Consider the following 71,527-nt stretch of genomic DNA (forward strand, 5'->3'; position numbering starts at 1 on the left):
ATCTGTTTTCTGCATTATTCATTCGCTTATTACCCACCAGTCTAGCGTTGTTTACAGCGCTTTTTCTTTTTTCACTTAAATGACCTCGGACAAGAAAGCCTAATTTCTGCTGTTCAATACTGAAGAAATTTAAATTTCTTAAAATTATGCAAAATTGCAGAATATTTTTAAGGTTATCTGCTATAAAAAGCCAGACCAGGAAAATCTCCTTCATGTTTTCCTGTGTTTTATTCTCAGTTACTTTCACACAAAGGCATCTGCTGTGATTTTCACAATTCTGATGAAGTCTCATGTGTATCAGTACTGATAAATGATCAGAATTATAATATTTCTGACTGTCTGAGGCTAAATTGAATCAAATCAGGACTTTGAGAACCGGAATTGAATGGATTATAGAAATCAGTGATGATACTCAGCCCTAGTGAGCAGCCTAGGCCTGAGAGAAGTGGATGTACTGTAGCTGTGGGTAATAAGAAAAGATGAAAAGAACTATTGATAACTTTTTTGTTAAGTTAAGGCCTGATCTGTCTGAAATTCATAGCCAGTGCTCTGACACGGTGCCATCAATATTTGAATGCTGAAAAAGCACAGTGTATCCAGAAAACACATTATATGCTGCAGTAAATGCACTGCCCAAGTGTCCCCTCTCCCCACGGCCTTTCAGCAGCAGACAGCAGCAAACAGGTCGTCAGAGGAGGCCAAGATGATGATTAAGTTTTTAACATTTTCTACAATATTGACAAAGCACTTTAAGCACAAGTTTGTTAGTTAATAATTTAGAAATTAATATTGTCTGTATGGACTTCCCCCCCCAAAGAAAGTGCACATGTAAAACTGCGGTGTTAAGCGATGCGGTTGAAAAATTTGAGTGCGCCTAACTTTTGTGCCGGTACGCCTAAATTTTTAAAGTTAGGCGTACCGGTGCGCCCATGTCAAAAAGTTAGTCTAGAGCCCTGCTTTATTAAAAAAACCTGACCTTGACCCTTTAGTTTGCTCAAATTTTAGACCCATTTCAAAACTTCCATTCCTCTCAAAGTTATTGGAAAAAATAGTTTTTACGCAACTGAATACGTTTTTAGATATTAATGGTATCATGGAAGTTTTTCAGTCTGGTTTTAAACATCTACACTCCTCTGAAACAGCACTTTTATGTGTTTTTAATGATATCTTTTTAGCTAGTGATTGTGGAAGTCTTGTGATCCTTGTGCTTTTAGATCTTACTGCAGCATTTGATACTGTTGACCACAATATTCTTACCTCTTCTTTGGAACACCTAGTTGGCATCAAAGGTGCAGCACTGGATTGGCTTCATTCATATTTGAGTGGCAGAATGTTTAGTGTTAAAGTTGAAAATTTTGCTCAATCCTTGGCCCTTTTCTTTTTTCATTATACCTGCTCCCTTTGAGGTCTATTTTTAGAAAACACAAAATATCCTTTCACTGCTACGCAGACGACTGACAACTTTATTTGCCTTTAGAACCAAATTGCCCAGGCTCCATCCAAATCCTTTTGAACTACCTTGAAGATGTCAAAGCTGAGATAGCTCTGAACTTTTTGAGTTTCAATGAGAGTAAAATGAAGGTGTTTGTATTTAGACCTAATAATATTTCATGCAACCCGCTTGGGAATTGTGGATGGCTAGGGTCTTATATCAAACAGCATGTGACAAATTTGGAAGTCATTATGGACACAGATTTTAAATTGGACAAACATATTAGTTCTGTGTGGCAAAAAAGTTTTTCTCAGTTGAGGCAAAGAGCAAAGCTGAAGCCAGTTTCGTCAAGACATGACATGGAGAAGGTAATACATGGCTTGACTACTGTAATGCACTTTATGTTGGAGTCAGCCAATGGTCTCTTGCACATCTTCAGCTCATTCAAAATGCTGCTGGCCGCCTCGTAAAAGTCTCGAGACCAGTCTTGGTCTCGAGACTTTTACGTGGTCTTGGTCTTGTCTTGGTCTCGACGGACCTTGGCCTTGGTCTTGTCTTGGTCTCGGATCCCTCGGTCTTGTCTTGGTCTCGCTGTCGTGGTCTTGCTGTCTCAGATCGACATAGTGGTCGGGAGATTTGGAGTCAACAGTATCCGTGACACACAACGTAACGTTCGATAATGTGTCATGCGCAAAAGCATCAGCTCTAAGAGCCGTGCTTAGAGAGTGTTTGTAGTGAATCAGAAGAGTCGACTCCCATTGAGCGAGAGCTGGCTCCTCACTTAATTTCCTTTCGCTGCTCAGCTCTCACACAGTGACTCAGCTATGCCATCGCAAAAGCACATAAATATGCCTGACACCTGTAAACGAAGCAGCATCTGGCTGCAGTTTAAAGACTTTTTTGTCTCTATCTTGGTCTCGTCTCGACTATTTCTTAGTCTTGACTTGGTCTGTCTTGGTCTTGTCTTGGTCTCAATACCCTCTTGTCTTGGTATTGTCTTGGTCTTGGTTTAAGCAGTCTTGACTACAAGTCTAGCATGAACATGTAACACCTGTCCTGTCCTTTCTTCATCGGCTTCCTGTTCATGACAGAATTAATTTCAAAGTCCTAACGCTGGTTTATAAATGCCTTAATGGTTTTGCTCCCCCATACCTTTCCGAGCTACTTCAGACTTATATTCCTTCGCATACCCTTAGATCAGCTGACCAGTTGCTGTTGGTTGTCCCAAAATCTGGGCTAAAACGTAGAGGAGAACGAGCCTTTTCAATTATGGCCCCCAAACTTTGGAATACGCTGCCTTTAAATATTAGACAGGCATCTTTGTTCCATTTTTAAGTCACTTTTGAAAACACACCTTTTTTCGATAGCGTTCAGACTGGTGTGAGTTGATATGTTTATTATGTGTATTATTATGTTTTTATGTGAGTGTCAGTGGTTTTATCTTGTGTTTTACTCCTTTGTTTCTGTACAGTACTGGGCAAACTTTCTGTTTTTAAATGTGCTATATAAATAAATTGGATTTGGATTTGGATTTTGGCATCAACCTTCCACTCAACATCCAGCTTCTCCAAATTCCAGGCTATCAGCATCTACTTACAGCTGCTAACAGAGTCAATATTGTCAGGGGATCTCTGAAAATATACTGTAACAATACCAAGTCTCCCTGTCTGTCTATCTGTACGTGTGTGTGTGCATGTGTCTATATGTGTGTGCATGCCTGTATGTGTTTCTGTGGCCCCAAAACAGTGATTGATCATTAATATTTTATTTTTCTGCCTTGGTGGAGTCTCTCATGAGAAAAACACATTATTATTCACAGACATTCACCCGTCTCACATATGCATCCACACACACAAGCAGATGAACACATGTGGCCTAAACCACACTAAACCACATGGAAACATAGACTATAAATAGAGCACAAACACACACACAGTCCAATTTGCCTCCGCAATGGTTGAGTTGTTTTGGACATGCGGTCTCAAGGGAACTACTATGTCCACACTGTGTCTGTGTGTGTGTCTACGTGTGTATATGATGGCCACAACCACACAAGTATAAAGTCAGTAAACCCACATACATGGTACACACTCACCCTGTAGTGAATGCACAAGGAGCAACTTGGGGTTGCATTTTGCCCAAGGCTTCTGCAACATACAGAATTGAAGAACTGGGGATCAAGTTATCAACCTTCTTATTAGCAGGCAACACGCTCTACCCCCTGAGTTACAGCCAATAGAAGTAACTTTGTAAAGTAGCCATTACAGATAACTTTCAACCATTAATGACACTTTCAGTACAGCAAATAAATATGTACCATGTTCACTCAATCGTGGTATTGAGTAGCGATCTGCTCTTCCATGGTTCCAACAGAAATCTTCTCCCTCTTTTCTGTATAACTCTCAGATTTGTTTACCCGTCTTTGTTAATCGCCTGTGAATACAACTAAAATCTTCAGAATTGTGGGGAAAATTGAAATATACCCTCGACATAATAAGTGAAAGCCCACCTTAGGGGGGTCACATTTCGCTGCAGGGCAACTTGCATGTGACAAATAAAGGCTTTCTTGACTTGACTTGACTTGACTTGACTTGGCTTCCTGCTTCTTGCCTTTTACTTGCAGCAGCAGTCTGGGTGGGTCCTCAGAAGTGGCAGTACTTGAGAAGTGGGAGTGGCTAAAGGCACAAAGATTCCTCCTTCAGTCTCTTTCAGTGGGCAGCTTTCATTTCCTCAGAATCACTTGTTAGGTTAGATTCTTAGATTATTTTTTTCTTGCATCCTTCCCTTTCTTACAATAGTGATTATCAATCCCCTACACATCCATAATCCCTTAGTGTTCAATAAACCAATTGGAACATTGAACTCTGTGTGGAATCTCATTTGTTGTTAGCCTGAGTTGTTAACTAATTGGGGATGATCCCGGATTTAAATTGGTGCATTATTTGCTTTCAATAGGTGTTCATTGTTGCTCTGTGTAATTTTTCTTTATTTTGTGGAGTCAGATATTTGTGTGCTTATGTTACTGTGTAGCACTTGTTAGCATAACCACAAAGGATTGTTGTACATTTAAAGAGCTGTATCGTTTTCACCTTAAGCGAAATTTATGGTCCCACAAATGTGTTTGCATGCACATTATTGGTCAGACAATGACCAGAAACCCATTGCAGACGTGCTCTGGTTCAGTCTTCCAGAGTCCTAATTGCATGTCACAGGAAGTGGATGATATATGCATCTGACAAATGCTAACTGGTTGACAAGTGGTAGATAAATTTGCATCCTTCAGATTGTCCACAAGGGTTTGGGACCTAGTAGCTTTTAGTTCTTGCTGTTTTGTTCAATTAAAAATGCTTTTAGTATTTTTGCTTGCAACAATTTTTGTTTTATGTAGTCATGCTAAGTAGAGTGAAATAACTCTTTTGGATATGTTCTTTATCTTAAAAATCTAGCCTAAGTTGTCTAAAAAGGATCCAGGCACTTTTTTTTCTGTTTCTTGAAAGGTTAACTAAGAGGGAGACAAAAACCAGACAGACCTTGCTCCTTATCGCGAGCCGTGGGTTTTTTTTTCTTTCTCTCACCCTCTCTCTCGCACTTTTTTTCCGCTTCACTCCGCATGCGAGCCTTGTGTTTTGCGCTGGGAAGAGGGCGGTAGTTACACTCGCAGTAGCACAGGAACAGAGGGAGAGAGAGAGAAAGAGAGCCAGGGACAACAACGTCATATTAGAAAGGTATAGTAATCATCCACAACTATTTTCAGTTGCAGATGATAAAGGATTCAGAAAGTTTATTCATGCAGGTCCATATGACAGAGAATGCTCATCTTCTTTTTGTTTTCATTTTTTAATTTATATTTAATTGTGTTGTGGTTTGCAGTGTTTTGTGTTGTTTCACTTTAAATTTGTTTAAAAGGAAAAAGCTGAAAATTTAATTAGTTAAAAGTTGAACTGTGAATAGTTGGTTTTTGTATTATATGATGTATTTATTTTTATGTGGAGTGAAGGAATAAAAGTATATTTATGGCGGCCCCTACAGACAAAGCATGTACAAACTTCAAAACACATATGAACTCTGAAGCACGTACAAACCCTGAAGCACGTGAAAACTCCAAAACACGTAAAAACTCCAAAGCATGTACAAAACACAACAGAAGTGCTCCAGGATGCTAGGGGGCAGTGTTGAGCTTTTGTTACCCAGTGGCTACACAAGCCAGCAAGAACCAACGACCAGATTTGGTGTGTGGTAGTAACAGGTAAATGAACATTTTTTTAAAATTATTTGAATATATATGAGTGCTTGTGTATAAATACACAAACCATACACATATGCTTTCAATTGTGTAATTTAAGTGATCTAGGTAGCTCTGTTTTGGAAGTTCAATTAACGCTAGAAATGTGTTTTGGAGTTTGTACGTGCTTTGTCTCTAGGGGCCACCATAAATATTTACATATAAACATATATAAATAAAACCACTTTTTTTTACATTACTAATTCCTTTTGTGCATAATTTTATATTGCTGTTAATAATAAATTAATTAAAGCAACAAAAAAACCTGAAGAGCCGGTTCGGAGCCGAAAGAGCCGGCTCTTTTTAGTGAGCCAAGCCGAGAGAGCCGGTTCTCTAAAAAGAGCTGGAAATCCCATCACTATGTGGTTGTGAATTCAGCAGATGTCAGCATGCTTTTATTACAATATGCTGACATCAGCCTGCTTGTATAACAACACACTGATCTCTGATTTTTAACCTACGACCTTGAAGCATTGCATACTAAAATGGTCTATTTTATTATCTTTACCTATACGATTGGAGAAGAATTAGCTGAAATCTGAAAACTTGACATTTTATGATATATTTATGTAGTGTGATTTTACAAAACTTTATGGCATCATTATGAAGTTTTAGGCCATTGTATTGACAAAAACAAAAAGTGTGTTGTACAGCTGTCTCTTTGCCCTTTCATATGATAAAATATAATAGATGTGATTTCGTGAATTTTTTTTCAATGTCAACTCTGACCTTGGGAACTAACAATTAAGGTCAAGGTAAATGCTTAGCTAACCTATCTCTGTGCTCCCTTTTTTTTCTTTCTTTCCAAGGCCTGGTATGTTGTGAAGTCTGAGGACGATCCATGGGTAATATAAAGTCTTTACTGATTGTCCAATTTGATGTGACCTTTACCATGTGTGTTTATTCATATTTCTGATGCCTTCAGTGAAAATAAAAGAAGAACCGATAAATGAGGCGTGTCCAAACTTATGATGAAGTCATTGGAAAAATAACTGCCCTGTGTTAAAGTCTGTAGTAAAAAGAAAAAGTTAAACAGCAAAAACAGATTTCTCTGCTTGTCCAAATGCAAAAGCTAATGATGCAGGTGCAGTAAAATGTTAGTCTAATCCGTTCCTGCCCGTCATGAATCTCCAAAGCTTCTGATGGAGATGATCCAGGATACAGGCCACATAAAAGTAAAAATATCTAGGAATATGGGTCCTTTAGAATCATTCATCTTGGCATCTGTATTGCTATTTTCCACAAAGATACGGAGCACTGTGCTACAGTACAGGGAAGGAGTGTAAATATGTTGACCTTCCTCTTCATCATCAAATTCAGGGGTGTTGGAGCCCAGCTACCATAGAGCAACAGCCAAGGTACTCCAGGTCACCAGCCTGTCACAGGACTAACCCACATCGTCGTCACGGACGTTAGAATGATTGACTTTTTAATCATTCTAACGTCCCCCCAGTTTACTTTTAAAAACTACAAGCAGTCTGAGAGAAAAATGCTCTAATGATATAGTACTACGAGGTCTTAAAGATCAGATTGGACCTGATTTTTCAAGACCTTGTATGTGAGGAAAAATGTCTTTAAACTTGATTCTGGGGACTAGTCAAAAGAAGCTAATTCAGGAGAAATGTACTCTCTCTTTCTAGTCCCTGTCAGGACTCTTGCTGCAGAATTTTGGATTAACTGAAGGCTTTTCAGGGAGTTTTTTTCTATTGAGAAGTCTTATTGAATTCTTATTTATTTATTTAAAAACTACCAGTTTATTTAATGTTATTGTGTCTTATCATATCTTTTTATTCGCTATTATGGCACCTAGTGCAGACATGAGAGTCACTGTTAGGGGAATATCTGATCATTGGAGTTCTCTCTTTAATTTTACAGGATTCATAACTGACACAATATAAATAAAATGAAAGTGAGATTAAATAAATAATATGTTTCTCAGCTGTGTTGATGGATTAAAATGATGAAAGCAGATACAGACTGTTACAAACTGCATTTTATTAATTTAAACATTTTCTGACTTTTTTTTACATAAATAAGAATAAGAAAGAAAGAAATTGCCAAAGATTTGTGGGGACACTGTGATGTTTGGGGGGGTTTCTCATTTTTTACCTTCTAATCAAAATCAAACCATTAAGCTAATGTGAGACCTAAAACCCTCCAAATGCTTCTATAAAGAAAGAAGCAGAAAGTTTTAGCTTGTACACAGTGTGACTGTAAGATTTATTTACTTTGGAAATAAAGCTTTATATTCTTTCTGCTATAAAGTGAGTAATTTAAGTGTTATACAAGCAATTTTAATTACATTGGCATTTATTAACAAGTTAAAAACATACACATTAAAAAACCAGAATGCAGGTGTGTTCAGCCTCTTAGAGCATGACAGGAAGGGCTCCAACTTTCTCCCTACAACACTGAAGTGGATAAGCAAAGATGAGTGGATGGATGCAGGGGTTAAAAAACAAACAACAGTCTGGACTGTATCAGTTTTGAAAAACAAGCTACTGTGGCGATGTCCTTTCTAGACCTTGAGGTTCCCGTTAGATAACACACCACTACATTCACTGACACTTAGAATCTCACCTCCTCTACTCACTGAATACTGAACAGCCAGTATTGAGTCTATCCAGCCATTTCATTTATACAAATGTTTTTAGCCTTCTGATTTTTTTTGTCAGCTTTTTCATTTTTATCATGTAAATTTTTTATGAAAGGAAAAAATATAACTGCCATCTGTTTAACCATGCAAAACCTCCTCTAGCTCGCATTCTCATTGTCAAAACATCTGGGTTTTAATTGATTCCTGTTTTGTGGTATTCACAGTTACTCAGCTTCCTACTTAGACCACATGCATATATACTCAAAGGTGAAGTCATACTAATGTGTGCGAGCGCAGCACTGTCACACTAATTGCTGGGCTCATATACGTGATAGGGTTACAAGCAGCGTGGAGCCAATTTTTTTTCCTCAGTTAAATAAAAGCTGCAGCCTATCTGCGTCCTTCCTCTGAGGGGCGCTGCTTATTGTTTAAACATCTGTCTTCCTATTGCCCCCGAGTATTCAGCAATTTGGCAGCAAGGCTGTGTGTGAGTATGCATGTGTATACAGGCAAACTAGACGTGTGTAAATGTGGTTTGAGCAACTAAGTTTCTGAGGAAAAGAGGTTCTTGATATAACTGTTTCAAAAAGTGAAATATAGTTGCGCCTGTGCATGTGCACGAGTTGCCAAACATACATTATGCAATATGAAAGAGAAGAATTTAAGTATATCTATAAAGTGAGCTATTGGTTTTCCATCTTAATCGGAAATTTAATGACTTGACCCTTTTCTAAAAGAAAAAAACTACTTCCACATGTACACACGATTACAGTAAGCTTGCATACAACCAGTAAGTAGATGCACAATGTACGTGCTCACTCATGTTTCCTTTTTGCCTTTGTTTAAAATGCTAAAACACATCCTGGGTAGAAGCATGCTCTCCTCTGCAAAGGCTAATCATTCACAAGCCTAATTTTGCCTGATCAGTGAAGCAAAAAGGAACCCATCACTATTTTCTCCAGTAGTACCTTCTTGACAAGACATACTGCCACATGTAGGATCATAGAGATATGATGCGCTGTTTTCCCATTGTCTACTCGGTAGAAATGAAGACTTTTAAAAATAATAATAATAATAACTGCTTTAATTTGTTTGGTTTACAAAGCTAAGAAATCTCAGTTTGTAACAGAGTTCCTCAAACTTTTCCAGAAATAGTGACCTCTAAGAACAAAAAAGTTTCTGGCTTTGGAAGTAAACAGTGACAATTATTTTCCTGTAATGCTTTGCTTAACATAGTTACAACAGCACTGGCAATCCATGGTTTTCACATGAACTCAAAGCTACTGAACATGCCTACCTATTGATGAACAACATATACATAAATGTTTGGTGGTCAGATTCTGATGGCTCATCCCAGCTGTGAAGGGGATTAGAGCAGGACCCCCGGAGCCTAGACACTGGTGGTGGAGATGAAGCTCACTTGAATAGAGCTTGAGTGATGAGAGGTGTAGATGGGGAGGAAGTGGGTCGCACAAAGGCGTCTGCGAAGGAGAAAGACAGATGTGCAGTGAGATTTAAAGTAATGCTGATTGGCCTGGAGAAGGCCGGAAGCAGGTGATTGGACTAGACCAGTAATGACACAAACAGTTTGACAGCGTGGGAAAGTGGACGTGAAAGCTTTGATTCAGCCGACAGCATCTGGGAGCAGACAGATGTTACGCCATAGATCTTCCTTATTGAACCCATTAGATCAATTTTGTTGTTTTTCACCTCACTATTTTCCCCGTCATTCTGTCCTGTCTCTCTCCATCCTCACTAGAATTGTATTCTCTGGAAAATAACAAAAATATAATCTTATGATAATTATTATAAGAGCAGATCGGGGGATCCACAATTGATATCAGTACAGCACACTGGTTAGTTATGTGAAATTTGGACTACATCTCCACTCTTATTGTTTTGGGGTTTTTTTTGCTCTCTCCCTCTCTGCTTTTGACTTGCTGTCACTTGGATCTTGAACAAGTACAAATAAGCAGAAACTTTATAAGTCACACCAATGTCTCTGCATTATCAGAACAGTTTGAACTTTTGCTATACTTCAGTTAAAGTGTGTTTTAAATCTGCATCATCATCGTTGTGTCATGAAATTACCTCTTTATCATGTTTCTGCTGCAGCCTTATTGAAATAAGCCACACTGTTGAAGCAGCAAGACCTCTGCTAGTATACTGTAACCTGTTTTCATTCTGTCCTGTACTGTTGGCATAGACAAGTTAGGAAAATACAACATTTGAATACGATAAGCAGAAAATAATAATAAAATGCGTTATTATTACTGCTATTAATATTGTTATTTTTAGGGGTGCTCTGATGAAATTTGCTTAAACACTACCAAAAAGGGTCCAAACTCACATATGGCGTAGATTATGAGACTTACATGTGAGCACACACCTGCTAATCCAGGCTATCTGTGGCAGTTCATTTAAACTGAAAGAATGATTTACTTGACACATATACTTGGTCAATTTTACTATGACACAACATTAATGTGACAAATTAATGCTGCCTGAACTTTTTTGGTCCTGCACTGTACAGTTTTTGTCCAATTCAACAAAACGTAAGATCATTTACTTTTATTTGAACTATGAACACCTCCCACACAGCAGCATCATTCACTCATTTCGATTGAAAATACATGTAGCTGTCCTCACTAGCTTTCAGGGATTTACATAAAGCTCTGGGGCAAAATATGGATCACAAGTCCCCAAAATGTGTCGTTTCTCTTCTATCTTTATTTTTCCAGCATGGATAGATGTCCAAGTAGTCTTTGCTCGAGACAGGTGAAAAAATGTATCCTGCGATACTACCGGCTGTCTGCTATTGGCCATCATGATGGATTAATGTTTTTCCCACTGGGATCATACAGTTCATTTCTTGCGTACATTTGTAGGGTTGTATACTGATGAAACTATTTGTCTCACACTGGTGCCACAGTTTCTGACATGGGGGCTGGCTGGAGGGAAATTAAGAAATTACGGTGGCTAAGCTGATACTTTAAGGAGGTGGTGCACTTGACTGACCTAATGATGTGCTGATTACTTGAGTCTGATAAATGAAAGGCCAAGGCAAACTTTCCTTTTTTTTTTAGCCAGTCTTATCTGGAAGCTTTTGCAATCACAACTGTGATCTGAATGTGATGTAGTGCACCACATTTGCTTTCCAAGATGAGCTTTATAAATTCTGTCCGTCCACACTTTAGAGGGTGGGGTAATTTTGGACGGATGTGTGTCTCTGTGCAGTTTCTGTCTGTGTGTTTTTCCTTTATAAATGAACTGAGTTAGCTGGAACTACACTTCTATTTGAAGCTGTGGTTTTTAATATATTTTTTCTCTTATGAACCACTTTTTGTTGAGTTGTTTTTTTCCTTATTGCATGTTATTTAATAATCTGTCGAAAAACTCAGGGGCCATGTGACTAAGTTATGCATGAATCTATTGCAGGAGTTGATTTGAGTGTCTAACGTGATTTCTAAAGATAGGTCAAACCACTACAAGGTGTTGTATGTCATTTGAGTGTGCTTTGTTACAGGCGCAGCAGTTAAAGACCCAGCATTTTTGTTTTTTTCATCCTCGACTTCCCCCCACCCCCATTCTTTTCGCTCTCTTTTTCTATTCCTCCACTTTCTTCTTCCATCCTTTGCCTTAACACCCTGTCCACTCCAGCGCAATATTCACACAGACAGTAATGTGAATAATAAAATAAAATAAATAAATAAAATAAAACCATTAACAAGACAAGCCTACAGAGAGTCTATGGTGATCCTCTTGGAAATCAAATATGTTTGGCACAACGAAGCATTCAGACCATTATTCTGCTTACTACAACTGCTGAACAGGGCCCTATTTCAGGAAGCCGGTTTAGTGCAAACTCTGAGTAAGTATACCCTGAGTTAACGAAAACTCTGGGTTTTCGGTTTCACAAAGCGAGTTTAGATTAATTCTGAGTGAGTTACTATGACGACACACTCCGTGAAGCTAACCTGCCCCCTAGCAGGTTTACTTCAACTAACCCTAACTTTCTCCGCCTCTTTGTCGGAAACCTGACTGTAGGAAGTGTCAGACATGGCGTGTCCCTTCCTTGAAGAGCCAGTAGATGTTGAAGCCCAAATTCTCCGCAGAGCTCTCCGCCGGGAGAGAGTGATTAGAGCGCATTTGGACATTTTATCATTTCCTGATGATTTCCTGTGTGAACGTTACCGTTTTTCAGCACAATCTACAATTTATTTGAATAACAGCCTCAGGCCTAATATTGCTCATGTGACACATCGTGGACATCCTCTCAGTTCTGTACATATTATTTGTATTGCACTTCGTTTTTTGCAAACGGGAGCTTTCTGTATAATATTGGTGACGCTGAGCACGTTTCCAAGGCTACCGTCTGTCGGGCAGTCAGGAATGTTACAGTTGCACTGAAACGTCTCCTGTACTCGTTTGTGGTGTTCCCCGGTCATAGACCCACAAGATTTATCAAAGAGGGATGCCACAAAATTGCAGGTAGCAGGATGAACAAAACTTAATTCATGATGTGGTGATACTTGAACTACTACTTAAATTTTACATTTATTTTCACGGTTCCCAGGCGTGATTGGCTGTATAGATGGCACTCACATTCCAATCATTGCTCCTTCAGTAAATGAAGGAGACTATGTGAACAGGAAGTCTTTCCACAGCATTAATGTGCAGGTACATAGTTCCCTGTAGCATGTCAAACTAACAAATTATTTCATTATAGTAATGGATGCTAATTTGTGTTCTCTGCACTGTGAAGATCATATGTGATGCTGCCAACATTATCACAAATGTGGAAGCCAACTGCTCAGCCTCTGTGAGTGGTGGTGGTGGACGACCTCCACTTGTTTTTCGGGCCTCCGCTTTTTTTTCTGTTGGCTATAACGGGTCACATTTGAGCATACAGAGTAAGCAAATATGTACTTGTAATGTGCTCAGATAATTTCAATAAGTGCTTACAGAGGGGAAATTAATGTAGCCTCTAACTGCAATTGATTTACATCGGACAAACAGACCAAGCACTATGGCTCATAATACAATTACACCTCACCTGTTTGGACTATATTTTTATATTTCATTTTTACTTGCTGCCAGGAACGTTTGGGGCCTGTTGGATTGCACCTGCGCTCACATCACATCACAAAATAAAATGTATGAAATAAAAAATAAAATAAAATATAATAAAATAACGTGTTAAATGGGTGGAAATCCCTAGATCAATGTTTAAATTAACACTCACGCATTGACTCTGTCGGCTATGTTTTGCCATGCATGCTCCCTTTCTTTTGCAGCTGAGGCTGTGTTACTTTTTTTCTGCAAAATTTGCATGTTATCGGCATATACTGCCATCAGAATTTTGGCCTCAAGCGCTGTAAAATACATTGACCGCGCCTTCTTTCCCTCCGTCTCCATGGTGACTCGCTTAATCTGTGCTCCACTAATCAGGGCTTTGTGTATCCTCGTGCGTGCGCTTAACTTGGGGTTAAAGCAACTCCGCGTTGATTGAACTAATTGTTATCAGCCTTTCTGAAACCGAATATTCCGAGTTGGACAGTTCGGGGTTACTCAACCCCGAGTATCGTTTTTCACTCTGAGTTTTCTAAACCGGCTTCCTGAAATAGGGCCCAGGACAGGTAAAAAAAAAAAGACAACAAAAACAAATAAAACTAAATAGAAACTCACAATGGATCACAAACAGCTGCATTTGTAAGAAAAAAAAACATAACCATACAACACCTGGAACACAAAAAAATAATGAAAAAGCATACACCAATCAACAATCTTGTGTTTTGTGCAAGTATGCGTGTGTATTTGTGTATGTGTCTGTGAAGCCCCAGATGCAGCGCCCGTGGCCAGATGGTGAGATCGCACGGTGGCAAAATCCAAGAACTGGGCGTCAGGTGCCCAAGAACTGCCCGGCATCCGGCAGAGAGGGTGAGAGCAGGCGCACTCGCAATTCAAAATATTTCTTTTCATCGTGCACTTTCACTTTATTTCTAAAGCACTGCATAACAGCTGGCCCAAGTACTGTACCAAAATAAAAAAATAAGAGAACAAAAGAATAAATCAGTACAAGTACATACAAAGGGTAATAAGTTAAACACATATGACAACTCACACTGGGTTAGCCAAGGAGAAAAGGTGTGTTTGTGAACTAGTTTTAAAAACAGCGAGGGATGGAGCCTGCCTGACCTCCAGAGGCAGCTTATTCCACATTTTGGGAGCCAAAGGTGAAAAGGCTCAGTCCCCTCGGGATTTATAACATGTCAAAAGCACCTGGTTAGCTGATGTAAGAGCATGTGACAGCATGTAAGGGTGATGCAGCAGCAGTTAATGTTTGGCAGTTACCTCAACAGAAAGAAGGACTTAACAACAGTATTGACATGTTGGTCAAGTTTTAGGCTGGGATCCATTTTCACACCTAAATTAGTAAAGCTAATGTTAGTCCCACACATCATTTGGGAGGGAAATAAGCAGATGGACACAGTCTCAGACCAATAGACCAATTGTTTGAATGGACTTCAGTATCAATGAAGGAAATCCTTCAGCGATGCAAGGTTTTGTTCCCAATCTGAAAAAAATTCCTACAATGAGGCTCCTGGGCTGCAGGCTGCTTAATCATGACACCACGACACGGCTGCACTGAGTTAAGTGATCTATAGCTACAGTAACGCCTGTTTCTTATTTTCTCCTTTCACTCTCATTTTCCACTAATCTAACATACTTCTATACATAGAACAACTAATGTTGTTTAACCCTTTAAGACCTACCATAGAACCAAGTCCGCCGGAGCTTATATTATATTTTTACATGGTGTGGTGTCATTTTTGGGGGCATTTCAAGTTGCTATACATCAATACAACAATTATAGCCCAGATTTTAATAATATGTATTCATTAAGTGCATAGTAATTACATAAATTGCAAAAAAGTGCAATAAACTACAAAAAAATTGAAAATCGTTTTTGCTTTTTTAACATATATTTCTAGTTAGAGAAATTTAAGAGGCTTATCCCTCAAAACTGTAAATACAAAAAAGTTGCACAAAATAGTTTCCTACCACAGGAAATTTATTTTGAGTGTCTTCATAGTTTTATTTTTGAAATACACCAATTTTTATATACTGCAGGAAAAACAAAAATAAATATTATACTGCAAATTTGCAAAAAAGCAGCATATGCATCAAAATAAACTATTTCCAGCAGTGCAATATGAGTCCTAAGCATCCCAGAAAAGACACAGCAAGTCTTAAAGTCAAAAATAACTTTTAAAAACACCAGTATAGGCCCTGAGGCCCTGATGGTAAAAAAAAACTACATTTCCGGGAAAATGACGTCACTTCAAATCAAATCAAATCAAATCACTTTTATTGTCACATCACATGTGCAGGCACACTGGCACAGCACATGCGAGTGAAATTCTTGTGTGCGAGCCCCACAAGCAACAGAGATGTGCAAACACAACAACACAAACGAGCAAAATACAAGAATGGCCAACCTGAAACTAATAAATATATGTACAATATATAATAGTGTATGCATTTCTGGATGTGTATACTAAATATTTTCCTACGTGTGTGTGTGTGTGTGTGTGTGTGTGTGTGTGTGTGTGTGTGTGTATACACATTTTTACAAATTAAATAGTAAAAAAAAAAATAATAATAATAATAATAATAATAATAATAATAATAATAAAATATATAAAATATACAGAGTTGAATATGTGCAAAACAAGTGGCATTTATATACAGTGTGGAGTGCATAATGTTGAAACTTCCAGTTTCGGGCAGGTAATGGCGGACATGCAAAAGTTCGCGCTGACGTCTATTCCAACGTAGGAAGTGTTATGAACAGCTGATCGGATCGGCAAAGCGTGTTTCTGGAATATTATGTTTTTGTTGCTGCAAGTGCTTTTTATGCAGTTTTTGCAAAGCTATATGTGGAAGGAAACTGTGACCTAAGACAAGCTGATGGCATAAGATGTAAGTACAATTCCTCCGGTTTCATATGCAAAAAAAATTATTGCGCTAGCTTACGTGGTTGCAGAGCTACCGGGATTTAAAAATAGTTACGCAAAACAGAGCGTGCCTGCTCCGACCGGCTCTAAAGGGTTAATCTGTTTTTTCCTGTTGATTTTAGGTCACTTCGAAATGGTTCTTGGTCACTGTCTTATTTCCCTTGTCACAATTCTGTTTACATTATACAGAATTGTACATTATACATTATATACCCGGTTACTGCGTTTACCAGATATCAACACGATTCCGATCCACTCCTCACGTGTTAACCTCATCGACATGTCAATGGCTGTGAACAAAGAGGAACTTGTAAATAACTCATGAAAGAATAAAGTTACGTTGAAACCAAGCACACCATTGTTTTTCTTGTGACATTACCAATAAGTTTGATGTGTCACATGGCCCTCTTCCTATTGAAAAAAACCAAAGTTGTATCCAAGATGGCCGACTTCTAAATGGCCACCATGGTCACCACCCATCTTGAGGAGTTTGCCCCCTCACATATACTAATGTGCCACAAACAGGACTTTAATATCACCAACCATTCCCATTTTATTACTGTGTATCCATATAAATGGCCCACCCTGTACATGCTTCCCTTAGGCAGTATCATACGATCCGGCCCCTAGACGGATCCTAGGCCCCTAGTGGACATGAGTGAAGCTCTCGCTCCCCCCCAAGACCCAAGCTGTGACAGGAAACAAATCAGTTCGTTACAATGTCATTTATTTACAATGTGATAAAAAAGGGAGTATCAACACTTCAGGGTGAACGAATCTACACACCCCTTACCAAAACAAAAGTCAAAAATAAAGACATAGTCTGACCTCCTTAACTTACTCAAAACAGGGGAAAATGGGTGATCAAAATAAACGGTAGCTCACCCCTACCCGCTCCACTTCCTCAACTGTCACAAAGTGACGGCAGCCAGTGGCTGTCACAGGCATACTGCTCGGACATGGGGAGAAACGCGAGAACCTCTCTCGCCACGGCACTCCAGCCTCCATTTAACAGGCAGGTCCTTCAGATGGAACCAGTCCCTCCGGAGCTGTGCACCAATCACAGTAGGGCCCCGGCACAGCTGTATTAACATAATTAGATGTGTTGATTGCACAAAACAAACACATACAATGCAGAGTCGTAACAGCATAGCATACATTTTCACTGCTATGCAGATGACACCCAACTCTATCTACCCATGAAGTCAGATAACACACACCAAGTTAAACTGCAGGAATGTCTTAAAGACTGTCACAGCTGGGGCAGCAGTCGTGTGGTGAAGTAAAGGAGGACCCAAGTTGCAGACAGTGGCGGTGATGCAAGTGAGTTTATTTACAGTAAACGACAAATAACAAAGGCGAGGGCAGAACTAAACAAACCTAAACTGGGGGAAACTAATAATAAACAAGATCCAAAACCATAACTCACAAAGTCACATACAGGGAAAAACATAAGGAGGTTACGCAGGGGATGAAGAGCTGGGAATGGAGAGCAGAATGTGGAGCAGAGAGACGCGGAGATGAGCAAATAACACAGATGAACCAACCATGAGCACAGGTAGACACGCACTATAAATACACACGGAAGGGAATAAGGAATTGCCCAAACAGGAGGGAGACACAGCTGATGCTAATTGACATCATGAGACACGAGCCTCAGACGTTCAAAGTAAAACAGGAAATTCACAAACTGTTCTACACACTAACTTAGGGACACGAACAGAGCACAGAAGGGAGAACACTAAAACACTAAACACAAGAACCAAACCCTAAGAACTAATACAAAATAAGAATTAACACAAAACACAAGGTGATACCAAAATGAAACACAAAACGCTGGGTCAAACGAACCAGGACCATGACAAAGACATAAGGACCTGGATGGCCTCTAACTTTCTGCTTCTTCATTCAGATCAAACTGAGGTTATTGTACTCTTAGAAAATCTTAGAAATATGGTATCTAACCAGATTCTTACTCTGGATGGCATTATCTTGGCCTCCAGTAACACTGTGAGGAACCTTGGAGTGATTTTTGAACAGGATATACTCAGTGCAGTGACCCACAAGCTAGGCAAGTGTCTCCAGCAGATCTGAGGAACAACATCCAATATCTCTGTCCAGAAGAGTCCAGTCCTGGGAACAACAAAGATACTGGGCAGGACCCATAAGCTCCCAGACCTCTGGTAGAGGATCCAAGCTTGAAGGATAGACCGGCCGCAGGGGCGAGAGGGGAATTTTATGCAGCTTTTTATTGTGGAAAAAAGTTATGAGAAATAACATTTCTGGTTGCACACTGGCACAAAGTTTTACTAATAGCTACACTGTACTTTCACATAATATCTGGACATTTACTTGCAGTATCTTCTTGTGACAATTTAAAAGGAGGTTTGTCCCCTTTGGAAAACCTGTATTAGAAGACGTAGATGGGGGAGTCGCGCTGGTGCGCTGGTGAAACTACGTCGGCGAGGAGTCCGCACGGCACTCCCCTCCATTCACCTCGCGAATCTCCGCTCTCTTCCAAATAAAGTTGACGAATTACTGCTCTTAAACCGGACTAACAAGGACTTTGCACGCTCTGCTGCCCTCTGCTTCACTGAAACTTGGCTCAGTGAGCGAGTCCCAGACGCTGTCTTAAATCTGCCGGGCTTCCAACTTCACCGTGCGGACCGCGAAACAGAGCTCTCAGGGAAAACAAAGGGTGGTGGAGTCTGCTTCTACATTAATGAAGGTTGGTGTACTGATGTCACAGTGTTACAGAAACACTGCAGCCCACACTCGGAAAGTTTTTTCATCAACTGTAAACGTTTTTATTCACCGCGGGAGTTTTCTTCCTTCATGCTAGTCGGAGTTTACATCCCTCCACAGGCCAACGCGAACAACGCACTGTGCGAGCTGGCTGACCAGATTACTACCCTGGAGAGGAAATTCCCGGATTCCTTTACAATTATTCTTGGGGATTTTAACAGAGCAAACCTAAACTACGAACTCCCTAGATACAGACAGCATATAGACTGCCCCACCAGGGACAACATCATACTGGATCACTGCTACACTCTAAAAGATGCCTATCACTCTGTGCCCCGGGCAGCTTTGGGACATTCTGATCACTGCATGGTCCATCTTATTCCAGTTTATAGGCAAAAACTCAAACGTGCCAAGCCTGTAGTCAAAACTGTGAAGAAGTGGACTAACGCAGCAAAGCAGGAACTGCAGGACTGTTTTGACTCCAATGATTGGACTGTTTTTTAAAGCTGCATCTGAGAACCTAGATGAGCTCACGGACACTGTGACATCATACATCAGTTTCTGTGAAGACGTGTGTGTGCCAACAAAGACCTTTTGCACATACAACAACAATAAACCATGGTTCACTCCTAAACTCCAACATCTTCGTAAGGCCAAGGAGGACGCCTACAGAAGTGGTGACAGGGCCCTGTACAAGCAAGCCAGGAACACACTGACCAAGGAGATCAAAGCAGCTAAAAGCATCTACTCCCAGAAGCTGGAAGAACGGCTCTCAGCCAACGACCCTGCGTCAATGTGGAGGGGCCTGCAGGAAATCACCAGCTACAGACGCCCCCCACCCACTATGGAAGCAAACAAAGACCTGGCCAACGAGTTAAACACATTCTATTGCAGGTTTGAGACGGACAGACTCCCACGCCACACCCTCCCCTCCCCAGGGACATTGCTTCAGACATTGACCCCCAACACAGCTTCCACCTCTCCTCCCTTCACCCTCCCCCTCCCCAATCCAGTCTCAACGACCACCCCCACCCTCCCCAATCCAGACCTAACGACCACCACCACCCTCCCCAATCAAGACTCAACGACCACCCCCACCCTCCCCAATCCAGACTCAACGACCACCACCACCCTCTCCAATCCAGACTCAACGACCTCCACCACACCTCTCACCCCCCTTTCCTCCTCCCTGAAACTCAAAATACACACTCAGGATGTGAGCCGACTATTCCAGAAACAGAAGCCCAGGAAAGCCCCCGGACCAGACGGCGTCTCACCCTCCTGCCTCAAAACCTGTGCTGAACAGCTGGCTCCCATCTTTACTCGCATCTTCAACAGATCCCTGGAGCTGTGTGAAGTTCCCTCCTGCTTCAAACGCTCCACCATCATCCCTGTTCCCAAGAAACCCACCATCACATGACTGAATGACTACAGACCTGTCGCCTTGACGTCTGTGGTCATGAAATCCTTCGAACGACTGGTGTTAACCCATCTGAAAGACATTACAGGCCACCAGCTGGACCCTCTGCAGTTTGCCTACCGGGCAAACAGGTCGGTGGATGATGCAGTGAACATGGGGCTGCATTACATCCTGCAACACCGGGAACTTATGCCAGGGTCCTGTTTGTGGACTTTAGTTCGGCTTTTAACACCATTGTGCCTGAACTTCTCTCCTCCAAACTCTCCCAGCTCAGCGTGTCACCAGCTACCTGTCAGTGGATCACCAGCTTCCTGACAGACAGAAAGCAACAAGTGAGGCTGGGGGAGATCACCTCTGAAACTCGGTCCCTCAGTATTGGTGCCCCTCAAGGATGTGTCCTCTCACCACTACTGTTCTCCCTCTACACTAACGACTGCACCTCCAAGAACTCGGCTGTCAAACTCCTAAAGTTTGCAGATGACACCACTGTCATTGGCCTTATTCAAGATCAGGGGTGTCACTAGGTTTTAAGGACAGGGGGGGCTTAGCCCCCAAGAGATGCACACGACATGAACGAACGTAGTGAATGAGCACAAAATTTCACAAACAGAAAACAAAGACTGAGAAATTGTTTTCCTACTTTTTTGGACAGATTAAACATCCTAGGCCACCAATAGATCTATTGTTTTATTTCAGTCTGCTTTATAATACAGTACAACAAAAAAACAGAGGAAATGTGTTTGCTGCATCAATAACAAGAAAAAAACTGAAAATAAAAAAGTACATTTTTCTGGCTGCAATCACCAGTTACTTGGTGGGTGGAAGCATCAAAGAATGACGTCTGTTTTTAAGAGTGGCAAATCGGTCAATCACTCTGTTGTGACTCAGATGCTGAAGCGTGTCTTTTTCAATAGACATGACTGCAAGACTGTGAAGTCTTTTCTGACCCATTGTTTGACGCAGCCAGGAGTGCAGCCGACGCAGTGCACTAAAGGACCGTTCGCACGAGCAGCTGCTGACAGGCACTGTTAGGGCAACTTGGATGGTTGCCTTCAGAGAGGGAAACATGTCTGAATCAAGGAGGTTGTACACAGACAACATATTTTTGGGTGGACATCCAGCCTCTGTTTTCCGGGTAAGAAAGTTTCTGGCCACCAGAACCTCCTCTTTTTTCAGGTCAAGTCTGTAGTGCTTTGCAAGTTCATTCAAGTGTGGTTCACTCAAGAAGTTCTCAGATTTAGGACTGCATGCCTGGACGCCTTTTAGCAGCCCTGCATCTACACTGCAAAATCTTTGATCAAGCTCGCCAACCATCCGATCCACACAAGGGAAAAGTAACTCTCTTTTCAATGTGTCTGAGTTGTTCAATTCAGTGCATGAACCCACAGTTGCCTCCAGGACAAAATCCTCCATTTTCCTCTGTTTGTGCCTTGTCTTGGCACCTGGTTCAGGGATACTGTGGGTGTTACACAGGGCCTTGGTTTTCTCATACAGCTCTGTAGCAAATGCATCTGAGTGTTTGCCCTTAAGTGTGTCACACACAGCTTGTTTGCAGATAAAAGCTTCTGCCAGGTCTAAAGTCTCTTTCTGCAGGAATTTGTGGAGTCCTTCGGTTACAGACAGAATCGACTGAAACATCAGTAGTGCATAGACTGCTGAGAACTTGTAGAGCTTTGCTCTGAGACCAACAGCTATGGGGGATCCAATTGCAGATAGGCACTCCAAAATGGCAGGCAATGTCTCAAGAACTACACTGATTGATCGCAACTGACATGCCCAGCGAGTGTTTGAAAGTTGCACAAGCTCAGTTTTTGTCAATCCAAGCTTTGCCTGAGTCTCCATGAACTTATGATGATTGACTAGGGAGGTGCTGAAGAAAGAATACACACACTCCAACAAGCTGAAAAGCTCCACAGCCTCTGGGACAGCCTTGCAAGTATTGCACAAAACCAGGTTGAGTTGATGAGCATAACAATGCACATAGATAGCCTCAGGATGGAGCCTTCTAAAATGTGCTTGTACACCTCCAGTGGAGCCACTCATAACGGCTGCACCATCATATGTTTGTGCTACACACTTAAGCTCTGCAAGACCATAGTTTTGGATCTGCTGCTGAATCTCATTTGCAATGGACTGGGCATCAAATGATTTTATCTCTGCAAGTGCAAGGAAACGCTCCTTCACTGCCCCCTCTGACACGTACCTGACACAAACAGCTAACTGCTCTGCCTTTTTATCCCTTGCCTCATCCACCATGATGGAATAGACTTTAGACTTTGTCATTTCAGATACAATGACACTAGTAACTTCCTGGGCACAACAGTCAATCATGTCATTCTGGGATGTTGGTGAGATATACTGTGCATTTGATGGGGGATTATGTTTTTGAAGAAAAGGATCAAACTCCTTCAAAAGCTCCATGCACGCAAGAAAATTCCCTCTGTTTGGGCTGTCTTCACCTTCATCATGACCACGAAAAGGGAGTCCCTGTCTCCCTAACATAGAGGTGACTGCAACAATTCGTCTGAGATACTCTCTTCTTTCGACTATCTCACTCACATTTGCAGTTGCTATCATCTGTGCAACGTTTCCCTGTTTGCTAGTTCCCTGGTAGCTTTTCCATGTAACAACACTGTCCTTATGTGTTTGTGCCATCTCATGCTTGCCAAAGATGACTAAAGCTTTCTTCCAGTTCTTGCAACCGTTACTGACCAAACTATCATGTTTGATGTTTTTGCCAAACACTCTACATGGGAAGCAGAAAGCTGCATTCTGGTTGACTGAATATTCTAACCAGTTGTGCTTTTCAAACCAGCTGTGGTTAAATGCTCGCTTCTGTGTACCAAAAGTATCAGCTGGATAGCTCTTCAGCTTCACCTGTCTGGGCCCTGTGTCTTTGTCACCTAAATCAAACCCTGTAGTAGAATGAGTTGCTGCAGCTGCTTCATCATTTTCCCTCTCTTGGCCTGTTTGCTCTCCTCTCTCTGTAATAACTTGATCTTCCTCTGCCTCTCGATCTATTTGCTGCAGCTCCTCTGTCTCTCCTTGCTCTCTCTGACTTGAACTTGCCTGTTGACCTTTTTCTCCCTCAGCCACTCCTTCTGCCTCACCCTTCAAGATACATTAAAACATACTGAATTGTAATGTAAATTGCTAATATCATGACTTCTGCTCCCGCTCCACAGTAATTTGTTGCTCCCAAATATTTTGAAGTTACAAACATTATATTTTGAGCACGCATGTGACTAAAATGGTTGCAATTTAAAGCCCTGAAAAATATTACTAAATTACTTGAATTGAAGTAATATTAAAATAGAACCCTCAAAAATATGTGAGTCAGGCTAATTTGACTTATATACATATCTCTCTCTTTGCTCTCTCCACTTTCTAACCTTGACTCTCCTAAATAAAAGCTCAAGTTAAACAGGTCTTATATGTTGTACCGTGACTGAAATGTTTCATATTTCATATCCATATTGAGTCCCATAAAATTCTAATCAGACTGTCTCCATCACAAATGACTCCATCCTTTGACTCACCTCTCCAGCAGACGTCTCTCCCCTCTGCCTCTCTGTGCTCCTCTGCCCTGACTCCTACAGGTTAATGGGGATGGAGTGATTATTATTATTTCCACTGATGATAACCATACCTGAATGAGCTCAGCTGGATTTTTCAGAGCTAAAACGAGTGACAGAAATTAACATTATGCTAACAATTTAACTTAGTGCGCTAGCCAGGTTTTTATTTACAAAATGGGGAGCACCTGGTTCATTATTTACATGGGACTCTCTGCTGTTAGCTGGAGCTAACTAATTGTTACTACCAGCCAGTGATGAAGACTTACTTTCTTGAAAAACTTGCGTATATCCATGATTTCTTGCCGTTTGCCACATGCACGCTAGTGTTTCTGCAGGTGTATACGAGCGGAGTGTAAAGTAGCAGTGAAAACGAGGACTGGATTTTCAGTCATGTGGATGTCCCCTGTGAACAACTGGAAGGGATTGGATAACGAAGCACTGACGCTACCTTAACAATGTAAAGCGAAAGGGACCAACCGAGTTATGATCATATTTGTGTGAATAGCGACAGGTTTATATTATTATTTCTTTAAACTCATATTCCTGCATCTTTATATTGAATTTGTCTGCAAGTTCTGTAAAAAAAAAATCGAATAAGTTAAAAAAAAAAAAAAAAAAAAAAAAAAACCCACCAAATTATTTAGGGGGGCTTAAGAATATTTTAGGGAGGCTTCAGCACCCCTAAAATAGGCCTAACGACGCCACTGTTCAAGATGGTGATGAGTCTACATACCGGCAGGAAGTTGAGCGGCTGGTACTCTGGTGCAGTCAGCACAATCTGGAGCTGAACACTCTTAAAACTGTAGAGATGACAGTGGACTTCAGGAGACATCCCTCAACTCTGCTCCCCCTCACCATATCAGACAGCCCTGTGTCAACTGTGAAGACCTTCAAGTTCCTGGGTACAACCATCTCCCAGGACCTGAAGTGGGAGACCAACATAAACGCCATCCTCAAAAAGACCCAGCAGAGGATGTACTTCCTGAGACAACTGGGGAAGTACAGTCTTCCACAGGAGCTGCTGATCCAGTTCTACACTGCGGTCATTGAGTCTGTCCTGTGCTCCTCCATCACAGTCTGGTATGGAGCAGCCACTAAACAGGACGCGCAGACTGCAGCGGACTGTACGGGCAGCAGAAAGGATCATCCCCCTGCCCTCCATCCAGGATCTGTACCTCTCAAGAACCAGGAAACGGGCAGGGAAAATCATCACAGACCCCTCACACCCTGGACACAGACTCTTTGGTCTGCTGCCCTCTGGCAGATGGTACAGAAGCCTGCAGACCAGGACCACCCGACACAGGAACAGTTTCTTTCCCCTCGCCATCTCCCTTCTTAACAGTTGACCTGTCACACTGCTCCCACTGCCAGACTGCAACTGCACCTTATGTACATTTTGTAGTATTCATTCCACCTCATTCATTTCTGTATTTTATGTATATAAGTTTAGATTCGTTATTTATAGTTGGTTTACACAGCTTTGTGTATGTATGTGTAATGTGTATATATAGACACGTGTGTGTGTGTGTGTGTGTGTGTGTGTGTGTGTGTGTGTGTGTGTGTGTGTGTGTGTGTGTGTGTGATTTACATTGCTGTGCTTGAGAGCCACCATCTACCGGAACCAAATTCCCTGTATGTGTCTGCACATATACTTGGCCAATAAACACGATTCTGATTCTGATTCTGATTCCAATCAGAACCACAGTGGAAATTGATAGCATATCGTGATTAAATACATAGTACTAATATCCTGTGAACAGTATGTCAGAGAATCTGAAAATGAAGTGCAATGGATAATAGCAAAAAGATAAAGATGCTGGGAAAGTGGATTAACTCAGTTTGTCCTTTTGAAGACAGCCTCTTGTTGAGCATTAAAGAAAAACCTTGGTTTGAGATCCTGAATGCTCTCATACATGCTGGGTCTCTGCATAGGAAACAACCGTGGTGTTATATTTTCATGTGACACTGTCAGCTGCCCAGATAAAAGACTAAACTTGTTAAGCGTTACTGTGGGGAATTTCACAAGTCTGATTGACTGTGTGTCACTGCAGAAAACTTAACATGAGCTTCAAATGACTGTCTGTTAACTGGCTTTCTGCTTCTAAACTGCTTTTTTTTTTTTTTTTTTTTTTACTCCTTTAAGATCTTATTAGACATCACATCAGAGACTCCAGACTTACTCAGCTGTGTCACTCCCACCAGGATAGCCACTTATCCTGTCAACCCCCCCTGCCCACTGGACATGGCAGGACCCTTATTAACAGGCAAAGCTCCAGTGGGTCATACCAAAACCCCCAAGGGGGGGTGGTGGTCATCAACACTGTGCTGCTGTGCTGGTGAGTGACAACTAAACGGCTTAAAATGTCACTTTGAATACAAAGCAGGCCACACACAAGGGCTCACATGTAGTGCACACACACACGCACACACACACACACACACACACACACACACACACACACACACACACAATTTGTTTTGTCTGTCTGCTGTGCGTGGTTCCTGCGGGGTGTGCACTTGTCTTTGTTCAGCCATGGAGTTCATTATTAAGTATGTAAGCAAACCACAAAGTCAATGTAAAACTAAACAGCTCCGATAAAAGTTTAAATCTCACACATAAGAAGCAGCATTTTGCTGTTTCCATTCACATGTTTTGGTTCCATGCGCTTGAGCTCTACTCACCGAACTCCATGAAGTGAGACTTCCTCTGCTGCACATTCTAAAAAGTATCCTTACTTCTCCTTGTGTTATGGCACGGTTAACCAAAAACTGGTCTTCGTTTGTTTAGTGAGTCTTTTTTTTTTTCCTTTTTATGCCTTTTTTTCTCCCAGTATGAGTTCAAAAAGAAAAAGGAATATGAATGTTCCTTTTATTAGACAAAGAAACTGGAATGACAAGCAGATTTGACTGCAGAAGGAGAGGTTGAGGAGAGTAATTCAGGGAGCAGGGACGATTGGTACAGGTTATATGCATTCACTTTTCTGCGTAGTAGCTCTGGATTTTGTATGTATAAGAACAATTTATCAACAACAACACCTCTCTCAGCATGTTTATATTGTTTTAATTTAAGTAATGCAAAATAAAGCAGAAAAATATTTATAAACATGAACATTTATTATCACAAGCAGGATGCTAAATGATGTAAAATGTATTGTAAACAAGTTGCTAAAGTAGAAAAATAAATGCTTCACGGGTATAATTACTTCAATTTAAAAAAGTTGTGTTTGTTAGGATGCCTGGGTCGTTGACCCAGGGTTTTGAGTTTATTGTATTATTTATCATTTCTATTCTTTGGTTTCTTCATTAGAGTTATGTCTTATGGTTTGTCTCTGTGTAATCCTTAGTTGCTGTCTCCCCTGTCTGCTATATCCCCGTGTCCAGTCAGTGTCTGTGTCTGCCCTGGTCCCACGTCTCTGTTCCCTCTGTTGCAGTGCGTGCATGTTAGTCTGTGTCTTTAGTTCAGTCTGTGTCATGTTTCCTGTTTTATTTTGAAGGTCCTTGTCTGATGTTAATGTATCTGGTTTCGCTTCCCCTTGCCTGATTTGCCCCAGCTGTGTTTCCCTCCTGTTACCCATTCCCTGATTGCTCCGTCTGTGCATTTAAGCCCTGTGTTTCTCTGTGTCCGTGTCGTGATCTACTGTTTATCTAGCTGTGTGTTCTGTCAGTCTTCCGGTGTAAGTTTGTTTTGATATATCCAATTATGTTACATTTGAGTTTAGCATTAAAGCTGTTTTGAGTTCAAGTTTTGCCTCCGAGTGTCTGCACCTTGGGTCCTATTCCTGCCTGCACACAGCCGTCCCATAACAGAAGATCGCGACCAGAACATGGACCCAGCAGACGTTGAACTGCACGAGCGCCGGCAGGTAGCTCTCTCCCAGCTAGAGGAGGAGCTCCGGTGGAGGCCATGGCTCACCCCCGACTATGGGCACATTTTTCATGGGACTCGTTTAGCTCTGGGGGGTCCCCGGAGATGCCATGCGGCTTCACCTGCTGCTTCGCCTGCACTTGTGCTACCTACACTACAAGTGGGAGGTCTTCGTTTAACTTCGGACACGCATTCCTTGCTGGAGCCACAGTGTTATGATGATTTCTGATATGAGGTTCAGTTCTACGGTGGTGATCGCAGGGTGTGCACAGGTCAAGTGCCATTATGACCCTCCAGAAAATAACGAGGACAGGGGATGATCGTTCAGCTCTTTAATGGCAGATTTAGCGTGGGTGTGGATATGTGTGTATGTGTGTGGTTCTACAAACAGAATGGAAAAACAGAACACAAATTACAATCAAATTATAGACAACAATAATCACCATATAACATATTACAGCCACATACTTGTCTTATAGGCCCTACTACTAAGCTGGCAAACTTTACTTATAGCCTGAACCATATTTGGCAACAAAGAAAATAAACATCTTTCCATCACTTAACTCTTGTGCCCCACTCACTTATGATGCCAACTAAAGAAGGCAAATACACATAACAAATCACCAACTCAAACCGAACTCAGTATGGCCTAGGTGAACTTAGCTTAGCTTAGCCCGCTTATCTTAGCGATAACTTAGCTTATAGAAAATGTACAAACAGAGGATGTCCAGAGCGATAAAACATACAGGCTATCCTTCTTACACAAGAAATATCCTGTAACTCACCAGTCTTATGGACGCACACTCTCATTGAACCCACATAAACTGCTCCCGAGCATAACTTGTGATTCACACTGCCTTCATGAACACCATTTTCCATCCCAGTCAAAATATTACTCACAAAACGCCCGCGCCCTCTAGTGGCGAGGCAGAAAACTGCATCACAGGCTTGCCTTCAGAACACACAGCATTGCTCCTCCTGGAGAAAGCGGCGCCGACGCCGCCGTCATATGGACAATTCTGAGCAACTTGTAGTGGTGAGTCGAAATGACAACATTTCCCACACTCCTGAGCCAATACACAGAAAGGTCTATAATCTCACCTCAGACACCTTCGGGATCTCTTTTCTCGATGATGATTTGGATTGGGAGGCCAGTTTTGGTTTAGCTCCTAACAAGCTAGGTAATGACAATATACATTCCTCTGAGATTTTTAGTCCTAATACTGTTCATCGTGGTGGAAATAAGCTAAAACCCACTTTTGCCAAGTCTGTTTTTTCTAAACCTGGCCATGTAAAGTCTGAGACTGTGAAAACTGTTAAATCAAAGACTGTTGAGACTGTTGAGACTGTTAAGACTGTTAGACGTGGTGGTGGTGGTAGGAAGCTAACAAACATTTTAGATGAGTCTGTGTTTGCTGAGCCTGCTCTTTCGCCCCGTTGTGTTCCTGCTCCCAGGGCAGCTCGGGCCCAGCATTACCATGCACCTGTTTCAGTGCTTCCGGTGAGGGAGGCTGAGGTCCAGCTCGTCCCTGCTCCGGTGTCCAGGCCGACTGAGGCTCTGCCTGTCGCTGCACCCGTACTAGCTCCTCGGGTGGGGACAGCAGCGGCCCAGCCGTTGACGGTGCCTTTCCCGGCTCCCAAGGTGAGGATGACCGGGAACCAGTTAGCTCCACCACCCATACCTGCACCTGTTTCTGACCTCGCTGGAGGCTCAGGTGAGCCCGTCCAGCAGTTTTCTTCAGGTTCTGGAGGCTCAGGGGAACTAGCTCAGCTTACTGCTAATCCACCACCTTACCCACCATTACTACCATCTTTACAACAGTCAATACATCTTAAACTTCTCTCCATAGCTCAGACTTTAGCTCACCTATCAGCTCAGTCACCTGCTCAGTTCTCACCTCAGTTGTTTACTCAGCCGCCTGTTCCGGCTGGGGGGTCCGAGGGGCCCGTCCAGCAACCTGCCTCCACTGGGGGGTCCGAGGGGCCCGTCCAGCAACCTGCGGCTCCCACGCCATCGCCGGCAGTGCCACCACCTGCGGCTCCCACGCCGTCGCCGGCAGCACCACCACCTGCGGCTCCCACACCGTCGCCGGCAGCACCACCACCCTCGTCTGGTCCAGCCTCCGAGTCTTTACCCTCGTCTGGTCCAGCCTCCGAGTCTTTACCCTCGTCTGGTCTAGCCTCCGAGTCTTTACCCTCGTATGGTCCAGCCTCCGAGTCTTCACCCTCGTCTGGTCCAGCCTCCGTGTCTTCAGCTTCGCCTGGTCCAGCTTCAGCCTCTGCGTCGCCTGGTCCAGTCTCCGTGTCTTCACCTTCAGCGTCGCCTGGTCCTGCCTCACTCCGTCTAGCTTCGTCTGCACCTGAGGTCTCCATGCCATCTCGTCCTGCCCGTTCTGTCCAGCCTGCTCGTCCTGTCCGGCCTGCTCATCCTGCACGTCCTGTCCAGCCACTTTCCAGGCCGATGACTGGACGTCATTGCCGTCATGGACGGCCCCCTGAACTACGTCGCCGCCGGTGCCTCCCGCCCGGCCGGCCTCCTGACCTGCTCCGTTGCCGCCGGTTGCTCCCGCCTGCCCGGCCCCCTGAACTGTTTTCTGGGCTCTTGGGCCATCAGCCTCCGGGCCGCCCCCCTGAACTGCCCGGGTTTGGACTATTGTGCCGTCAGCCTCCGGGCCGGCCCCCTGAACCTTGGGTGAACTGTTTTTCCTGGCCGCCTGCGCCTGTCGTGAGCCTGTTTTTGTTCTGTTGCTTTCCGGGCTCCAGTGTTTGCAACTTTTTTTTGTTTCTGGCTCCTTGTGTTTGGTTTGTTTTGGTTTCGGCACAGATGTTCCTGTACACTATGTCGGCCACTTGGTTATGGCGTTCCATGTATGCCTTGCCTGCTAGCATCTTGCACCCTGCTGTTATGTGCTGGATTGTCTCTGGGGCATCTTTACACAGCCTGCACCTGGGGTCTTGCCTGGTGTGATAGACCCCAGCCTCTATGGATCTTGTACTCAGAGCTTGTTCTTGTGCTGCCATGATTAGTGCCTCTGTGCTGTCTTTCAGTCCGGCTTTGTCCAGCCACTGGTAGGATTTCTGGATATCAGCCACCTCCGCTATCTGCTGGTGGTACACACCGCCTCCTAGGGTGGTGGAGAATGACCGAGCTAAGATCCTGTGAGACTTCCAGATACAGACGGACAAAATGGTGGTGGCTAACCAAGCAGATATAGTGGATAGATAGATAGATAGATAGATAGATAGATAGATAGATAGATAGATAGATAGATAGATAGATAGATAGATAGATAGATAGATAGACAAACTGAAGAAGACAGCCATAGTGATAGATGTAGCGGTTCCGAATGACGGTATATCATGAAGAAGGAACATGAGAAGCTCGAGAAATACCAAGGGCTCAGAGAAGAGCTTGAGAAGATGTGGAGGGTGAAGGTAACAGTGGTCCCAGTGGTAATAGGAGCATTCGGTGCGGTGACTCCCAAGCTAGTCCTAGAAACAGCTAAGATACTGCACAGGACCCTCAAGCTCGAGCTTGAAGGATTGACCACCAGCAGGGGAGAGCAGGGAATTTATAGACCTTGAATAAAATCACACATTTCAACAAAGCTTTAACAGAGGTATGCATTTTTAAGTAAATGATGAATTATTTTCATTACTATTTTTAAAAATCTTGGTTAATGGATGTTAAAACAGCTATGCATACACAAGGCTTTAAATAGCAGACCAAAAATAGTATTTACAAATTTAGCTCACAAGCCAAATCTCACTTTGTTAATCTTCTCTTGATGTATTGGATTGATGTATAAAAAAGGCCTATACCAACCATAGACTGTTTAATGACAAACATATATTAGCTAATACTTTATTGATGATAATAACAATAATGATAACAATATTCATAATAAAATCGGAAAGTAAGTTGACATTTACAATTTAAAAAGGTGAAGTGAAAAAAAACATTTATGATAACATCATACAGTGGGGCAAAAAAGTATTTAGTCAGCCACCGATTATGCAAGTTCCCCCACTTAAAATGATGACAGAGGTCAGTAATTTGCACCAGAGGTACACTTCAACTGTGAGAGACAGAATGTGAAAAAAAAATCCATGAATCCACATGGTAGGATTTGTAAAGAATTTATTCGTAAATCAGGGTGGAAAATAAGTATTTGGTTAATAACAAAAATACAACTCAATACTTATATAACAGAGGTCAAATGTTTACTATAGGTCTTTACCAGGTTTGCACACACAGTAGCTGGTATTTTGGCCCATTCCTCCATGCAGATCTTCTCGAGAGCAGTGATGTTTTGGGGCTGTCGCCGAGCAACACGGACTTTCAACTCCCGCCACAGATTTTCTATGGGGTTGAGGTCTGGAGACTGGCTAGGCCACTTCAGGGCTTTTAAATGCTTCTTACGGAGCCACTCCTTTGTTGCCCGGGCGGTGTGTTTTGGATCATTGTCATGTTGGAAGACCCAGCCTCGTTTCATCTTCAAAGTTCTCACTGATGGAAGGAGGTTTTGGCTCAAAATCTCACGATACATGGCCCCATTCATTCTGTCCTTAACACGGATCAGTCGTCCTGTCCCCTTGGCAGAAAAACAGCCCCATAGCATGATGTTTCCACCCCCATGCTTCACAGTAGGTATGGTGTTCTTGGGATGCAACTCAGTATTCTTCTTCCTCCAAACACCACGAGTTGAGTTTATACCAAAAAGTTCTACTTTGGTTTCATCTGACCACATGACATTCTCCCAATCCTCTGCTGTATCATCCATGTGCTCTCTGGCAAACTTCAGACGGGCCTGGACATGCACTGGCTTCAGCAGCGGAACACGTCTGGCACTGCGGGATTTGATTCCCTGCCGTTGTAGTGTGTTACTGATGGTGACCTTTGTTACTTTGGTCCCAGCTCTCTGCAGGTCATTCACCAGGCCCCCCCCGTGTGGTTCTGGGATCTTTGCTCACCGTTCTCATGATCATTTTGACCCCACGGGATGAGATCTTGTGTGGAGCCCCAGATCGAGCGAGATTATCAGTGGTCGTGTATGTCTTCCATTTTCTGATGATTGCTCCCACAGTTGATTTTTTCACACCAAGCTGCTTGCCTATTGTAGATTCACTCTTCCCAGTCTGGTGCAGGTCTACAATACTTTTCCTGGTGTCCTTCGAAAGCTCTTTGGTCTTGGCCATGGCGGAGTTTGGAGTCTGACTGTTTGAGGCTGTGGACAGGTGTCTTTTATACAGATGATGAGTTCAAACAGGTGCCATTCATACAGGTAATGAGTGGGGGACAGAAAAGCTTCTTAGAGAAGACGTTACAGGTCTGTGAGAGCCAGAGACTTTCCTTGTTTGAGGTGACCAAATACTTATTTTCCACCCTGATTTACGAATAAATTCTTTACAAATCCTACCATGTGAATTCATGGATTTTTTTTTCACATTCTGTCTCTCACAGTTGAAGTGTACCTCTGGTGCAAATTACTGACCTCTGTCATCATTTTAAGTGGGGGAACTTGCACAATCGGTGGCTGACTAAATACTTTTTTGCCCCACTGTATGACCCCCTATGAGCAAGCACTTTGGCGACAGTGGGAAGGAAAAACTCCCTTTTAACAGGAAGAAACCTCCGGCAGAACCAGGCTCAGGGAGGGGCGGCCATCTGCTGCGACTGGTTGGGGTGAGAGAAGGAAGAAGAAGTGAGTGAGAAAGGTGACTGAAGAAGAAATACTCAATCCATCATGGGAATCCCCCGGCAGCCTACATCTATTGCAGCATAACTAAGGGAGGATTCAGGGTCACCTGGTCCAGCCCTAACTATATGCTTTAGCAAAAAGGAAAGTTTTAAGCCTAATCTTAAAAGTAGAGATAGTGTCTGTCTCCTGAATCCAAACTGGAAGCTGGTTCCGCAGAAGGTTCTTTAAAAAAACATTTTAAAGAACCTTTTCTGAGTGGTTCTTTAAAGAACCATTTTAAATCTTTCAAAAGAAAATGTATCAGAAATTGAATTTGAGTAGGGTAAAATAAATACAAGCACAGCATAGACATATATTAATGGTTATTGCCATTTCGTAATATACCAAAAGACAAAAAGGCATTTTAACCCTCAGCACAAATCACTACTAATACATGTCACATATTAGTCATTTAAACAATAATAATTAAATATTTTTACTACACTATAAATAAATATATATATATAAATTCTATATCTATAGATAACACAACAATTAATATATGTATTGTTAATTAATAAAACATCAGAAAGTGATAAAAACACATTAGAAATATCAATAGCTTCATAACAGACCAATAAATCAACACATTTTCATCTGCAGAGGTTTGCATGTTCAGTAAAAATATTGAACTTCAGCCTTACATTATGTAAGATAAGTTTCATGTTGGACTCATGGTCCTTTGTTTGTCCAGTTTAGGACAATGTCTCTGACATATGTATCATATCAAATATATGTCATATCAAAACAACCCCACACCTGCCATTGTTTCAGTTTTTCACAGGTGTTTCCTGTCAGCTGGTCAACCTCACTCAGGTGGACATCCATATCAGCCAACCAAACGACAAGCTCCTCCATTTGTGCTTCAAACCCCTCCCACTCTGAGACAAGGAGCTGAGAGAGAGAAAAAAGAATCAATTATGAAGAAGAGAGAAAACTGAAACCCTCCTCACAGGGTCTGACTCGCATACCTGCAGTTGACCTGTGATGGACTCCGGTTTGGCGTTTACGTCATCCCAGCGGCGGTTGCACTCCCTCGCCAATGCCAGCAGCCGAGTCTGCAGGGTGCCCTGGAAGAGCCGAGTTAATGTTCGACTCCTCCTGGTCAGGCTCTCCAGCTGGTTGAGCCGAGGTCTCCCCTCTTGCCGCAACCTCTAAACACACAAACACAAATTGCATCTGAAGCAGGAGGTGCAGATTTTTTTTTGCTATTCTTTTCTAAATCCAAGCTTGATCATGAAAAAGAAAACTTTTTTTTGGCCAGCGGCCAACTGTTGTCTTGCAGAAAGTCAAATCAAATACATATGATACACCATCAATTCACAAGAACACATAAAGAAAGTTCCGTTTTTGCCTCATTTCAAGTGAATTCTGCATCAAAACAGGGTGACAGAATTAAAAAGAGTATTTGCAGGGGAGTCCTGTGACGTAGGCGGTCAAGATGGCAGCTTGAATGGGGAAGCTCCGTCGCAGCGGCAGCTAATTTGCATTGGACTTAGAGCATTACGCTACACAGCACTTACAAAATATAACCTCAGGACAGTGGGAAGCTTGAAGACTCTTTGTGAAAGCTCAGAAATGCCGAGTCACCAACAAAAACTTACGCTTCGACGGCAAGAAGGCGCTAGCAAGGAAACCTCGGTGAAAGCTAATGTGCACCCGCCCTCACCTCCAATGTCGGATACTATTCAGACTGCTACAACTGAACAAATGGCCAAAGACATTGCAAGTATTTACGTGCTACTTAAGGAAACCTCCGAGACACAAGAGAGCAAGCTGAACGCTATCCAAACTGCTACGAGGGCAGGGGAGGCTAAGCTAGCGGATATGGCTACTCGAATAAGCAACACTGAGTCTCGTTTAGATTTCCTTGAGGATGCTAGCAGAGCGCTAAAGGAAAATCCTCCTGCTACTAGTGACGAGGTGAACGCTCTACGACAGAAATTAGACGACATCGAAAACAGAGGACGGAGGAACAACCTGCGCTTCGCCGGCTTTCCAGAAGGCTGCGAGGGATCGGACGCTCTAGCATTCGTGCGCAACGCGATCCCACAACTCCTGAAGGTCGACTTCCCGGGCGGGCTGGAGATTGACCGCGCACACCGCAGCCTGGTGAGACGCAAACCTGACGGTCATCCCCCGAGGGTCATCATCGCCCGATTTCTGCGGTTCCAGGACAGGGAACAGATCATGGAAGCTGCGCGGAGGCTGGGACAGCTGAACTGGAACGGCCACCGCATTATGATCTTCCCTGACTACTCCAAACTTGTCACGGACAAACGAGCGGCATTTAATCCCTGTAACCGGCTGCTGCACGAAAGGAAGATAAAGTTCTCCCTACTGTTCCCAGCAGTGCTGGTGCTGAAAATGACGGAGGGCAGACGTGAGTTTACTGACCCCAAAAAAGCCCAGGACTACATTCTGTCTTTACCTTGAATTATTTACAGTCAGGGCTTGGATTTAAACACTACCCTTTTTTTTTTCTATTTCTTTTCGCCCTAGCGTTAATTAACACGCTATACACGCTATACTTTGCACCTCTTAACTGTTTAGTTTCAATATTATAGAGCTTCGCAGCTTTATTTGATTTATTCAGTTGTGCTACTTTTGAGAGTACAACACAATCTGCTTGGTAGAGAAGCTCACTAAGACTGTTAAATTCCTCTTTTAGTAATTCAGTTGTCATAAAGCCCTTTTCAGTTTGTCAGGGGACAGTTCTAACCAACCTGCATAGAGGTCTGTTCAGTTAGCTAAATCCCAGAATGACTGTTTTCCTCATATTACGATGACTTAATATGCTGCTGCTGCTGGCGACGGGTCCTGTTTATGACTGTTCGACTGGTTAGAGTCACGGACCATAAAGTTTATGTTTTGCTTTCTGGGGCTCATAGCCCACCTGAGGGTGACTAGTGTTCTCGGTTGCCCCAGACGTATCTGTTTAAATGTTTATCAGTTGTTATTTTTATTTACTTCCAAACCCCCCCCATTTTTCTTACAGCCAGCCTTCCAAATATTGTCCACTCGGTACTGAACTCCTGGTTCTAATAATAAGTTTCCCCACTGCTATGCGTCTGATACGTATTGCATGATGGCGAATAAGCAACAAAGGGCCCTTACTTTGATGACCTGGAATGTAAAAGGGCCTTAACCATCCAATCAAAAAAAAGAAGATGATGACATTTATCAAATCAAAAAAAGTTGAAATTGTCTTTCTTCAAGAGACTCACTTGTCTCCCCAAGAGTCAGATAAACTTTGCCGTGATTGGGTGGGTCAGGTATTTTTTTCGTGTGGCAGCAGTCAGAGTAGGGGTGTCGCAATTTTAATTCATAAGCAGTTACAGTTTAAATGCTCCCGGATGGTTAAGGATGAAGATGGGCGGACATTGCTACTCTTGGCTGAGATTCAAGGCCATAGGATGATTTTAAGCAATGTCTATGCACCAAGACTACCCAATCCTGATAGCAGGGGACTTCAATTTGGTCATGGATGATATACTGGATCGAAGCACTCCCTCACAGCGACACTCTAGATCAGCTTCGGTCGCTATAAAAATGTGTAGGACCTTGGGTTTGGTGGACGTATGGAGAGTATTCAACCCATCCGCAAGAGATTACACCTTTTATTCTGCCCCCCACAACAGTCTGTCAAGAATAGATTATTTTCTTGTGTCAAATTCTATCATGCCCTCAGCAATGTCCTGCTCTATTGGTAGTATACACGTTTTTGACCACGCCCCGGTGCTCCTACATCTGAGCTCATTTGGTACCCCCCCCCCCCCAAGTCTCCCAGATGGAGGCTAAACTCAAGCCTTTTACATGATCCCAACTTTTTCCACTCCTTGAGAGAGCAGATCAATTCTTATATAGAAATTAACCTCTCTACAGCTCCTAGTGCAGGTGTAGCATGGGAAGCTTTGAAAGCTTTTATTAGAGGGTTCATCATCCAGCATGCCTCATATAAGAAAAGAACTGCTCTGTCCAAGCAGATAGACCTGGAGAGGAAGATTGCTATAGCTGAAGCCGCTTTTAAGGCAGACATGAGCTCGGCAAATCTGACCCACCTAACTAGACTTAAATATGAGTTTAACTCAATTTTGACTCAGAAAATTGAGTTTTGTCTATTTCGGGCTAGGCAGAAATACTTCGAAGATGGAGATAAACCTGGCAAACTGCTTGCAAGATATATTAAACAAAAAGAAGCTCAGACTATCATAGCAGCAATTAGAGCACAGGATGGCACTATGGTGTCAAAACCCTCTGAACTGAATGAAGCCTTCAGAGATTTCTATATGCAACTCTACTCCTCAGAAATGCAAGCAAACTCTCAGGAAATTAACAGTTTTCTCTCCCCCCTCAACCTCCCAACTCTCTCTAGGACACAGGTGGACTCCCTGGACGCCCCAATTTCAAAGGATGAGATCTTAAGGGTAATCAAAAATCTCCCAATTGACAAGGCCCCTGGGTTGGATGGGTTTACAGCAGAGTTTTACAGGAACTTTGCAGAGGAGCTCTCCCCTTTACTCCTGCAAATGTTTGAGGAGGCCCTGGATAAGGGCAGCCTGCCACCAACACTGTCAGAGGCACTTATTTCCCTTGTCTTAAAGAAAAACAAAGACCCGCTTGACTGTAAGAGTTACAGGCCAATAAGCTTGATCAATTGTGATTGCAAAATTTTAGCCAAGTTACTAGCAACCAGATTAGATAAGGTCATGACTTACTTAATACACCCCGACCAAGTTGGTTTTATTCGGACTCGCTGCTCTGCCGATAATATTAGACGCCTAATTGATATTATGTGGGCAACCCAGAATAAATCCCCTACGGGGGACTTTTCTCCAGCTATAGCCCTCTCCCTGGATGCAGAGAAAGCATTCGACAGGGTAGAGTGGTGTTTTCTATTTTGTGTAATGGAAGCATTTGGCTTTGGCCCAAAATTCACAAGGTGGGTCAAACTTCTCTACAACAATCCAAGAGCATCAATACTTACAAACCGTATTATATCACAGTCCTTCAACCTCCACAGGGGTACAAGACAGGGCTGCCCACTGAGTCCTCTGCTTTTTGCTTTAGCTTTAGAGCCTCTGGCAGCGACAATACGTAGAGACCCTGATTTTCCAGGTATCCAGGTCCACAATAATAATCACAAATTGATGCTCTATGCTGATGACGCCCTGGTCCTAATATCACAGCCAGAATGATCTCTACCTGCTCTCTTAAGAATTATTAACCGGTTCTCTAATATATCAGGATATAGAGTAAATTGGTCAAAGTCTGAAGCGCTCCCTCTGACAGCCTTCTGCCCCAAAACCCTGTTTCAGCCAGGGGATTTCAGCTGGCCTCAGACTGGTATTAAATACTTGGGCATTACATTCCCCCGTTTGTTACACAACATAGTCCAGGCTAATTTTGAACCTCTATTGGACAAGTTCAGAACCGACATAATTAGATGGTCCCCTTTGTTCCTCACCCTTTGGGGTAAAGTTAACATCATCAAAATGAATTGTGCTCCAAAATTTAATTACCTACTACAAACACTCCCGCTAAAAATCCCATTAAAATATTTCCATCAATTTGACAGATTATGCAACCAATTCATATGGAATAACAGACGCCCTAGAATAAAGCTTAAAAAGCTACAGCAACCAGTGGAGTCGGGTGGCCTGGGGGTCCCAAATCTACTATTTTACCATTATGCTTTCAGTCTGAGACACATGGTTCACTGGGCTCTCCCTCCAGAATGAGCCCCCCCATGGCTTAGTCTGGAGAGTACTTTGTGCTCACCACTCCCTCCGATGCACACTTTAACCACCAAGCTCCCACCAGATATACAAACCCACCCCATTCTTTCTTTCCTGCAGACGGTCTGGAAGAAGGTGGCCTTGCTACTAAATTTTGACTCCCACCTTCATACTGAGGCTTCCATATGGCTCAATCCCAAACTCTGCATTAATAAGTCGCCGTTTTTCTGGAGACTGTGGGTCCAGAGAGGGATACTTGTTCTCGGAGACCTGTATCAGGGGAGGATTCTCAAGTCCTTCAACGACCTTAAAGCACAGTTTCAGTTGCCACAAAGTCAGTTTTGGAGGTACTTGCAGCTCCGGCACTTTTTGCTCAAAACCTTTGGATCCTCCTTCACACCACCTCCAAATATTGAATATCTCAGCTACATCAAAAAAATCTTTGGGGGGGGGGTCATGAAGTCTCTAAATATTACTCAATGCTTGTTACGGGCACGAGTAAAGGACTACCCGCCCTCCGGTTAGCTTGGGAATCTGACCTTGGTGTGGCTTTTACAGATCAGGAATGGACTGCAATTTTGCAGAATAGTAAAAAGGTGTCCAGGGAACTTAGAACGAGACTAATCCAATTCAAATTACTACACCGAATTTACTGGTCGCCACACAGACTGTATAGGGCGAACCTCATTCGGTCCCCTGAATGCTGGAGATGTCAGACTGGGGTAGGCACATTGACCCATATGATTTGGAGCTGTCCTAAAACCCAAATCTTTTGGACTGAGATACATGACTTTATCAAATCAACCATACGATGGGATATTCCTTTTTCACCAAGACTATTTGTTTTGGGAGACCCATCACTCCTTAACTATGCTCCACCTAAGGCTGCTGAGTGGGTACAGACTGCATTGATGCTGGGGCGTAAACTCATTATTTCCCAGTGGAAGGCCCCTTCCACCCCACCTGTCTCTGTATGGCATATTCAACTAGGGAGACTTGCTGCACTAGAACAACTCTCATACAGGCTCCTGAATAAAGTGGAGAGTTTCCATCTGAAGTGGGATCCATATCTGTCCAGAATAAAACGAACAGACTAGACCTTAGAGTGGGATAGTCATTGGAATTCTGATGAAGCACTCTCAGGGATGTCAGAGTGTGGCATGCAGTAAGACCCACATAGTCAAAGGCTGGCTGTTTTTGTTTCTTTTGTGTGTTTTTTTTGTTTGTTTTTTTTTGTTTGTTTTTTTTGTTTGTTGTTGTTATTGTTGTGGTTGGTTTTTTTCCATGCTTTTGTTTATCTCTTGCTTTTTTTGCCCCCCCTCATTTTGGTTTGGTATTCTCTACTGTTCTGCTGCTATGCTGATGTTTTTTTATGTGATGTAATCTGTCTCCGCAGTGGACTGTAGTGTTCTAAAAGTACAATAAAATATTAATCACAAAAAAAAAAGAGTATTTGCAGCAAATGTGAGCACAAAGCCTCACTTTGTAGAAGCCTGCTATTAAAGTTCTCCTCTATGCAGACGACTTTCCTGTTGTCAAGGCACAACTTGGCTCTATTGTACGAATCTTATGGATACACACTAAACGAAACAATAGTGTGCACAACTCCAGATTCTGATCCCTCATCCTACCAACATAGCAATAGCAATAAAGCAAATGTTGAGGCTTAAAAATACAAAGTCCATAAAGCAATGGCTGGCATGGGTTTTATCATAAGGGTGATAAATGTACAACATATGGTCTTAAGACTAAAAGTATAATACAGATTTTAGTCTAAGAGATTTTATGTTCATTTACCTGCAAATGCACTATACGTGCCTGCTCTGTGATCTTGCACAACATTTTGCAAATCGCTATTTAATACAAGAAGTAGGTGAACTAAAACATGGTCATCTTTCTTTGTGAGAGGACAATATTAATTAAACAAATCTCAGTGACATCATAGAGATTCCTAAAGATTGTCCTGAGGAGGGGTATTAGGCCCCTTATTTCAAACAGAGTGATTTGTGGCCCCAATAACTTATTCGCCCCGCTGCCAATCACATAACAAGTGGGCGGCTCCCCTCGCACCCCGGCTAGCCAATCAGATACAGGTCCGATTTTTATGATCTCCCGCTGAGGTTAAGACTGGCACGGCGCTCCCACAAGACGTCTGACTTCAGCCACATCAACAACTGGCGCCGCTTAGGCTGCTTGTGAGCTCGCATAAGGACCGGCCGGTTTCAACAGCAACTGGCGCCTCTTGCCTCATGTGCATATCAATCGGTAAGTGTTAATCTTCCTTTCTAACTACATTTTGCACTTTCCTTTTTAACCATTCTCTCAAGCCTTTCATCTTAAAAAACCATGTAAATAGGGTTTTTGTCACACTTCGAATACACTTTTTAAAATATATATAAGCTCGAGTTTAACACTCGGAGTTAAAAGTGCTTTAGTATACTATACTGTAGCAGCAAATCATGGCCTCGTCAGGTACCTCATTTCTTACTCTTTGTTCATTTTAATGCTTTTATTTTTTACTGTTTTTCCATGTCTTTAAATACTCGTTAATTCTTTTTTCGACTCTGAAATAAGCGTGCTCAACTCTATTATCGGTGATTCTCTTTTGGCTCTCAGCGAAGGCGGTCGCACTTTTCTCCTCTCCTGCCCTTATCTTCCCTGCTTAGCTTCTTATGTCCTTGTCTTGTCTTGTGTTTTTACTTACTTTTCCCTGGAACACTCTCTCACAGTCTGTTCTCTAAAACCTAAAAGAGGAATTATGGATTTGAACAAATGGTCTCTGAATGCAATTGACACCCCTTCTCAACGAGAAGTCTGGGCTCGGGTGAGCCTGAGTGCTGAAGATATCTACCTATTCGGAACCATGATAACAGGGTTCTTGCTGATTGGAGCTGGCTTGGCCCTGGCTTATCGAAGAATTAAGGAAGCGGAACCGGCTGTTCAAACCCCCACAAGGCTGTCCGCTGGGATTGAAATGATGGGATGAGGCGTGAGTTTCTCAAAATGGGCTCATTGAGTGCAGCACGGAGAAGATCTTGGAGAACGCACGGCTGCCATGAATACTCAGAACAAGACCTCTGAGTGAAAAACTGGATTACAGTGGGGCAAAAAAGTATTTAGTCAGCCACCGATTGTGCAAGTTCCCCCACCTAAAATGATGACAGAGGTCAGTAATTTGCACCAGAGGTACACTTCAACTGTGAGAGACAGAATGTGAAAAAAAAAAATCCATGAATTCACATGGTAGGATTTGTAAAGAATTTATTCGTAAATCAGGGTGGAAAATAAGTATTTGGTCAATAACAAAAATACAGCTCAATACTTTGTAACATAACCTTTGTTGGCAATAACAGAGGTCAAACGTTTACTATAGGTCTTTACCAGGTTTGCACACACAGTAGCTGGTATTTTGGCCCATTCCTCCATGCAGATCTTCTCGAGAGCAGTGATGTTTTGGGGCTGTCGCCGAGCAACACGGACTTTCAACTCCCGCCACAGATTTTCTATGGGGTTGAGGTCTGGAGACTGTCTAGGCCACTCCAGGACTTTCAAATGCTTCTTACGGAGCCACTCCTTTGTTGCCCGGGCGGTGTGTTTTGGATCATTGTCATGTTGGAAGACCCAGCCTCGTTTCATCTTCAAAGTTCTCACTGATGGAAGGAGGTTTTGGCTCAAAATATCACGATACATGGCCCCATTCATTCTGTCCTTAACACGGATCAGTCGTCCTGTCCCCTTGGCAGAAAAACAGCCCCATAGCATGATGTTTCCACCCCCATGCTTCACAGTAGGTATGGTGTTCTTGGGATGCAACTCAGTATTCTTCTTCCTCCAAACACGACGAGTTGAGTTTATACCAAAAAGTTCTACTTTGGTTTCATCTGACCACATGACATTCTCCCAATCCTCTGCTGTATCATCCATGTGCTCTCTGGCAAACTTCAGACGGGCCTGGACATGCACTGGCTTCAGCAGCGGAACACGTCTGGCACTGCGGGATTTGATTCCCTGCCGTTGTAGTGTGTTACTGATGGTGACCTTTGTTACTCTGGTCCCAGCTCTCTGCAGGTCATTCACCAGGTCCCCCCGTGTGGTTCTGGGATCTTTGCTCACCGTTCTCATGATCATTTTGACCCCACGGGATGAGATCTTGCGTGGAGCCCCAGATCGAGGGAGATTATCAGTGGTCTTGTATGTCTTCCATTTTCTGATGATTGCTCCCACAGTTGATTTTTTCACACCAAGCTGCTTGCCTATTGTAGATTCACTCTTCCCAGTCTGGTGCAGGTCTACAATACTTTTCCTGGTGTCCTTCGAAAGCTCTTTGGTCTTGGCCATGGCGGAGTTTGGAGTCTGACTGTTTGAGGCTGTGGACAGGTGTCTTTTATACAGATGATGAGTTCAAACAGGTGCCATTCATACAGGTAACGAGTGGGGGACAGAAAAGCTTCTTACAGAAGACGTTACAGGTCTGTGAGAGCCAGAGATTTTCCTTGTTTGAGGTGACCAAATACTTATTTTCCACCCTAATTTACAAATAAATCCTTTACAAATCCTACTGTCGCGGGGTCCTCTTTTAACCCTCTCCTGGACAACAAACACAGGCGTAGTCGGTAAGGTCTTTTAGTGTGGATAATTTATTTAGCCGGCCTCCCCAGTGCACAGAAAATTATTTACAGCAAATAGAATTGACTTGGGTCAGTGTCAACAATCATTTCTTTATTATTACTTTAATCCTCACTGTCCCCCCTCAGCTTCTTTCCCACTGTAGTCTCACAACACACATGTGTATACAGACTCTTAGGCAACTTCCAATCAGCCTACAATGTTTCACAAAACATTAAAACAATCCAAACAAAGGATGCAGTTCACGTGACCGTCCAAGCCCACGTGAACCCATTATTTAAACCCCGGAACACCATACCATCGGCTTGCATCATCCCGCATCATTGGAGATCACAGCGCGTCTCCTCGACCGACTTTATTAACAAGGTAAGGGGAAATAAGTTGGCCACCCTCTATGCTGCTCCAAATCCCCCCCCCCTTCACCCCTTTTTGTTTATTGGTGTCTGTTAGAACTAATGGTGGCGGTGCGTATATGCGCCCCGATCAGCTGTCTGCGGCTGGGCGATGTAACTCCGTCACATCATCCCCTTCCACCCGGAGGTGGCCGATGTGCGGCAACCTGGAAAGATAATCTGCCACCACATTGAGCTTGCCTGGTCTATGACGGATGGTGAATCTGAAAGGCTGCAGTGACAGGTACCAGCGGGTGAGTCGACTGTTATGATCCACAGGAGCTACTGGTGCATGTTATGGCTTTTGCTAGACAGGTACAACCTGTCTATATAAGGATATTTTTTATTTGTTTTTACCCAGTTGGTCATGTTGGAAGGAAATGGGTTAAAAATGTCCATCTGCCGTGTGTCGGTATCACAGCGAGTGATCCCGATTATTGTCCCCAGTCTTTCTTAATGACAGCAGATGGCTGACAGAGAAATGCGGTGAAGTGCAGAACTGTCTGGGCACTTTGTAACCCTTTATAAGAAGAAATATTTTTAGGCAATAACACAGAATTAAAAACAAAAACTGCACATTTCAACGATGGCAGATTTTCCTTGTTGGGCACTTCTTTTTCATTCTACACGCGTCAATAACAATACACAAGCCTACACAATGGATTGAGGGCAAATTTAAAGGCAACATCAATCAGTTTCTACTACTGTAGGATAATATAGAAAATGAGAATTAAAATGAAAAATAGTTCGGTATGCGACAAAAAAAAAGTGGTTTCAAGACACTGACCTATGAAATCAGGGTGTCACACGTCACATGGAATTAACCACTGGTTGGTTGGTTGGAATCATAATAAATAAGATGGTATGTTTGGTTCGCAGCCATCCCTTCTTCATGTGAATAGTGTTTACACTCCATCATTAAAGAGGCTGTTTGCTTTCAACATAATTCAGTGGCTTCGCCAAGCAGCCGACCTTACACGCAGACAAAGAACTCAAAGATGGAAGAATAGTCTGTGCTAGAGGGGCTCTGAGGGGAAGTGAGATGAAAAACAAAGCACAACAGTAACACATTGATATGTCTTTGAGTTTCATGTCACTGCATTTGACTAGGCCTATGATCCTCTATCCAGCAGGTGCCCCTGTGTTAATCGGTTTTCTTCTCTTCAGGATCCTTCTCTCCAACGTCCTCATCCTCTTCTTCTGGGCCCTCCAGCGCCGCAGCACGTTGCCTCTCCTCCTCCTCCTCTTCCTCCTCCTCGTCAGTCAGGCCCTCTCTCTTCGGCGCATCTATGTCATCCGAACCGTCATCAGACTCAGCTGTGCAGATGCCATAGCACATCAGGCTAATTACGCCCAGCGGTAGGCCAAACAGGAAGCAGCCCAGCAGTGGAGAGACATGTGAATTCATGGATTTTTTCTTCACATTCTGTCTCTCACAGTTGAAGTGTACCTCTGGTGCAAATTACTGACCTCTGTCATCATTTTAAGTGGGGGAACTTGCACAATCGGTGGCTGACTAAATACTTTTTTGCCCCACTGTAGGAATCGTGCGAGCCAGCAGTATCTTTGTAAAACAGACCTGCACTAAATTGAGTTTTCAGACTTTCTTCTGAGTAATTTAAATATGTCTCTATTATAGCCCTATAGGGGTGAGTTGAGCTGGCTTGTGAAATCAGTCTGTCGCCCAATGTGACGTCACATTGCGAGAAAATGGTGTTTAAAGGGTAATTTATAATTCCAACATTAGCGTCCGCTTCAATGTCGCTACCATCTGGGTTTGTTATTTTCAACCTTAAACTCAGCAGTGTGTCATTTAAATCCAGGTAATGCAACCCATTTCCAGGCACATAAAATTCCAGAGGTCCCCGATCTGTGAGCGCTGTTACTGGTAAAATTTCTGAATAACATTTGTCCTCGATCGAAAACTGCGTGAGCGGTGCTGTAAACAGATCCAATTCGCTTAAGGTGCATTCGCTTGATCTCTCGTGAAGTAAAGACATTGCTGTTTGTTTCATAGTTGTTGTTTTTTAGAATATATCAGCTTTAGACTTGTGTCCTGTCCGTCTGACGGTTTTCCCACTCTGTCTCTTTTTGACCGCTTTCCTCTGCTTTTTAAACTCTGTCAGCCTCCGACCCGGAGGCCATTTTAAGGGTCTACGTGAAATTATGCTCAGCCCCGAGCCCTCTTGCTGTTCTGGTGTGTTCGAACGAGTCAAATTTGAGAGTGAGGAGGTGACAACATCTGAAGCAAAGCCTTTGACAGCCGCTTTCAAGTGAGGTTTTGCGATGCTTACACCCCGCTTTATGAACGGGGTTACAAATCTAAACAATTTTGAGAAAATAGATGCTATTCCTTGTCCGTAAATTACAGGCGCACCTAAAAATCAGCCTGGGTTTCGTAATACCGTATAAATCTATTATTATCCATTTTGTTATGAGTTATGCCAGATCCTTGACAAGCCAGAAATGTAGCTTGACTATTGTTTTACCGTAGGTAAAGTTTACAGGCTCCTTCTAATCGGTTTTGATTTCAATATGGATATTTTCTATGTGTTTGCGAGCCACAGAAATATAGTCTGGTTTGTTACAGCTCTGTGTGATAATATCTCCGTAATTACCCTCTATTTTGACAGTACGCAGCAGGGGCGAGTAGCTATCACCCACGAGCTGTAAGGCAGCTATATCCGAATAACAGAATAGATGATAACACCCCGCCTTTATATCTGCAGGATATGGGGCTAATTTGCGCTCGAATCGCTGCCAGACACCTGCTGGTACACCACGCATATATGCAAGAGGCGGAAAAAACCTGAGTTGATAAATTCCCCCAGCTGTGAATTCAAACTTTTTAACAATTGGGTGATATTTTAGATAAATATCCAAGTCGATACGCCTGAGGCAGGCTTCAATCTCTGCTCTCAACGTGTTAGCGTCCTCATAAAAGCCAGCGCGTATTTTCGTTTTAACCACGTCATCAGGCCTCTGCTCAGCATCACCCTTTTTCCTCCATTCAAAATAAGCCTTATCATTCGGGAGATTAAGCCATTTATAGGGATGTGAAATTTCAGTGAGAGTCACCTCCCACGCCCCATCGAGACTGAGATGCTGGGCGAGATCCACACGGAAGCAGCTACTGGTGTTATTTTTAAATACATTCAAACTTGCGTTTGATGGAAGCGTGATGTAAAACCCCTGCGACCTGACAGTCATGCTGACCCGTTACCAAGGTTACCAAGGTGTGTGTGAGGTCCGGCGTTTGTTATGCAATGTTTTTAAGCTCACTGGCTTTACCCAGCTATTAAACTTTTCAGGCCAGTTCCTCCATTTGACCAGGAAATAAACCTGTCCCCTCTGTTTACTTTTTGAGAGAATTTTGTCTATGTGATAGAGCTTATCCTTGACAAGAGCGATTTTCTGCAGCTCATGCTCGTAAAAACTACCGATAGTTTCTTCCCCATCGTAATCTTTGATTTTATAAACAGGAGGGTCTCTAGGTATGCATTGGTCAATAGTAAATGCCTCGTTTGTGAATGTTTGCTCATACCGCTTATCAAACACACCTCTAACGTGATCTCCCTTTTTAAATTTCATGGGCTTTTTTCTACAACGAGAAGTGCCATATAGGTTTTGAAATACTAATGCTGCGTTGTCTGAATTTACTTGATTCGGGGCCATTTTTATGGAACGATTATATCTACGTGTATTTGCAGCAGTGAAATATCTATACAGGGAGTGCAGAATTATTAGGCAAGTTGTATTTTTGAGGAATAATTTTATTATTGAACAACAACCATGTTCTCAATGAACCCAAAAAACTCATTAATATCAAAGCTGAATGTTTTTGGAAGTAGTTTTTAGTTTGTTTTTAGTTTTAGCTATTTTAGGGGGATATCTGTGTGTGCAGGTGACTATTACTGTGCATAATTATTAGGCAACTTAACAAAAAACAAATATATACCCATTTCAATTATTTATTTTTACCAGTGAAACCAATATAACATCTCCACATTCACAAATATACATTTCTGACATTCAAAAACAAAACAAAAACAAATCAGCGACCAATATAGCCACCTTTCTTTGCAAGGACACTCAAAAGCCTGCCATCCATGGATTCTGTCAGTGTTTTGATCTGTTCACCATCAACATTGCGTGCAGCAGCAACCACAGCCTCCCAGACACTGTTCAGAGAGGTGTACTGTTTTCCCTCCTTGTAAATCTCACATTTGATGATGGACCACAGGTTCTCAATGGGGTTCAGATCAGGTGAACAAGGAGGCCATGTCATTCGTTTTTCTTCTTTTATACCCTTTCTTGCCAGCCACGCTGTGGAGTACTTGGACGCGTGTGATGGAGCATTGTCCTGCATGAAAATCATGTTTTTCTTGAAGGATGCAGACTTCTTCCTGTACCACTGCTTGAAGAAGGTGTCTTCCAGAAACTGGCAGTAGGACTGGGAGTTGAGCGTGACTCCATCCTCAACCCGAAAAGGCCCCACAAGCTCATCTTTGATGATACCAGCCCAAACCAGTACTCCACCTCCACCTTGCTGGCGTCTGAGTCGGACTGGAGCTCTCTGCCCTTTACCAATCCAGCCACGGGCCCATCCATCTGGCCCATCAAGACTCACTCTCATGTCATCAGTCCATAAAACCTTAGAAAAACCAGTCTTGAGATATTTCTTGGCCCAGTCTTGACGTTTCAGCTTGTGTGTCTTGTTCAGTGGTGGTCGTCTTTCAGCCTTTCTTACCTTGGCCATGTCTCTGAGTATTGCACACCTTGTGCTTTTGGGCACTCCAGTGATGTTGCAGCTCTGAAATATGGCCAAACTGGTGGCAAGTGGCATCTTGGCAGCTGCACGCTTGACTTTTCTCAGTTCATGGGCAGTTATTTTGCACCTTGGTTTTTCCACACGCTTCTTGCGACCCTGTTGACTATTTTGAATGAAACGCTTGATTGTTCGATGATCATGCTTCAGAAGCTTTGCAATTTTGAGACTGCTGCATCCCTCTGCAAGAAATCTCACTATTTTTGACTTTTCTGTGCCTGTCAAGTCCTTCTTTTGACCCATTTTGCCAAAGGAAAGATAGTTGCCTAATAATTATGCACACCTGATATAGGGTGTTGATGTCATTAGACCACACCCCTTCTCATTACAGAGATGCACATCACCTAATATGCTTAATTGGTAGTAGGCTTTCGAGCCTATACAGCTTGGAGTAAGACAACATGCATGAAGAGGATGATGTGAACAAAATACTAATTTGCCTAATAATTCTGCACTCCCTGTACATTTTACTTTTAAGAGTTTTATTAAACCTTTCACAGACTGAGGCTTTTAGATCGCTCCCTGTAGCAAAATAATTTATACCATGCTTTTTCATTAAAGATTGAAAACTGGAATTAAAAAATTCCTTACCACTATCTGTTTGTAGCTTTTGAGGGATTTGGCTATCTTTTAAGACAGCCTCAAAAGCCTTAGTGACTTGAACGCCTGTTTTGTTTTTCAAGACTCTTGCATAAGCTTTTTTAGAGAAAACATCTATAACTGTAAGTAAATATTGATAGCCATCATTATGCTCGGATAACGCTCTCATATATCACAAAGGTCTGCTTGGTATTGATTAAGAGGTCTGGGGACAAACACGCGATTTCTCGGAAAGCGCAGGTGTGCAACTCGGTGTAAGGTGTAAGCATCCTGTTCAGAGAGGAGTTTCTGAGCTGTTTGCGCATTAATCTTTGTACCAGTTTCATCCTGTACGCTTTTAATCAATTTTTGCACACCGCAAAAACTACCAGGGTGAGATGGGTCATAATATGCACGTTTCAATAGATTCTGCTCTGCCATGTGTGATCTTTGAAGTTATGTTTAACTATGGTTTTATTTCATGATCGAGCGGTTAGTTATGTCATGTAACAAGTTTACAAAAATATTTTTATTTGATGTAATTAATAACATTACACTTTGATTCTAGTAAAACAAAAATAATGAGTTTGATTCTTGCAATGCTTTTCCAAAAAGGTTTTATTTCAAGTAACGGTTTTCCCTAAACAGTTTTATTTGATGTAATGAAAACAATACATTTTGAATGGGTAAAAAAACAAATAATGCGATTGATTCTTGCAATGCTTTTCGAAACAGGTTTTATTTGATGTAACGGTTTTCCACAAACAATTTATTTGATGTAATGAAAAACAATACACATGAACGAGTAAAAAACAAAAGACTGGAAAGTAAGAAAAACAACAAAGCTAAAAACAAGAAAAATAAAATATGTTAAGAAAAATGGTAATAGGGGAGAGAAGAAAAAAAACGATTACTAGGACAGCCAAAGGGAGTAATTCTCATCTAGTACTAGTGCTGTCAAGAGATTAAAAAAAAATAGAGATTAATTAATTATGATTTTTAATTAATTGATCTAATTAATCTCTTTTTTAATCTCACCTAAAAATAGCTGAGGAAAGCCCTCAACTTATTGTGGCAGACCAAAAGACTGATATAACAAAGAAAGTGACTTTATAAAGTCATTTATTGTTTAACAAACGTTAAACAGATGCAACCATTTACATACTGTTGTATTCTTTTGTAAAATAAGTGGAAAAATAAATACAAATAAAATCAAATAAATTAAGTGCTGAAAGTTAGCACATCAGAGTTGCTCTTTTCTGAGCAATACAGCACTGAAATTCCTCTGCTTCAGATAATGAAAAATAAAACTGACATTGCAGTGCTGCAAGTTAGCACATCAAAGTATTCTTCCATCACAAAAAAAAGTGCTGAACATCAAGCAATCTATTCTAGTAGGCTACAAATGACACAGCAGCTATGCTGACCACATGTGTCTCATTTCTTCTTCCTCAGCCAGTCGCTAAGACACACCAGCCTGGTAACATTTTCTGGAAGCAAGGCTGCCCTTTTCTTTTGCACTATGTGGCCTGCAAGGCTAAAGAGTCTCTCACAGGGTACAGAGGTAGCTGGGGAGGCCAGGTACTTTTGTGCTAGGACTGACAGCTTTTCATAGACTCCTGAGTGAGCATACCACCACTGCAGGGGACAGTCATCAATACTGATGCTGGGTTCTGCTCTGTAGCGCTGCAGCTCTCCAGACTCAATTCCATCTTCTGAGTCAGAGTCAGACCCCAGAAGGAGTTCGCTCCTCCTCTTCTTCTGAGCTGGTCCATCATCCTCTGTGGAGGGCTGGAGACTATCTGCTCTTCTGGGCTCTGCTGCCTGGAGCATATTCTCCAGAATGGTCCACACCTGAATGAATGAATGAATGAATGAATGAATGAATGAATGAATGAATGAATGAATGATTGTGATTAAAACTAAGTGCTTTTTTATTTTATTTTATTTAATCTTGTAAAGAACTTTGTGTTCCATATAATAAATAAAAGTTTGATTTGATAATGAATTGGACTCATTAGTCCAGCTTAACCTTATTGTCCTACCTGTTCCCTCTTTTCTCTTGGAAGACATTTCAAATCCTTAAACCGTGGATCCAATGCTGTGGCCACCTCGAACCATATCTCGTTGCCATTAGCTCGTCGTGCTGCCAGATCCTTCTGGAAGGCATTCTTGAACTTCACCACGTAGGCAGGATCATCATCAGTAATGTCCATGACACGGTACAGATGGCGAAAAGCAGGCAGCACTACAGAGCAAGAGACGTAGGGCTCACCACCCAGCAGCTCTGTCACATACCTGCAGAGGTGGAGAGGTTTGCTAAATAAACCTAGCTGGATTCATTTAAATCAAAGTGTAACTGATTTCCAATTTAATTGTCCTTAAAAGTTCCTTGTTATGTTCATTAATTTTGATTTTACACATGTAACAGTAGTTTATATAATTAAAATGGGAAGGTGTTTATTTGAACTTACTTGCATGGTTCAAGCAGGAGCTCCAGCCTCTGCAGTTTCGCCCACTCAGCTTCGGTTGGCAAGACCAACCTGTGGTTCTGTTGGTCCAACGTAGCCTGGACAGCCTCTCGGTTACATAGGAGGCGTGAGACCATTGCGAGAGTCGAGTTCCACCTGGTGGGTACATCCTGTATAAGTTGATCGCTCTTCTTTCCAAGTGCTACTTGTTGTTGGTTAAGTTCTGTGGTACTCGCAGGGCTTTGTTTAAAATGACCAACAATCTTGCGGCACTTTGCCAGTACACCGACAAAACCACTGCTATCGAGACATACCGTGATGGTCCTCTGGAGAATGTGAGCATTGCAGGCGATGTGCTCATATGGAAGTGCTCTCATAGCAGCCAGCATGTTTGCTGCGCTGTCTGTGCCAATGGTGGATATCTTGTTTTCAATACCCCAGTCATTTGCTACCTTGAGGAACTGTTCGGCGCATTTATCAGCAAAGTGCCTGGTTTCTGTTCTCATGACGGTCAGTGCAAATGAGTTGAGGTTCCACTCACTATCAATAAAGTGTCCAGTCACCCCAAAATAGCTGTGGTTGCCAGCTGAGGTCCAGTGATCTCCGGTTATAGCAACACAGTTGGGAGAATCCTCCGCCAAAATCTCAAGTTTGTTTTTCTTTTCGCCGTCGTACATTTTGCTGATTTTGGTCGTTACTGTAGTCCTGCACGGCGGCTTGTATGACGGGTCATTGGACGCAATTTGCAACACCTCTGTCAATCCTTCGTCCTCTACTATATTTATCGGCCTACAGTTCATCGCTATCCACTTGGCAATAACATTAGTCAGCCTGTCGGTCGCAGACTTGCTCATACGAGGGGTATTCTCTAGTTTTGTTTGGCGAAAAGCTTTGCTCTGGCTTGCTATATTGCTAACGTCTTCACTGCTAGCTGTTGCTGCACTCGCGGCTGGGTGCTTTGCGTTGAGGTGATAGGCCAAACTTGAGCTGCTTCGGTGGTAAGCAAACTCCTTCTTACACTCTAGGCAGACCACTTTACCTTTGTCAATGGTGCCGTCGGGGCGTTTATGAAATACAAATTTCCCGTTCATTGGGCCAACAACTCTCAGATGCGCCTCCATATCCACACTGTAAGCTAATCACCACTTCTCACCTTGACCTCACGACGTGACTCCACCCCCAACAAGTCAAGCACAAGGAGCCCAGCACATAAAAACGGATTTTATAACATAGCAACTCTCATACAAAATCAATGACGTCAAGAGATTAAAAATTAGATTAACGAGATTAAAAAACATAACGCGCTAAATAGCATTGTAATTAATTAATCGCAATTAACGCGATAATTTGACACCCCTATCTAGTACTTTATCAATTATGGTCCGGGTAACTTCTGTAACGCTTGCGTCAATTTCTTACAGTGCGGTCTCTATATCGTGGGCATCTCTGACTTTAAAGAGATACGCTTGGGCCACACCTCTGACTTGAGCCGCTGGTGGTGAAAAACCCTCTAACCGTAAAATTTGTAATATTGTGTTGGTGAAATGTCCATTCCATAATCTTTTGCAGAGTTCATCATAGTACTTGAAAAAGTAAATGGCCTGTATTTATATAGCGCTTTACTAGTCCCTAAGGACCCCAAAGCGCTTTACATATCCAGTCATCCACACACACATTCACACACTGGTGATGGCAAGCTACATTGTAGCCGCAGCCACCCTGGGGCGCACTGACAGAGGCGAGGCTGCCGGACACTGGCGCCACCGGGCCCTCTGACCACCACCAGTAGGCAATGGGTGAAGTGTCTTGCCCAAGGACACAACGACCGAGACTGTCCAAGCCGGGGCTCGAACCGGCAACCTTCCGATTACAAGGCGAACTCCCAACTCTTGAGCCACGATCACTGGAAGTAATATTTTTCCAGCGGGAAAAGGCAAGAATGTCATTTCTGTGAGGGGTGGGAGACCTCACATCCTTGACAGACATCCTGTCTATGTTTCTGGAGCAGCGAGTTAATAAGGTACTTGAGAGTTAATTTTCTAAGTTCAAAAACAGCGGTGGGGAGTAGAGTCGCAGCCTCGTCGTTGTCCACGGGCAAAGGCTGTCAGCGGCTCTCGCGGGGGTGGGGATCGATGTCTTCGGGCTCTCGGAAAAGGGCCAGGCATACAGGGTCGCCCGAAGCCCATAGCGATGCACCAGAGACTGCGGTGTTTGAGGGGGTCTGCTCCGGTGATTGCCAACCGAGTTGCGGGTGGCTTGGCGAGTTCCATCCTTGAGGTGATGAGGCCGGAGACGCTGAGGCCTGATGTGGGCTCTCCATCAGCGGACTCGGTGGTGGAGTAGCAAGATCCATCGGAGGGCTTGAGGGTGGCGTAGAAGCAGCTGATGGTCGGAGGGATGATGGAGATAGAGCACAGGGGGTTCCGAAGCTGTGGTGAGTCATGATTGTTTTTAGACGATGTGGAAGAGAGAGTGGTTGCGGTTTTTAAAAGGACAGGGTGAGGAGGAGGTGGGGGTATGTAGAGCGTTGTGTGTTATTTCCAACCAGGACCAACTCAAATGTACTTTTACTTAGCTTAAAAAGCTCTAATATTCTTGCATTCTTCTCACCCACCATCTTCAGCCAGTCCTGAGTGGGAATCCGAAGCAATGTGTTGAAAACACCGGACTGGGTGTTTGTAAGGTCCAACACAAAATCATCTGTGTGAGCATCGTCGGTTGTTTGACGACTAGTTCTACAGATCCACCCGCAAAACGGAGTGGTCTTGGTCTCCCACTGGGTGTATGTCACAGTTTTTCTCACCATGTTTAAAGGCCGGTGTCGATGGGGTTGTTGGTTGAATGGTGGAAACGCGTGGGCCTCTTTGAAAACCAGATGTGTCTGCGTCTGCTGGTCCCTAGTTCACAGTTGCGAGCTCGTTTCCCGCAGGCTCTTCTGGATTTCAGGCATTGTGATGAGGGTCAAAACAGCCCAGTCAGAGCAAGTAAAAGCGATCCGCCGTGTGAGCGGACCAAAACTTTCACCTGCTTTTAGCTGGTAGAAATAGATTTCGCTCTCTGGGAGGCTGAAAGCATAACCCCAAAACCCTCCAGTGCTGAGACGGAATCTTTCCTCCAAGGGGGTAGCCGATGTTGACTGCACTCTGCAAAGATGCAATCGTCTGAGTTCTGCCAGCGTGGCGGAGGCTCTGTAGCTAATTACTGGGGTCTGAGAGACCACAGTGAGGTTGGTAGGTCTGGCGGCCATGTTGTTTGTGAAAAAAAGAAAAAAAGTGCTTGTTTTTTCTGAGAGAAAAAAAACAGTTAAATTTAAGCTGAAATGTTAGATTATTTATCCTGAATGCCAGCAAGAGAATAAACCTATCGCTGAGAACGTAAATCGGACCTGTATCCGATTGGCTAACCGGGGTGCGAGGGGAGCCGCCCACTTGTTATGTGATTGGCAGCGGGGCGAAGTTAGGCGGAGTTGGCCTCCGGCGCAAATTTTCAACCTGGGTAAGCCATTTTTCGGGAGCTGAGCCGGGAAACGAGCAAGAAGGAAAAATTGTGTGCTGGCTGCGGTCCGGTTCGAGTGAGAGTGAAAGGAGAACTTAGGCTTTGCTGAATTTGAGACGGAGCTAGTAGAGGGCTGGTTTGAAGAAAAAAAATTAATGTAACCCATATCAACTACTCCCTGTCACATGACCCACGTCAGCTGATTTGAGGTCCCTCTTCTGATTGGCTCTGCAATTCACCACTGTCCACAATCTGCCAGAACCGTCATCCGCCGTTCCAGCCACTGAACCTTTACCATCTGATACGCCAGTCTGTGAACCTGCTACGCTCCCTTGAGCCAGCAGAGAGCGAAACCCCTGACTCAGAAACCCCTGTCAAGGAGGAAGCTCCTGATACTGTGGAATCAGAGGACAGTCTGTCCTCTGCTGCTGATCTACCATCTAACTCTGACACCTCCAGCTCTGAACTAGAACCTCTGAGAACATCAACTCGGACCAGGAAACCACCAGACCGGTTACAATACTCTAAGCTTGGTCAGCCCATCTTGAAGAGTATTCAGGCACTAGTCCATGGCTTAACCACTGCCTTTACTCAAGCACTGGAGGATGAAGAGGACCATCTACTTACTGCCACTGAACAACCTGTCATCCGGAACCAACCACCATGTACAGGGACGTACATGAGATCGAGGGGGGAAACTGTAACCCATATCAACTACTCCCTGTCACATGACCCACGTCAGCTGATTTGAGGTCCCTCTTCTGATTGGCTCCTTCGACGTCGCGGCAACTCTGAAAACCGGCTGTGGAGGGATACTTCCGGGTTCGACTCCTGCTGTGGCTGTTAGCTTATGGCATTTAGAACGGTGTTGGAAAACAAAGCGTTTTCTCCCCTCAATTCATCTATAAACTCATTTCACCTCAGCAGTAAGTGTCCTTAATATCTTTCAACCTTTGGTTGTCAGTAACCAGCCGATCGTTTTCGCGATTAAAAAATGACTTTGTGCCGCGGCGTTCCCACCACGAGCAGAACTCCAGTTCAAAAACCGCTGTTTTTGAACACCTTTATTTACTTATTTATTTACCGGTAAACTGAATCGAACTTGATGTTCTAATGGACATTTTTCTGACCTACAGGTCAGGTTTTTTCCCCCCTTTCAATTGATCTTCTTCATAGTGAAGTGGCGAGCCGGTAGGACCATTCTTTGTTTTCCCCTCTTTTCCCCCACTTAGCCGTCTTTGGATTACGGACATATTTCCCCATTGCATGAAGCTGGACCCTAAGGAGGAATACCTTGAAAGTGAACTTTAAAAAGAAAAGGACCAAAAAGGACTCTTAGCAAAAGGACTCTTGCACAGAAAAATCATAGCATTGATTTATTATTTAATTGTGGGCATTTATGTGGTGAGTGGTATTAATTATTTTGTTCCATTTCCCCTGTCCCCTATTTATTCAATATATTTTCTCATCATTCACACCATCTAGGCTCTATAAAGGACTATTTCTTCTGCGCGTCAGTCAGTAAACTCATCCATTGAAATAAACTAGTCCTTAAATAACTTAGTGTTACACTAAGGGTTTTTTCAGGAGTTTTTCCCCTGTTTTCGAATATAAGGTTTTGGGTATATTCCCCAAGTTATTCTAGGGGTTTTTTTGTTGTGCGTTTTTGGAGAAAAGACGGAGGGTTTTTCAGAAGTTTTTTGCTGGGAGCCGCGGTGGGATCGCGAGAGTCTTTTGCGACTCGGACTTTGATTCTAAATCTCCTTGTTCGTATTAAACAAATGCATGTAAATTGAAATAAAATTTTGCCCCGAGGCATGCAACCTGTATGTCTCACCATACTGAACGTTACAAAAGCACAAGTTTAACTAAGCACTTTTACTATGGTTTAACACATTTTCACACACACAAGCACGGACCTCCGAGACACAGGCGCGTGCCCTGAGCGGGCACAGACACGCGGGCGCGCGCCCGTGCGCACTCACACGCTGACCCACCACCGGATGGCGTTTTTTAAGCATAAAAAGTAAAAGCTTTTTTAATGGCTTAAAAATAAAATAATGCTATTTGATATATAAAAAACTTTCTAAATAATCAATTAGTTCTTTTTTTTGGGGGGGGGGGGGGGGGAGCAATGAGCTATGAACTAGGATATTTTGGATGACTATCATATTTTTTGATGAATATCATAATTTTATTAATATCATATTTTTTATGAATATCATATTTTTGTTACTGTGGTGGACCACTAGAGGGCTCCACTCACACCTAGTGTATAGGAAGTGTGTTCCTGTGTTTTGTGGCGCGATATGCGCAGTTGATGTTGGAGACAAATAAAGAAGGAGTGAGAACTGAGAGCTCTGTGTCGTTGATGCTTACCTCCACATTGGTGACCCCTGACTCGAGCATGCAACGGGCCGCAGATAACGCAGATTCCGCTATGGATGCATCAGCGGCCGCCGGACCTCCGCCTTCTGTTGCAGCTACGTTCGCTGTGGCGCTGAAACTGCTGGACTTTTGGCTCCATGACCCCCCGTCATGGTTTGTACACGTGGAGGCTCAGTTCGCCCTTCGTGGCATCTCGGCTGACGACACGAAGTATCACCATGTGGTGGCCTTGCTCGACCCGCTGGCCACCCGTCGCGTGATGGTGCTCCTCCAGGACCCACCCGCCCAAGGGAAATACGCCGCCCTCAAAGAGCTGCTTCTTCTGCGCTATGCCCTCTCCGACGCTGAACGAGCCGAAAAGCTCCTCAACCTGTCAGGCTTGGGTGGCGGTACCGCGCTCGAGCTCATGGAGAACATGCTATCGTTGCTCGGGCCGGATGACGGTGGTTTCCTCTTCGCCCACCTCTTCCTCCGCCAACTACCGGCCGCCATGAGAGCTGTCCTCGCAAACTCCCCGCTTCTGCCTGCGAAGAATTATCGCTCCCTGGCTGAAGAAGCGGATCGCATTCTCCTGGCTAGCCGCACTTTCGACGTTCACGCCCTGGCTACGGACTCGCCGGCGAAACTGTCTGTCGCTCGGGAAGACTTTGCAGCCATGGAGCGCCTTGGCATTGTACAGCATTCGAACAGTGCATGGGCCTCTCCGCTTCACATGGTGCCCAAATCGGACGGTCGGTGGCGGCCATGCGGAGATTTCCGCCGTTTAAATAATGCCACGGAGAATGACCGTTACCCCATCCCCCACATTCAGGATTTTTCTGCCAATCTCGCCGGAACGTCGATTTTTTTCTAAAATTGACTTGGTGCGGGTGTATCACCAGGTTCCCGTGTGCGCCGAAAACGTTCCTAAAACCACTGTCATTTCCCCCTTCGGCTTGTTCGAGTTTTTGCGCATGCCATTTGGCCTGAAAGGTGCCGCCCAGACCTTTCAGGGGCTGATGGACTCCGTTTTGCGTGGGCTGCCGTTCGTTTTTGTTTATCTGGACGATATATTGGTGGCCAGCTGCTCAGCGAGCCAGAACGAGTCCCATCTGCGCCAGGTTTTCCAGCGTTTGGCAGCACACGGCCTGCTCATCAACCCTTCCAAGTGCCAGTTTGGGTTGCCTGTTCTGGATTTCCTCGGGCACCGCATTTCCGCTGAAGGTGTGGTTCCGTTGCTCGAAAGAGTCCAGGCTGTTTCGGCTTTTCCGCGTCCCACATCGGTTAAAGCGTTGCAGGAGTTCTTGGGGATGATAAATTTTTACAACCGCTTTCTCCCCAGAGCTGCCCACCTGCTACAGCCACTCTATGCTGCCTTAAAAGGTAAAACTGCCAAAGATCCGGTTGACTGGCTGCCGGAACGCGTCCATGCGTTTTCAGCAGCCAAGTCTGCGCTGGCTGACGCCGCCCTGCTGGCCCACCTGCTTCCATCGGCGGAGATCGCGTTGACCACCAACGTGTCCGATGTGGCAGTGGGTGGGATGTTGGAACAGCGGGTTTCAGGTCTCTGGCAACCGCTCGCCTTTTTCAGTCGTACGCTCCGGGATGCTGAACGCAAGTACAGTGTTTTTGACAGGGAGTTGCTGGCCCTGCACCTCGCGAAACGACATTTTAGTTTTTTCCTCGAGGGTCGCAACTTTACTGCGTACGCTGACCACAAACCTTTGACGTTTGCGATGTCCAAGGTCTCTGACCCATGGAGCGCACACCAGCAGCACCAGTTGGCGGCCATTTCAGAGTTTACCACAGACATTCAGCATGTGGCTGGTAAGTCCAATCACGTCGCTGACTGTCTCTCACGTGTGTTGGTTTCTCCGGTGTATGTCGGCGTCGACTATGCTGCCATGGCCGCTGAGCAACGTCCTTGCCCTTCAGTCAACAAAAACAGGCCTCGTGCTGGAGGACACCCCGGTGTGGGACGGCGGTCCGCACCTTCTTTGCGACGTTTCCACTGGCCGCCCCCACCCAGTGGTTCCCCTTTCGTGGCGTCGTCGTGTTTTTGACTCGGTGCATGCCCTCTCTCATCCTAGCGTCCGGGCCTCGGTCAAGCTGGTCAGTGCCAGGTTTGTTTGGCCGGGCCTTCGGAAGACGGTGAAAGAATGGGCGGCAGTTTGTATCCCATGCCAACGCTCGAAAATCCACCGGCACACACAGGCACCCCTCGAACCTTTCCGTGTCGGGTAGGCGTTTTCGATCACGTTCATGTGGACCTGGTTGGTCCCTTGCCGCAGTCACAGGGTTTCAAGCACCTTTTGACTGTGGTGGACCGCACGACCAGGTGGCCGGAGGCAGTACCCCTGGCGTCCACGACAGCGGTGACGGTGGCCAGGGCATTTTTGTCAACGTTTCACGTTTCAGCCCCCTTGCTGACATTACCTCGGACAGGGGCCCCCAGTTTGTTTCTGAGCTTTGGTCTGCTATGGCTGACGGCCTGGGAGTCAAGGTCCACCGCACCACAGCATACCCGCAAGCTAACGGGATGTGCGAACGGTTTCACCGGTCACTTAAGGCCGCGCTCCAGGCTTCCTTAACACGTGGCGACTGGGTCGACCGTCTTCCGTGGTTTTTGCTGGGATTGCGTAGCACGGTTAAAGAAGACCTCGGGGTTTCCCCGGCTGAACTGGTCCTCGGCCAGCCTCTCCGGGTCCCCAGGGGATTAGTACCTGAGAGCCCTCCCCCATGTTTCGATACCTCTTTGTTGCCTTTTTGCCCCCCAAGAGACTCATTTCCTGTTCCTGGTCCTGTGCACCACTGCCTGCCTGACACATTTGTTCCGAGTTCGTTGGACTCTGCTCGTTTCGTTTTCGTCACGCACAATGCCCATAGGACTCCGCTGCGTCCACCATATGACAGGCCATACAGGGTTCTTAAACCAGGCAACAAACATTTCATTTTGGACTTTGGCGGTCGGCAGGAGGTTGTCTCTGTTGACAGACCTAAGCCTGCACATGTTATACAAGAGGATCAGGTGGTCCCGCCCACCTGCCACCGGGCTGATGGATTCTGTTTTTTCCCCCAGGAGCGACCCAAAATCAACGGAATCCGAGTTGTCTGCAGCTTTTTCTGACCGCCAGTGCCAGCCTCGCTCCCGGGCTGGGTTGCCCTCTGTCAGTTCCCCACCCCCCCAGTTCAGCTGTTCCGGCCGTTTGCTTAAGCCCCGGGTCCTGGACTAGTTCTGCTGGGTGTTCGGGGGGGGGGGGGGGGGGGGGGGGGGGATGTGTGGTGGACCACTAGAGGGCTCCACTCACACCCAGTGTATAGGAAGTGTGTCCCTGTGTTTTGTGGCGCGATATGCGCAGTTGATGTTGGAGACAAATAAAGGAGTGAGAACTGAGAGCTCTGTGTCGTTGATGCTTACCTCCACATTTCTTCCTTTATTACTTCCTTTACTTCCTGAGCTCATGAATAAGTTCACAAATCACTCTGTTTGACATAAGGGGCTTAATATCTCTCCTGTCCTGCTGCTTCTCTTCCTCCTCATCCTAAGCTTCCTTCTCATCCTCAACTTCCATCCAATTGTAATTCAATCTAATTGTATCTCTCCCTCTCCTCTTCCTTATTTTGTTGGAGCTGTGAACAGAATTAGTGTGAATCTGAATTAATTTGTGCAAACAAGAAAAATCTACAGCTTTTCGGTCAGAGATGGTCTTGTGATTTCAGCCGGGTAGAGTAGATTTATGTGTTGATACCGCCTGCTTCAGCTCTACGACCGGCTGCTTTAACCACGTGCTGAACTTTGGCCCAGCATTGAATGAATGAATGAATGAATGAATGAATGAATGAATGAATGAATCAAGGCTTTATTGGCCACATGCAGGTTGCCCCGCAGTGGAATAGAAACCCAGAACCCCCCCCGACTTACACACACAACATAGACATCACATGGGAATACAGGTCGGAGAACGGCAGCGTTACAGAAAAACACTGAAAAAGTAAAAAGTACACAACAATGGGAATGTAGAAGAGGAAAACGAGACCTCTACTCATGCTGGGCTCCTATGGGAGGACAGCATGGGGACAGGAAACAAAAAAACTCCTCTGCACAGAGAGCACATAAATGTCCACAACACAACATTATAGAACATGTGACAAGCCACAGGTACGGTGTACATTTTAGGACATCGTCAGATCTCAGGAAAAAAGTTGTCAGGTCTCAGACTCACACGAAAAAATGTCAGGTCTCAGAATCACACGAAAAAATGTCAGGTCTCAGTCTCACACGAAAAAATGTCAGGTCTCAGAATCACATGAAAAAATGTCAGGTCTCAGACTCACATGAAAAAATGTCAGATCTCAGAATCACATGAAAAAATGTCAGGTCTCAGACTCACATGAAAAAATGTCAGGTCTCAGAATCACATGAAAAAATGTCAGGTCTCAGTCTCACACGAAAAAATGTCAGGGCTCAGAATCACATGAAAAAGATGTCAGGTCTCAGTCACACACGAAAAAATGTCAGGTCTCAGAATCACATGAAAAAATATCAGGTCTCAGAACACGCGTAGTGTGTGTGAGAGGTAAAAGTTCAGTAGTGTTTGAGAGCGTTTCAGTAGTATGTGTGAGAGCTAAAATTTCAGTAGTGTGTGTGAGAGCTAAAATTTCAGTAGTGTGTGTGAGAGCGTTTCAGTAATAATGTCCCTTACGGCACCTCATAGTGTTTAAATGAGACACAGAGACAAGAATGTAACTCAAAAGAACCAGCCAACTTTAGTGAAATAAACCATAAGGTTGACAAGCACAGGTTAAATAATAGTATATTATTATATTATAATAATAGTATATTATTTTATTCTATTCTGTACAGCTGTGTACTGTATTTATTCTTATTGTATTCTAATTTTTGCGTCATAACTTTTGCACTGTCCACTTCCTGCTGTGACAAAACAAATTTCCCACGTGTGGGACTAATAAAGGTTATCTTATCTTATCTTATCTTAAAGACACTTTACAATGGTAGAAAGGAAACTTACAAAAATTAAAAGAAAAGTAACACACATAAACTACTAAAGCAATGACTTGGCCAAGTGTTACTTTTGGTTTTCAATGTTCGGGTTTCAATGTTTGGGTGCACCCTAGTAACTTGACTCCTTAACTCTTATAGAAACAGATTACACAAATCCAATGTACATTCAAATGAAAATCTCACACTCTTTTCACATGTGAAGAATGTTCTACACAACAGCTCATTATTTAAAGTCCCAAATAAAAAATGTCCAAGTGGTAAAGTCCAAAAAATTCCCAGGGTGTGAAAGAAAATAGGGGTGAGAGAATGTCAGTCAGTGGTCTTATGTATAACCAGCTGTGCGTGAAAGTGTAAGTGATACAGTCCTACCACACCGCAAGGTGCAGCAGATCATCAAGTGGAAAAGAAGCGACTCTCAGTCTCTCTAAGTCCAGGTGGGAAGGCTCGCCATCTATTTCACCGGAGGAATCCACCTCAGGAACAATTCAGCATACAAAAAAAACCTGACCTGTCAACAGACAGGGTCAGAAGAGCAATTCAAATATGAATTATGTTGTTCTAGCTATAATTCACAACTTGGGATTTTGTTGAAATCACATTCAACATCAATTTGCAATAAAAATACTCAAATTTGCAAAAATAAAACATTTCTCTTACACAAACTATGCATTAAACCAAGTAAAGTCAGTGCATATGCATATATGTCGCATAAGCGACAATTATTAATCAAACAATTGAGATTAATTCAGTTTGAAACAGTGTGAAACAGACGTGAACTAACTGAGACATACAACATGTGCTCACCGATCTCAGTGCATCACGGCCGAAGACAATGGCATGGTGTCTCTCGGTTGGAAAATGAGGGGCTCTAAATAACGTAGCAGGAAGTGTTGTTTTTCTCTTTAATAACCGTAATACGACGTGAAGGAAAATAAACATAAGTTGCGCTTCAAGTGTTACCTTACTTCTGGAAGCAGATTGAGATGAACTTTCAGGCAGTTGATAGCAACCAGAGCTAACAAAGGCTAACAGTTTAGCTCCACGCGGTACTTTCTAAAGTCACCAGAAAACTGCAGCATTTGCCTGTCTACTCACTGCGGCTACTTTTAACATGAAAGGTAGCTGATAACCAGTGAACTTATGTGCAGCACAGTTGGTTGCAACTTATATCTATATACTTTATACTTTTTCCAGCTCAAAAGCTTCAGTCTCTCTTTTCTCCTACCAGCACGTGACTACCTCCACACATAGCAGCGAACACAGAGCACGTGGGTGAGACATACAGTGGCAGGCTGCTCTCCCATTGGTCAAAGCATACTGGGACCTGTGCATTTTAATTGGTTGGGCAGGCTGTCCATCTCTCCTCATATCAGTCCTTAAAGTGGTACCCTCATTGTATGCAGTGTTGCCAACTTAGCGATTTTGTCGCTATATTTAGCGAGTTTTCAGACCCCCTTAGCGACTTTTTTTTCTAAAAAGCGACTAGCGACAAACCTGGCGACTTTTTCTGGTGTTATTGGAGACTTATTTATGACGACTTTTTGACGTGAAAGGGCGTGTTGCTCTTACTCTCAACAAGCAGCGGTTGCTGCCGTGAGCACCTCACCCGTGCTAAAGCGCTCATAGTCCTCCCCCAGCTGCAATCAGGGCAGGAGACGTTCACACCTGTGCGTCCAAACTGCAAATGAATCGCGCATGAGCGAAGCCGCTGCTCCCGCACTGACTGTAACGCAGTCAGTTCTTCTTTTACTGTTATGCTGTTTTGTGGATCACAAGGTTTAAAACTACTTATAAACACACACACTCACACACAAAGTAACTCCACCGGAGTGCCTATTTCGGGCCACTTTTGCCGTTCGAAGCCCGGATAAAGGAGCAGGGTTGGAATTGTGACATTAAAAAACAATAATTGCTAAGAGAAATTAAATTTGTAGTTCTAAATAAATTCTAAATGTATTTAGGATGTTTTTTGCTGACTTTATGTCTCTTCCACGATGTTATTTCTCTCTCCAACAGCATAGGTTACAATTATATTAGCATGACCAATTATGCAAATTAGGTGATGATGTCATTTAGCGACTTCTAGCGACTTTTAGGACAGCCAATAGCGATTTTGCTTACTGAGGAGTTGGCAACACTGATTGTATGTGGGTTACATTTGTGTCTTGTAGCATCTCATATGCTCCTGCTCAAAATCATGTTCATGTCATTCCTGGTTATTCCCAGTTCAGGTTTTAGTTTTAGTTCTCACCCCCTGTTCACGTTGCTTTGTTTTTGTTTTCATGTTTTTCAGCCAAATAAATGGCTCGCTTTTTGTTAACCTTAGTTTGTTTTCCCCCATGTCTGCTTTTGGTTCCATTCCTTAAACACCGGCTGCGCAGCCATGACACCCCGAGACTTGGGGCCAATCTGCATGCTCTAAATAACCCTTTATGGTGGGGACAGTGGGGGCTGACCTTGAGCACTTTGGTTCCCCAGGGTTTTGTCACTGGGTGGGTTGTAGGAAATGAAGGTCCTTATTGAGAATGTTGGTTAGCTGGCTCAGTAAAAGGAGAAGAGAACTTCTTGGTCTTCTTCATAGGGCAATTCACGTGGCTTTGCTCATGTTGCATGTTGACTCACCTCTCCTTTTTAATTACACTAGTTATTGCAGGTTTTGGGGAGGAGGTGTGGATGAGCACTGTTGAACAGCAGTCTCACCTCACATCTGTTCCTCAGTTATAAAAGGAATCATGATTCACATAGTGATACTCATCAATTTGACCCCTCTGGCTACCTATTTGGTGTGTCCCAGAGATCCCATGGGTTATGTTGTCAGGGTCCTTTTGGCCTCGTGGTAGGGTCTCCCATAACAAATTGGTCCTGGGTCAGAGACCAGACAAAGAGCGATTAAGAAGACCCCTATGGGTACAACATCAAGGGAACAGTTTACCCTGCCCAGGATAGAGTTGTGGGGGCTAAGCATGCTGGAGCCAGGGCTGGGGAGGTTGCAAGTAGGGCAAGTGCCTGGTGGTCAGGCACAGCCCAAAAAAGGGACATGAGACCATCTTCCTGTAGACCCACTATCCGCAGGGGGTGCCATAGGGGTCGGGTGCAGTGTGTGCCGGGCAGGAGCCAAGGTAGACACCATGGTGGACCGATCCCTGGCTACCAAGGCTTACAATAGGGACATAGAACGTCACCTATCTGGTGGGGAAAGAGTTTGAGTTGGCGTGTGAGGTTGAGCAGTACGAGCTATATATATTTTGGGTGGGTATCCTGGTATCCCCCCCAGCTTGCTGTGTGTTTTTAGCATTTTTCATGGTGGACAAAAGAGTTTGTTCCCTGCACCTTCAGGTCAGGGAATGGCTCATGACTAGAGTTGGGTATCAATTTTGATTTCTATAACTGATTCGATTCCATTTCACAAGGTCCTCACAAAATTCGATCCAAAATATAATTTAATTTATTTTAAACACTAACAAGAGGAGCCTATAGAGACATGTTAACTCAGAAAGCGGATACAAGAAGAGAATGAAAATGCTCTGTTTCCTGAGGAAGATGAAATCTTTCAACATCTGCAGTAAAATATTTGCTCTGCTACACACTGGATATTTTTGAAAGTGTAATAGAGACAAGTTCACTAAATAAACTGTTGTCTCATTATCTTTTTCTTATTTAGCTGGTCCTTTAGAGGTCACCACAGTAGATAATCTGCTTCTATCTCACCCTATCCCTAGCATCCTCCTCTGTCACACCAAGCCTCTGCATGTCCTCTTTCACCACATCCATGAAATTTCTTTGGGATCTTCCTTTTGTCCTACTGCCTGGGAGCTCCATATTCAACAATCTTTACTCCGTATATTCACTATCCCTTCTCTGCACATCTCCAAACAATTTCAACTTTGCATCTCTAATTTTGTTTCCAAAATGCACAAGCTGAGCTGTCCTTTTGATATGCTCATGTCTAATCCTGTCCATTCTGGTAACTTCCAATGAAATTCTGTGAACATCATAGTCCATGAGACTTCCACCTGACTTCATTTGTCAACCTGTCCATCACCATTGCAAACAAGAAAGGCTCAGAGCTGATGCTAGGTATTATCCCACCCTCCCTTGAACTAATGTGTCACTCTTACTGCACACCGCACCACTGTCCTGCTCTCCTCATTCCTGCATTACTGCCACATACTTCTCTTCCACTCCTGACTCCCTAAGACACACACACAGTTCTTCTTGGCAGTGTATCATCTGCTTTCTCTAGATCCACAAACACAGGGTGCAGGTCCTTCTGACCATTTCTATAGTACTCCATCAAACTGACCAAACTGTTATCAATCATGAATAATTCTGACCACTGTCTGAATGCAGGCAGCAGCACCTTCTCTAAGAGCATGATTCAGCTCCACTGCTCAAGGACAGAAGCAGTAAATATATCATAATACTTTTAATAATTGTCTATAATACAATTTATCTGTCTGGCAGAGCATCATCTGTCAGACAATAATTTATTTGTACTTTGAAAGTAAATATATATAAGCACAGTATACAAAGAAAAAGAAGAAGAAGAAACAGCTGAAGAAACAATAGAGAAATAATACATCATAAATAATCAATAATATTACATTATCATATTTATCCTTTCTTAAAGGTAGGACCTTATCAGGCATCCACAAGATAATCAATTACTAATGGCTTGAAAACACAGAAGTCCTCCTTTCTTTGTTTCTCCTTCTACTGCTTCCTGATAATACTAGTATTTTTGAAATGGTTGAGCTAAGTCCTTTGGCTAAGTGGATTGAATTTAACATCCTTGTCAGATGTGCTCTTTTTGTTTATTCAGGCACAGTCTTAGCTTTTCCATGGATATTTGGTTAGCTGGAAACTGTGTGCTGTCATGTTTTCAGAGGATGATCAGAAGGATGGTGATGAAATTAGAAAAAGCAGAAGAAAAAACTACTTGTGTTCCTGTCAAAAACCTCAAAGATTTACCACATGAGAAAAGAAAGAGACAAGGAGAGAGAGCGAAAAACAGGGCAGATAACTGTGAGCTTGAATGTCTGTGCAAAGAAGTGTGTCTTTGGGTGATTGGTAATGTAGGGGAACTAAATATTCTTGTGGTTATTCTCCCGTAGGAAAAAAGCAAGTCTGTGGAGTGTGTAAATGCTCAGTCTATGTGTGTGTGTGTGTGTGTGGTGTTGTGATTGACAGGCCATGACGAGGTGCCTCTCATTCCTATCTGCAAACTGAACCTTGTATCCGACAGTTATTTGGATCAATCAAAAACTTCCAGGATGGGAATGTTGAAGAAGCAGGCAAACATGACTTGCTTCCCTGGTTTTACACAAATCGAGACAGACAGATTGAGCCAATCTTCTCCCCTCTTCTCCACAACATTAGACAACTGTTATGCCATGCTACCAAATTCTTTTTGCAGACATTCTTCTTGAAGCCCTTCCGAACACGTCATACATATTCAGTCTTTTACTAAATGTACTCTCATGATCCCTATAGAAGCAGTAAGGGTATAGTTAGTTTTACTGTAAAAGAAAGTTATTTTCACATGACTATCATCTTAAATTAAATTAGGCACCAAGTGTGGCAGCGTGTGTGGAGTTTTGGAGCGAGTGCGGCTGAAGAGGAGTGCGTGTGTGCGGAGGAGCTGTGGCGGTGACTGTGTGGAAGAGGAAGCGTGTGTGTGGATTCTCCCCCCCCCCCCCCCCCCCCTTTCTCTCCCTGGAGCCCTGGACCCCCCCTCCCAACTCACTGTACATATAGGGCTTTGGAGCGTGATGTCACGGGGGTGGGCGTGGAAAGGATTTTGGCCCGATCCGCCATTTTGGGGGTCTAAGTAAGGAGCGAAAGCATAGACATGGTTCGTACTTGCTGTGTGGTCGGTCGGCTGCAATGTTCGATCTTACGACCGGCACGGGAATAAGTTTCGATTGTCTTTTTATGCTTTCCCAACCTGGAAGCAACATGAAGGAGCTCATGTATCGGATATTACCAAACGAAGGCGTCTAGCCTGGATAGCAGCCGTGAGACGAGCTGATATCAAGTTCTGTTACGTCTCCAGATATCAGTTGGTGCTCAAGACATTTTCATTGCGGTAAGTTCTAAATATGTTCACATCACACTTTATAGCTGAATAATATCATCGTTGGTGGTCTCGGAAGTTATAGAAATTGCGATCAAACATAGAATGGAGTGACTTGATTGGTTGATGTAAGGACAATAAATGAAATGAGACAGGAAGGACACAAATTGGCGTTAATAATTTACCCGATTATCAATGTGTTAATTTGCATGTACTTTACAATTATGGGCATATAATATGATAACGATATTTTAGCAGTTCAATGATAAATGTGTAACATTAATTATGGTGGGGGGTGGAAAATGGCTATTTCACTCGATGCACTCCAGCTGACTTACTTTGACGACGTACTCAGAGTTTGGCGGCTTGAAAATAGCCAAATCTTGCACCCAGCCATTTGTAAATTGGATGTGCGCCTCCAGTGACTTGTAATTACGAAACTGGTTCGCTGTGTAAGCGCTTACTCCACAAACAAGATACGTGAAGATATCGGGGTAGGACAGTGGCGGTAAGTCGTCTGGGTCTTTACTCCACTGCCGTATTTCATATGGGTCCAGATTTGCGATGCACTCTATTTTTTTTCAAGTACCGCTGCTTCGCCTCTGGACGCAATCGGTCTCTATACCGTCCGTTTTCTTTTGAGCTGCTTTTAAGCACGTTTCTTGTCGTCGTCGTCGTCGTTCCAACACAGTGTGTTTGTTTTGATTCGTAGACCCCGAAAATGGAGCTGTGCTCCCACAATGCATTGCGGCGTGACGTCAACTCCAAAGCCCTATATATAGCACTAAGGTGATCCCTGTTGTGAATATATCTCCTTTTGTTCTCTTAAAAAAAAAAAAAAAAAAAAGAAGAAGCCCTTCCAAACACGTCATACATATTCAGTCTTTTACTAAATGTACTCTCATGATCCCTATAGAAGCAGTAAGGGTATAGTTAGTTTTACTGTAAAAGAAAGTTATTTTCACATGACTATCATCTTAAATTAAATTAGGGCTCCACCACACTTTAGCTTTCTACAGATTTGTACCACAGAGGTGTACCAAGTCAGTGTAACATCCAGTATGCTAACATTTAAGAAAGAGGATATATGATGGAGAGGCAGAGAAAGCACTGATACTAATGTGGAGGGATAGGTATTGAAGGTAGGTAGTGAACGACCTAAAGATTTGTCGTACAACCACCAGCACCAACTCCCACTAAGAAAGCATTCTCAGTTGCAAGTACGTGAAATGATAAGAGCAAACATTGGGAGGAGCGTTCCACTGGTGGTGATAGCTCACAGAATGCAAATAAATGATAGTAAGTCAGTAAGTAAAGGAATAATGATGCTAAGCTCAAAACTGTTAGCATTAATGTTTGCTAATGTACTAAAGTGACACACTTTAGTTGATCTTCATGGGAAAGTGCTGTCAGTTATTCCCCAGGCACCTGGCGTCTGTGCTGTTCACAATTCCATTGCTGAACTTCCTCTCTGCGCCGTCGATTAGAGCTTGGCATGCTCCTTTCATCCTTCAGTTTCTGTTCCGACGCAGCTGAAGAATTAGGGTAGAGCAAGTCTTACACCCTAGTTGCCTTCCTCAACGTCAACGTCGAATCTCTTTCACTCCTTCTGGATGTTTGCTGTTCAAAGTCTCCTCTCGACGATCTTCTGGAAGCCCAGTGGCACAGCTCTCTGCTTTAGCTTCTCTAGATCAAGTGGCACAGCCCTCTGTGGGTTCTCAACTGTGCTGAAGGTGATCTCTGCTCCTCACTGATCCTCTTGAAGCCTCTCTCCTGGCCTCAGGTTCCATCTTGTGCATGATCTCCTGCAGTCGCTCCTTCTCATGGTACCTCACGACACCTGCAAATTAAAACTGAAACTCCTGTTTTGCCACATGGTCCATGCCATGCCAACTTCACATTTGCAAACAACTGCATCTCATAAGAGTAATAAAGTATTCAGCATCACAGAGATAAGTATTATTGCAGTTTTCACAAATCATTGAATGGGAGCTTTTTTGATCAGTCCTGACTTCTGACTTTTGGTGGCGCTGTCACTTGGTGTTCGCTCTCTCTGTGGTAGAGTATCAATTCCTGGTCCTGCTTAAACACAGTGGTGTTTTTGAGTAGCTTATCTGCTTAGCAATTTAATTAAAAACTTTTAGATACCTTCTTTTTTCATAGTATAATCTTAACGTGCTTCATCCGAAGCACACTGTCTGTGTACTCACTACCTAACTTATAGCCAAAGTATTCACTCACTGTGTTTTTAC

The 71,527-nt window shown here is 43.4% G+C and overlaps 3 protein-coding genes and 1 pseudogene across 4 annotated transcripts; 1 reads left to right on the top strand and 3 right to left on the bottom strand.

The window, feature by feature from the left end:
* Positions 1-7,778: 7,778 nt before the first annotated feature.
* On the bottom strand, positions 7,779-24,995 carry LOC147327006 (zinc finger MYM-type protein 1-like). 2 transcript variants are annotated; one of them, XR_015129785.1, is made up of 3 exons: positions 24,341-24,995; positions 24,036-24,089; positions 7,779-9,791 (listed from the first exon to the last, which is right to left on the bottom strand). XR_015129785.1 is itself a non-coding variant. In XM_086294606.1 (3 exons), exons 1-3 carry the CDS (start codon positions 24,365-24,367, stop codon positions 21,304-21,306), a joined length of 2,385 nt encoding a protein of 794 aa, XP_086150732.1. In that variant the 5' UTR covers positions 24,368-24,995; the 3' UTR covers positions 20,997-21,303. The 2 variants fall into 2 exon arrangements, 1 of the variants encoding a protein (XP_086150732.1); XM_086294606.1 differs by lacking the exon at positions 7,779-9,791 and adding an exon at positions 20,997-23,607.
* On the top strand, positions 19,167-21,173 carry LOC147327007 (uncharacterized; annotated as a pseudogene).
* Positions 24,996-34,406: 9,411 nt separating the features above from the next.
* On the bottom strand, positions 34,407-44,365 carry LOC147327008 (nesprin-2-like). Its single transcript, XM_086297357.1, has 5 exons — positions 44,343-44,365; positions 41,357-41,381; positions 36,798-36,806; positions 34,652-34,834; positions 34,407-34,574 (listed from the first exon to the last, which is right to left on the bottom strand). Exons 1-5 carry the CDS (start codon positions 44,363-44,365, stop codon positions 34,407-34,409), a joined length of 408 nt encoding a protein of 135 aa, XP_086153483.1.
* A 6,527-nt stretch (positions 44,366-50,892) lies between these two features.
* On the bottom strand, positions 50,893-53,666 carry LOC147327009 (E3 SUMO-protein ligase ZBED1-like). The gene is made up of 3 exons (XM_086294607.1): positions 52,318-53,666; positions 51,889-52,141; positions 50,893-51,697 (listed from the first exon to the last, which is right to left on the bottom strand). Exons 1-3 carry the CDS (start codon positions 53,433-53,435, stop codon positions 51,281-51,283), a joined length of 1,788 nt encoding a protein of 595 aa, XP_086150733.1. The 5' UTR covers positions 53,436-53,666; the 3' UTR covers positions 50,893-51,280.
* Between the last annotated feature and the right edge of the window lie 17,861 nt (positions 53,667-71,527).

The sequence above is a fragment of the Aulonocara sp. 'chitande type north' Nkhata Bay genome, linkage group LG6, assembly GCF_057382095.1.
Source record: "Aulonocara sp. 'chitande type north' Nkhata Bay isolate Kocher_YH1m ecotype deep benthic linkage group LG6, A_spYH_male_GT1.1, whole genome shotgun sequence".
NCBI classification, from domain to species: Eukaryota; Metazoa; Chordata; class Actinopteri; order Cichliformes; family Cichlidae; genus Aulonocara; species Aulonocara sp. 'chitande type north' Nkhata Bay.

Bases quoted from the DNA above. Each gene is read 5' to 3' on its own strand.
- LOC147327008 (XM_086297357.1), bottom strand. From the start codon at position 44,365: ATGCGGGATGATGCAAGCCGATG. The intron at 41,382-44,342 runs GTATGGTGTTCC...ACCCCTCCTCAG, and splicing joins CGGGATGATGCAAGCCGATG to GACAATCTTTAGGAATCTCT. The intron at 34,575-34,651 runs GTATGCGAGTCA...TCTCTCTCTCAG, and splicing joins CCATCACAGGTCAACTGCAG to CTCCTTGTCTCAGAGTGGGA.
- LOC147327009 (XM_086294607.1), bottom strand. From the start codon at position 53,435: ATGGAGGCGCATCTGAGAGTTGTTGGCCCAATGAACGGGAAATTTGTA. The intron at 52,142-52,317 runs GTAAGTTCAAAT...CCACCTCTGCAG, and splicing joins CTCCTGCTTGAACCATGCAA to GTATGTGACAGAGCTGCTGG. The intron at 51,698-51,888 runs GTAGGACAATAA...TCATTCATTCAG, and splicing joins CAAGAGAAAAGAGGGAACAG to GTGTGGACCATTCTGGAGAA.
- LOC147327006 (XM_086294606.1), bottom strand. From the start codon at position 24,367: ATGGATATACGCAAGTTTTTCAAGAAA. The intron at 24,090-24,340 runs GTAAGTCTTCAT...ATTAACCTGTAG, and splicing joins TACGCAAGTTTTTCAAGAAA to GAGTCAGGGCAGAGGAGCAC. The intron at 23,608-24,035 runs GTGAGTCAAAGG...TGTATCTTGAAG, and splicing joins GAGAGACGTCTGCTGGAGAG to GGTGAGGCAGAAGGAGTGGC.